The sequence below is a fragment of the Microcebus murinus genome, chromosome 18 (assembly GCF_040939455.1).
Source record: "Microcebus murinus isolate Inina chromosome 18, M.murinus_Inina_mat1.0, whole genome shotgun sequence".
In the NCBI taxonomy this organism is placed as follows: domain Eukaryota; kingdom Metazoa; phylum Chordata; class Mammalia; order Primates; family Cheirogaleidae; genus Microcebus; species Microcebus murinus.
In genome coordinates, this window is record NC_134121.1 from 32,161,682 (window position 1) to 32,233,461 (window position 71,780).

Genomic DNA, 71,780 nt, shown 5'->3' on the forward strand with positions numbered 1-71,780 from the left:
ACAAAGTGAGACTGTCTCAAAAACAAAACAAAACAAAACAAAAACCACAAATGAGACAAAGTCTGTTCTCTCAGGAAGTTATGGCCCAAGAGGAATGATCAGACATCGCACCCAACCTAGAGTGAAGGTGGCAGGTGCCATGAGGGAGGAGGATTGGGCATGTGTAGCCGGAGGAGACAGATGGTCCAGGGGCTGGTCCCAGAGGGGCAAAGCCATGGTGGCCTTGGCTCGATTATGGAGGGAGTGTGCACAGATGGTGAGAACAAAGTGGAAAAGTAGGTTGGGATGAGATCATGGAGTGGTTGGGGGCCAGGAGAATGAATTTAGCTTTTATCTAGTAAAGAAAGGTCAGGAGCCACTGAAGGGCTGATGATGGGAGAGCGATGCAATCAAACATGGACCCCTCAAGGGTTCACCTGGCTTCGGCCTGAGCAAGTGGTGGGGACAGGGAGCCAGGCAGGGGTGACAGTGCAGCAGAGAAGACGGGACTGACCAAACAATGGAGGAGCAAGCTGGCTGGGGACAGGTCATCAGCACCTGCGAGCTCCCCCACACACAGACACTGACATGCAGGTGTCTCCTCCAGGGCCTGGGTGTCAGGAAGGATCCAGAGCATGGGCAGCTTCAGGGGGACCCTCCCAGCTAGGACCAGCATGGGAGATAAAGAGTTGATGGTGCTTAATACAGGTGTGCCTACTCAGAATCAGATACACACACACCCCACCCCAAGTGCATGATGCAGTAACTAGAGCACAGGCTCAGAGTCAGGCAGACCCTGGTTCAAATCCTGGCTCTGCCTCCTGTGAGACCTTATGCAAGTCTCTCAACCTCTCTGAGCCTCAATTTTCTCTTCCGTAAATTTTCAAGGATAAAATCTACCTCCTGGTCTGCTGTGAGGATTCAAAAGAAATAATAATAGCTGTGAGAGACATCACAAAAACGGCCACACACTCTCATCCTCCTGTATCTGTGCCCTGGCAATGGGACCTTATAGCTACTCCCACCAAGAGGTGGAGTCTATTTTTCAACTCCTTGAATCTGGGTTGGTGACTTTCTTTGGCCAAAGGGACAACAGCAAAGTGACACTAGAATAGACTTGAAAAGTGCTCAGCTAGGGGCTTGCTCTGTTGTGCTCTTGGAACCACGTCGACAAAGCCCAGGCTAGCCTGCTGGGTGCAGGGAGACAGGTGGCCCAGCTGCACGTCACTCCAGACAACAGCCAGCAAATGCCCGGGAAGCAGAACCACCCACTGCCCCATGGCTGACCCCAACCATGACCAACAGAATCGCTCTGCCCCACTGCCAGCCTGCTGCACTGTGAGCAAATAGATGGCCGCTGTTCAAAGCCACTGCATGTCAGGTTGTTTGTTATGCTGCAAAATCTAATTGATGGGCTTAGGCGTCTGCCCAAGATGAAGTAATAGGAACCAGATTTTTCTTCCTGTCTGAAACACCAAAATGACCAGGCAAGAATCCAGATACTGGGTGGGTAACAGAGGATGGCGATCCCCGAGACAGCAAAACCGTGTGAACTCTGCGATCACCCCAGCTTCCTGCCTAGGAAAAGCATCCAGCAAGTGTGCAGTTGGGGGAACCCAGATGGAGCCAGGGGAACCCCCGAGATGAGGAGACGTAACAGAGTCCAGGGAGGCCACGGTGGCCAGAGCTTTCAGGACGGAGCACTGGAGAGAGAGCTGCTCAGAGAGAGAACCCGGAGATGTGCAGAGGGTTCCCCGGAGTATTCACAGAACACTAATCAGCACGTGTGTGAGCAAACTACCGAGGCCCGAGAAAGAACCTTCTAAAGGATAAGAGAACAGTGCCCAAAACTCGGGAGTCAGAGCCAGAAATAGTGCCTGCTCCCACCAGCCAGACTGGAAAACTCATAATCCACGGGGCAGAGTAGGATCCTTGAGAAGGTCACGCCTCGGTGCTGGGGAATAATTGGTCCTAGAGAGAACACTCCTCCAGGTCCGCCTCATAAATCAAGACCTGAGGGGATCAGACTGTCTGCAAATAGCTGCATAGCTAGAGAGGAAAATCTAACTAATGCAAAACTAAAATGTATGGAGTGCTCGTTACATCCCCGCAACTTTACATATGTGTAAGCATTTCCTAATACATATAGTACCACGCTTGTGTTACTTTATTTACAATAACCTTCTCAAGGAGCTTCTCTTGTCATCTCCCTTGTACGGATGACAGAGTCTAAGATAACACACGTGGAGTGCCTGGCACACGGCACGTTCAATAAATGGTTCTTCACTCAACGCCCCCCATCCTTGCTCCCTGCCTACAACCACCAGCAGCCAAATGACTTTTCCCAAGTTGCACATCCACGACAAAGAGCACATGGCTTTAAAAAGGCAAAACTTCAGCATTCAGGGTGAAGTGGTGTCTGGGGTCATAGAAGAGTCCTGAATGAAAAGTAAGAAGTGATGGGTCGAGCCTGGTCCTGCCACTACGGTGCCCAGCGACCTTGAGCCAGCCTTCACCGCTCTGAGCCTGGCGCACTTGTCTGCAATGTGGTGGTGGTAGCGGGTGATTCAGATCAGATTTCCCCCAAAGCAGCCCTCTCACGCCAGAAGCCAGGATGCTGTAACCATCCTCAGACAAAAACTGTGCTAGCTGGGATGATGGCAAAAAAATAAATAAATAAATAAAGGAGAAGAAAGAAAAAAAGAATGCATTTACCATAGTTTGAATGCAAATTTTAAACTTTTCAGTCCCAGTGCAGCATTACCCACTTTGGCCAGAAGATGGTGCTGCTTCTCCGTGCGCTTTCAACTACATTCATTCAAAACCGAAGGTAGAGCACCAACTGAGCCCAGGAGTTAGAGGTTGCAGTGAGCTACGATGACATCACTGCACTCTAGCCCCGTGACAGAGCGAGACTCTGTCTCAAAACAGACAACAAAAACAGACAACAAACAAAAAACAAACCAGGGGCTCTTTTCCACGTGGATACATATATAATACCAAAACATAATGTTGCACATCATAAATATGTACCACTTTGTCAATTGAAAAAATATATATTAAAAACAAAAAAATCCAGGGGCTGTAAAATTCTCAGAGATGATAAAAATACAAAAGTTGGTAAATGATTTGATTTCCACTTCTCTGTGGCCTTCACAGCACAGGGCACTTGGTTAATGATCAATAAGGTTGTGTTGACTTATTGATTGATTGAATTGTAACTACAGATAGAGGCTTAAAGGTTAAACCACAGTAGCAGGACTAAAGAAAGACTTCAGTCAAAACACTACAGTGCCTGGAGGAAAAATGAGGACCGGAGAGAGGAAGAAAACCTCTATGTCTGGCACAAGGCAGGTGCTAGAACTCCTGGGCTCAAGTGATTCTTCCACCTCAGACTCCTGAGTAGCTAGGACTACAGATGCACACTACCACGCCTAGCTAATTTTTCTATTTTTTGTAGAGATGGCGTCTCACTATGTTACTCAAGCTGGTCTTGAACTCTCGGCCTCAAGGGATCCTCTGTCTCAGCCTCCCAAAGTGCTGGGATTACAGGCATGAGCCACCAGCGCTGGCAACAGTTTACGTTTCTATTATTGCTGATCATTTGTCGAGCACTTTCATATACACTCTTCCATTTCCCTAATGCTCCTAACTGCTATGGGCCAGAGTGGAGGTGAGGGCCATAGCCTCTGAGTCCACTGCTCTTCCTTTATGCCAGTTAATTTTTAACTTGGGTGTTCTCAGGGGTACAAGAATCACTAAAATAAGGTTTTTGCTTTGTGGTTTCATTTGATAACTTTTTAAAATGGACTTTGGATGGCTACCTGAAAACTAAGAGCTGCCTCCCAATTTCAGTGGCCCTGTTTGTGTTTACCTGCAGCTTTGGCTACTTTAATTATTCAGAGCTAATGGTGGGGGGCGGGCAGAGACAAACCCAACCTGAAACCTAAATGATGCACTCACACCACGTGAAAACCATTGACCCCAGGATGCATTGTTAGAAGGGAAGCTGTGCAGGGGTTCAAACAGTGGAAAGGTGGGGGAGAAGTGAATGATCCACCTGGCACACGCCAGCACAGCATGCCAGGGAAAAGCCCTGCAGTATGGCCGCTGGGATTCATTCCTGGTGGAAGTGTGACTTAGACACAGAAAGAAAAAAATATTACATTAGTGTCATTCATTTGAATTTTACAGGTTTTGCAATTCTGTTTATATTTAATTTATAGATTTGCTTTTAGTTTCATAGTCACATAAGAGCTATATGCATATATTTATACCTGGTTTTATGCTTACACATATTTAGGTAATATTATAACAAAATTAACTTGTCAACACCAGGAGTCCCTGGGAATTTTTTCCATTTAAAAGGATTGCACACACAGTCAGATTGGAGACACACTGATCATATTTCTTTCTCTTGAGAAAGAAGCAGTAGTCACAGATATTTTTTCCTACAGATGGGAAGGAGATGGGAGAAGGGGTCGATCCCAGGCCAGATGCAGGGCAGGAGAAGTAACCCCTTCTCTCTCATGCCCAGACCTTCCCTGCAGGCAGGGCTGAGGTACTGTTTGCACTGAGGCTAAGAGGGAGTTCCCTGAAGAAGATGGAGAACTCTTACCTGGTTTGATTAGGATGGCAAAAGGATGGTAGATCTCAAAATTGAGGGTAGAATGTGTCCACGTTCTGCTTACCTGACTCACGGATAGAACATCCAGGATAGAACATCCATGCAACTCAGGTGTGGCAACAATCAGGCACAAGACATTGGTTTGCTTTAGAATTTTACCAAACTCTTCAAAAATCACAAAAGTAACTTATGCTCATTGCATGCAATGAGACAATCACACAAAGGAGACGTGATCACTCTCCCACCCCTCCGTATCAGCAGCTCGGATGTAGCTCTCTACCCTCTTCTCTGTGCTCACACAGCTGTGCCCGAACACATGGACTATATTTGCAGGCTGCTTCGGTCACTGTTCAACAACACGAGATCATACCAAGCACGTGTCTCTGACACTTGCTTATCTCATCCAACATCATCTAAACCTTTCAGGTGGTTAGAGACCCTCAACTCATTCTTTTTGAGGAGCTGCATAGCGTTCCAGAGTATGGATGTAACAGTTTATTCCCCCGATCCTCTAGTGATGGCAGTCAGTTGTTTCCAAGTTTTCCTCCTTGGCCGTTACAAGTAACGTTGCAATAACCACCCTTGGTCACGTGGCTTTCTCTATCACTCCACCTTTTGGGTAGATGCCCAGAAGTGAGCCAGGGAAACATATGTGGGTCTTTTTAAAAAAAGTTTAATAGCTGTTTCCCATGTTATTATTCATCTGTCCTTCTCACAGATATGCATTGAGCACCTGCTGTGTGCAGGGCACTGTGTGAGATGTGCAGAAGTAAACAAGACAAGGCTTTGCCTCTATACGCCTCCAGACATAGGAGTATTTATGTAACTACTAAGTATTTCTGTAACTATACTTACATAATAAGTACCTATATAGTTATATAAATATAAGTATTAAATATAATAACTATATAGTTATAGAAATATGCTTATATAGCTATATAAATAGTTTTTAGTTACATATTACATAACTAGTATTTATATAACTCTATGCAATGGACAAAGCCATAGTACCCTAAGGGAGGTAGATATAAATTAAGGGATAAGGGACTGTGTGTGTTTTTGTGACCTGTTCCTCCAGGGCAGGCAAAGAGTGACCTAAGGGGGCTCTGTCCAGCTGGGGCAGGTGCTGGGGCCCTGCCTCTCTGCTCCTCTCCTCTTTGTCCCTGGTCTCCCAAAAGAGACGATCTCTGGAACTAGAACACATGTTTCCACCTATACTAGCCATCATTTATTATGGTGTCCTCCTATGTGCTAGCCACTTCATATGCATTCCCTTATTCACACTAATCTTTACAAACCTGCTGCATTAGTTATCTATTGCTACATAACAAATTACTCCAAAATTCAGTAGCTTAAAGCAACAAACCTATATTATCTCACACATTTTAGGTAGCCTTTTATGTCTGACTTATTTCACTTAGCATGTTTTCAAGGTTCATCTGTGTTATGAGCATGAATTAATACTCCATTCTTTTTCATGGCTGAATGATATTCCATTGTATGGAACACTACTTTTGTTATTCACACATCAGTTGATGGACATTCTCTTAATTAATATTTGTATAGCATGTGTTTTTCCATCCTCATAATTATGTTATAGGATTAAAGTTGATCCAAACCTTTCTTTGTGCACATGCTTAAATGCATATGTACCTGTATTAGTTATCTGTTGCTGCATAACAAATTACTCCAAATTACTTAGTGGCTTAAAACGATAATCACTATTTGCTATTTCACATAGTGTTATCTAGGGGTCAGGAATTCTGGAGTAGTTTAGCTGAGTGGTTCTGGCTCAGGCTCTCTCACGAGGTTGCAGACAAGACGTGGGCAGGGGCTGCAGTCATTTGACAACTGGAGTAGGGCTTCCCAAATGTCTCACTCACATGGATGAAGGGCCTGTGCTGGCTGTTGGCAGGACTTAGTTCCTCTCCATCTAAGGCTGCCATATTTAGCAAATAAAAATAGGGACTACCCAGTTAAATTTGCAATTCAGATAGATAACAAATAATTTTTAGTATATCTCAAATATTGTAGGGGACACACTTATACTAAAACATTATTGTTTACCTGAAATGCAAATAAAAGTAGGTGTCTTGTGTTACCTGACAGTTCTCTGCAGGGCTGCTTGAGTGCGCTCACCAAGTGCTAGCTGGCCTCTCCCACAACAAGTGGCTTAAGAAAGCACAGAAAAAAAACCAAAGTTCTGCTTTTGTGCTTCTGTCTTTTGCGTTCACACATGACCTTGCCTTGGAAGTCCCATACCAACAGTTCTTCTGGTTACACAGGTCAGAACTAATCAGTATGAGTGGGAATTATACAAAGGCATGAAGACCAGGAAGCAAGAGTGATCGTAGAGGTTACCTGCCACAGTACCCATAGAAAATACTATTGTTTGTTTTTTGTGTACAGATGTTTGTCATGTACTTTTAAACATAAGAATAATTCTGTATCTGTTCTGCAACTGTTTTCACTTAGCAGTACATCTTGAAGCTCTTTTATATTTTGGTGCGTGTAGTGTTGTCCCATTCTTTTTACTCGCTGCAGATTATAACATGGATCTGTCATATTTAACCATTCCTCTATTTTTGGACATTTAAGCTGTTTCTAAAAGCTCACTACTATATATAATGTCATAACAATCAACCTTCTACATGCCTCCTGGTACGCACAATGCAGGTGTTTCTATAGAGTGGATCTCAAGAGGCGAAATTGCTGGATCACAGGGTATGTACATTTATAATTTTAACACATACTGCCAAATTCCCTCCAAATCTATTATACCAATTTATTTTTTTATTTGTTAATTGTTTATTTACCAAGAGGAACTATTCCTCAGCCCACATATTCATAGCTCAGGAGCACAGGTCAGTGACAAATTTCTATGTAAATTAACCCAAAGAAATTCTTTATATTCCAAAATCACTTTGTACTCTGAAAGATAGCAGCCTTCCTCATCTCCTCAAAATCTCTGATAGAATCATAATTTCTGTAGAAATCTGCATATGCCTTCTTCTTGGTTCAGCCACAGCAAACTTGTACAAAGCTGCAACCCCCAGGGAAACAATGAATGCTTTGACAATATGAAACCGCAGACACCTGGCCAGGAGGCCATGCATCTAAGGTTTTGTCAAAGCTCTGGAAGCTATGGTAGTTACTGTCCTTGATGGGTATGCCAACCTCCACACGTCCTTCCTGGCTGAGGGAGAAATGAACTGTCTGTTGTACCAATTTACATTCTTACTAGTAGTGTATAAAAGAATTCATTTCCCCACAACCTCACTTAAAAAAAAAAAAATTCTGCTTTTATGATTTGTTTTTAAAAACATACCTTACTATTGCTTTATTGCATTTTTCTATTTTCTAGTGGAGATGAACTGAGAGTCTTATGAATTAAATAGTAGCTAAAAGCACAGGCTCTATAGACTGATTGCTTGGGTTCAAATTCTGGCTTTGCCACTTACTAGCTGTGTGACCCTGGGTAAATTACGACGTCTGTGTGTCACAATGACCTCATCTAGAAAATTTAAAATAACAGTATATTTACCTCCTTTGTTTGAGGTGAAGATTCAATAAAATAATACTTGAAAAGTGCTTAGACTTGTGCCTGGCAATGATAAATTCTCGGGATTATCAGTATTACTATTACTGTTGTTGTTGTTATTGTGTTTCCTCTTCTATTCTTTGAATTGCATGCTTATATCCTTTGCTCAGGTTTTCATTGAACCATTTCTTTTTCTGACATGAAAAAGTTATTTATATATTGTCCTTTGTCATATGTATCACACACACACACACACACACATTTATTTCCAAGTATTCTCTTCAACCAGTTCTGCTTGCCTTTTAACTGTTCCTACAAATCTTTTGTCAAACAATTTTAATTTTTTATTATTTTTTAAATTATTATGGGTACATAATAGTTGTCAGTTTTAAATTTTGTTGTCATCAAATGTATCAATATTTTCCTTCATGGTAGCTCTCACTTTCTCTGTCTTATTTAAGAAGGCCTTTGTTATACAAAGGTCATAAAATCACTATATTATATAAAGGCAAAAAAAATACTTACAGGGAAACAAAATATCCAGTATCCAACAAGGTAAAAGTCACAATATCTGTCATTCAATCAAAAATTACCAGACATATAAAGAAGCAGGAAAATGCAACCTATAAATATAAGTAAACTCAATCAACTAAAACCCCCAAAATGAAATGATAGAATGAGTACATAAGAATATTAGAAGAGTTATAACTGTATTCCATACATTCAAGAAGTTGGAAGTAATATTGGGAATGTTAGATGGAGACATGGAAGATATAAAAAAAAAGACCCATATTGAACTTCTATAGGTGAAAACTACAGTATATGAAATGAAAAAATACTTTGGATGTGATTAATAGCAGATTAAATTTTTTCAAAGAAAAGATTAGTGAACTTGAACAACAATAAAAAATATCCAAAACAAAATACAGACAGAAGAAAGACTAAAAAAAGAATGGCCATCTAAAATACATGTAATTGGATTCCCTGAAGGATTAAAAAAGGGAGAGAAAACAATATATTTGAAGAATAATGGCTGAAAAGTTTCTAAAACTGATAAAACTATAAAATCATAGGTTTCCTTTGTTCAAGGAACCTCAAGAAAACTACATCATGATATGTCCAACAGAGATAAGAATCACAGCAGACTTCTTGTCAGAAAAATATAAGCATGCAATGAAAATGTACCTTAAAGCACTGAAAGAAAGGAAAAAAAAATTATCCTAGGATTCTATACCCAGCAAACATACCTTGCAAAATACAAGGTGAAATGAACGTTTTCCAGACATATAAAAGCTGAAATAAATCATCACTAGCTGATGGCCAATGCGAGAAATGTTAAATCATGTCCTTTGCACAAAAGAGCACCAAAAATGGTAACCATGTGGGTATATGCAAAAGACATTTTTCTTATTTAAATCTCTTTAAAAGATAATTTGTTTTGTTTGTTTGTGGTTTTGTTTGTTTGTTTGTTTGTTTGAGACAGAGTCTCACTCCGTTGCCTGGGCTAGAGTGCCATGGCATCAGCCTAGCTCACAGCAACCTCAAACTCCTGGGCTCAAGCAATCCTGCTGCCTCAGCCTCCCGAGTAGCTGGGACTACAGGCATGTGCTACCATGCCCAGCTAATTTTTTCTATATACATGAGTTGGCCAATTAATTTGTTTCTATTTATAGTAGAGTCGGGGTCTCGCTCTTGCTCAGGCTGGTTTCGAACTCCTGACCTCGAGCAATCCACCCACCTCAGCCTCCCAGAGTGCTAGGATTATAGGCATGAGCCACCTCAGCCTGCCAGAGTGCTAGGATTATAGGCATGAGCCACCGCACCCAGCCTAAAAAATTGTTTAAAACAAACAAACAAAAAAAACCCAAGGTATTGAAGAATTCACATGTACAGCAGTCAAGTGTATAACATCAATAGCATAAAGGCTGGGATGATTTTTATACTACAGTCATGTGTTATTTAATGACAGGAATATCTCCTTAAATTTAAACATATCTAGACATAGAAAAAATATAGTAAAAATATGGTATAAAAGATAAGATGTGGTGCATCTGTATTAGGGCACTTACCACGAATGAAGCTTACAGGACTGGAAGTTGCTCAGGAGAAGGTAGTGAGTGAGTGGTAGATGAATGTGAAGGCCTAGAACACTACTGTACACTTTATTAACATATATACACAGGCTACACTGAATTTATAAAAGTATTTTTCTTTCTTCACTAATAAATTGATCTTAGCTTACTGTAACTTTTTGACATTAAAAATTGTAATTCTTTTAGGCCAGGCGCAGTGGCTCACTCCTGTAATCCTGTAATCCTAGCACTCTCGGAGGCCGAGGCAGGTGGATCATTTGAGCTCAGGAGTTTGAGACCAGCCTGATCAAGAGTGAGACATCCCATCTCTACTAAAAAAAAATAGAAAGAAATTGGCTGGCCAACTAAAAATATATAGAAAAAATTAGCCAGGTATGGTGGCGCATGCCTGTAGTCCCAGCTACTCGGGAGGCTGAGGCAGAAGGATCACTTGAGCCCAGAAATTTGAGGTTGCTGTGAGCTAGGTTGGCACCACAGCACTCTAGCCTGGGCAATAGAGTGAGACTCTGTCTCAAAAAAAAAAAAGTTATTTTAATTATTTTAACTTTTAACTCCTTTGCAATAACACTTAGCTTAAAACACAAACACATTGTATAGCTGTACAAAAATATTTTTTCTATATGCTTTTTTTTCTATATTCTTTATTCTATATGCTTTTTTCTACTTTAAATTTTTTTAATTTTATTTTTTACTTTTTAAACTTTTTTGTTAAAAACTAAGACACAGGCACAGACGCCGGAACCGGAAGCAGGGGCGCCGCGCGACCGAGGCCGGGTGGGCGCTCGGGCCGCCGGTGTGGCAGACCCCACGATGGCGGAGAAGGGGCCGGGACGTGTCGCGTCGTCGCCCGGTTCTCCTTCACTTCGGGATGCTCTGCTCCAGAACCTCTACGACTTTGGTGAGTGCGGAGCTTCCGGAGCCCACGTGGAGAGCGGATTTGGGGAGCGAGGGTCTCCTGTGTGGCCCTAACCGGGATGGCCTATGCTTTCTGGCTATAAACTAAAATAAAATTTTAAGGCTCACCCCCCAACACACGCCAGCTGACTGAATGGACCCCCTCGTGGCCAAAAAAAATTCTAAAACTAAATTGTCTGCCTGGGGGAGGGAGGTCACACATGCCTCATCCTGACCCTCTCCCTTCTTGGGGGACGTCCTTTGTAACCCATTAAAAGGCCTAAGGGTATGCAAGACAAACCTGCAGGTCCTCAATTTACACAACAAATCTATGCCTGAAGGCTTATCTCTGTTAATAGCTCCTTAGGTTAAAACATCCCAGGCCTTTAAACAAAGCTTCATGTCTTTAACCAATTACAAGCCAAAGAATGTTTAAACTCACCTATAACCTGTAAGCCCCTGCTTTGAGATGGCCCACCTTTTTTGGGCCAAACCAACGTATGCCTCCCACGTATTGATTTATGACTTTACCTGTAACCCCTGTCTCCCTGAAATGCATAAAACCAAACTGTAACCCAGCCACATTGAGTGACTCCAGGTCATGGTCCTCAAATTTGGCTCAAAATAAATCTCTTTAAAATTAAAAAACTAAGACACAAACACACACATTAGCCTGGCTCTGCACAGGTCAGGATCATCAATATCACTATATTCCACCCCCACATCTTCTCCCACTGGAAGGTCTTTGGGGCAGTAACACACACAGAGCTGTCATCTCCTGTGAAAAAATACCTTTCCCTGTCATATCACCTGAAGGACTTGCCTGAAGCTGTTTTACAGTTAACTTTTTTTAAGTAGAAAGGATATGCTCTAAAATAATAATAAAAAGCATAGTATAGTAAATACACAAACCAGTAACTCTCATTTATTATTATTATAAAGTATTATGTACTGTACATAATTTTATGTGCTATACTTTTATATGACTGGCAGTGCAGTAGGTTTGTTTACACCAGCATCACCACAAATATGACTAATGCATTGTACTTTGTACTAGGGCATTATAATGGCTACAGTTTCACTAGGTGATAGGAATTTTTCAGCTCCATTATAATCTTATGGGATTACCCCTATATATGTGGTCAGTTGTTGACCAAAACATTGTTATGGGCCAGGCGTGGTGGCTTATGCCTGTAATCCTAGCACTCTGTGAGGCCAAGGCAGGAGAATTGCATGAGGTCAGGAGTTTGAGACCAGTCTGAGCAAGAGCAAGATCCTATCTCTACTAAAAATAGAAAAAATTAGCTAAGTGTGGTGGTACATGCCTGTACTACCAGCTACTCTGGAGGCTGAGGCAGGAAGATCCCTTGAGCCCAGGAGTTTGAGGTTGCTCTGAGCTAGACTAATGACATGGCACTCTAGCCCAGGTGACAGAGTAAGACCCTGTCAAGAAAAGGGAGGAAGGAAGGAAGGAAAGGAAGGAAAGAAGGAAAATTTACCATGATAGACCAAATTTGGGGCCAGAAAACAGGTCTAAATTTAAAATATTTTAAAAGGATTCAAATCATACAAAGTATGTTCTCTAACTACAATGAAATTAATAATATCAATAACATAAAAATAACTAGAAATCCCCACATACCTGGAAAATAATTTGTTTTTAAATAATCCATGAGTCAAATAGAGAAATCAAAAAGAAATTAAAGGCTAAGCACAGTGGCTCATGCCTGTAATCCTAGAACCTTGAGAGGCAAAGGCAGGAGAATCCCTTGAGCCCAGGAGTTCAAAGATCAGCCTAGGCAATATAGCAAGACTCCCTCTCGACAAAAAAAAAATTTTTTTAATTTTTATTAAAGAAACTAGAAAGTAATTTGGACTGAACGAAAATGAAAATATATCAAAATTCATGAGATGCAGCTAAAGCTTAGAAAAAACTTTGTATACTTTGTAATGCTCTGCCAAACCATCATCTGGGGACTTCCAGAATGTCTTATCCACCACTATGCTTTTCTACACAGCATTGCTCCTGATGAAAAAACTCATTTCACAGCAAGTGAAGTGCAGCAATGAGTCCATGCTCATGGAATTTACTGGCCTCACCATGTTCCCATCATCCTGAAGCAGCTGGCTTGCTAGAAAAGTGGAAGGCCTTTTGAAGATCCAGTTACAGCACCAGTTTGGTGACAATACCTTGCATGGCTAGGGTAATGTCCTTCAGATCATATGTGCTCTAAATCAGCATCTCACATGTGGTGCTGTTTCTCCCATAGCTAGGATTCATGGTTCCATGGATCAAGGGTGGAAATGAAATGGCAGCATTCACTGTTAGCTCTAGTGATCCACTGGTAAAATGTCTGCTTCCCATCCCTGTGACCTTATACTCTGCTGATCTGGAGGTCTTCATTCCAAAGGGAGGAATGCTTTCAACAGGAGTCACAATGATTATTTCATTGAACTGGAAGTTAAGACTGCCATGGGTCCTTTGGGGCTCCCCACACCTCTGAATCAACAGGCAAAGAAGGGAGTTACTTTGCTGACTGGAGTGACTCATTCCGACTACACAATGGAGGAAGGAAAAGTATGTCTAGAATATGGGAGATCCCTTAGGGCATCTCTTAGTACTACCATGTCCTGTGATTAAAGCCAAGGGAAAACTATAACTACTCAATTCAGGTAAGACTTCTAATGGCCCAAACCCTTCAAGAAAGAGAGTTTGGGGGCATCCCGCCAGGCAAAAAACCACCACCAGCTCTGAGTTTCTTGGGAGAGTAAAGGAAATACGGAATGAGTAGTGGACGAAGGGAGTTATAAATACCAACTACAATCATCTGACCAGTTGCAGAAACGAGGACTATAATTATTATGAGTATTCTTTATTTTGTTATGTTTGTGTGTTTATATGTATAACATTTTTGTTTTCTTCCCACTTTTATCCCCTTGTCCTGTATCATAAAATGTATTAATAACAGCTAACTTTACATCACATTATTGAAGTTACTGGATTATCAAGGATAACAGTGAACATCACCCAAGGACTTTGAATCTCTTCTGGGGAAAGAGCACATTTTCAGTTGCACACTGGGTAAGTGTATCATGACAGACAGAAGTATGACTCTGTTATCGTCTGTATTTGGAGATTAAATATGGCTTAAGGAGATGTGCATGGGTGCCAGGTTGACAAGACAGGGACTGTGAAGATAAGTAATTTATGTGTCAACTCAGTTATTCAAAACTCAGTTATTCAAAAACTAATCTAGGTGTTGCTGGGAAAATATTTTGTAGATTCGATCTACATTGATAATCAGTTAACTTTATGTAAAGATTATCCTGGATAATGTGGGTGGGCCTGATCCACCCAGTTGAAAGGTTTCTCCGAAGAAATTCTACCTGAGGACTGCAGTGTTAGCTTGGCTGAGTGTTACCAGACTTCCCTTCCTTATCACCTGCCCTGTAGATTTCAGACTTGCCTAGCCAGCCTCCACAATTGCATAAGCCAATTATTTGCAATCAATCTAGATAGACAGAGATACAGATAGACAAGGTAGACAGATATACTGCTGGTTGTGTTTCTCTGGTGGAACTCTGACTAATACACAAACAAATCGTCTGAGAAAATTTTGCATCTCTTGATGAGTCAGAGCTTGTTTTTTGGCCCAAAAGGGATCACCAGGCAGGCATACATGAGACATGCCACAAAACCACTGGGCAAATCCTAGGAGTTCAAAAGATTCTGATGGAGGAGTCAAATGGGCAGTCAGAGTAGTGTTCTGTCTTTCACGGCAGGCCTTCAGCTATGTCAGACCTTTCATGTTTATGAAACTATCTGCAACACATTGGAATATTACACAGCTACTTTAAAATATGCTCATTATCAACTATCTCTAAAAGGAGACACAAACTCTCATAGCATTAATTGCATCTTTACAAGTAGGGGAACCCAGTGGCTGGGGGACAGGGGTGGGAGGGAGAATTTTCAGTATTGGTACCTTTGGAATGAGTCGTGTGAATGTATCGTCTAAATTGGGAGTTGGCACATTGTGGTCCACAGGCCAAATCTGGCCACTATTAAAGTTGTATTGCAACACAGCCATGCTCATTTGTTTACATATTGTCTATAGCTGCTTTCAAGATACAATAGCAGAGTTTAGTAGTTGCAATAACTAGATACCTAAGGTCATATGGCCCACAAAGCCCAAAATATTTACTATCTGACCTTTTACAGAAAAAAAAAACTGCCAACCTCAGTTTAGATTAAAAAAAAAAAGTTGAAGCCTGTGCAAGAACAAGACCCCATCTGTACAAAATAGAAAAATTAGCTGGGCACAGTGACTAACAGTCCTAGTTATTTGGGAGGCTGAGGCAGGAGAATCGCTTGACCCCAGGAGTTTGAGGTTGCAGGGAGCTATGAATAGCACCACTGCACTGTAGCCCAGGTGACAGAGTGAGACACTGTCTCAAAAAAAAAAAAAAAAAAGAAAAAAGTAGAAAAGTACACTGACATTAAAAAATAAAATATGCCCCAAGAGAACTGAAAACATGTCCACACAAAAATTTGTAGATCAAAGTTCAAAGCAACGACCAAAGATGTTACAGAATATATGCAAAAAAAGAGGAAAAAATTTTAAAAAAGGGAAAAAAAAGTTCAAAGCAGCACTATTCACAATAGCCAAAAAGTAGAAACAACCCAAATGCCCCTCAACTGATAAACAAAATGTGATATACCCATATAATAGAACATTACTCAGCCAGAAAAAGAAATGAAGTACTGATAAACACTACAACCCACATGAACCTTGAAAACATCATGCTAAGTGAAAGAAGCCAGAAACAAAAGCCGTATGTTGTATGGTTCTATTTCTATGAAATGTCCAGAATAGGCAAATTCACTGAAATAGAAAGTAGATCAGTGGTTTTCAGGGGCTGGGGAAGAAGAATGGGGAGTGACTGCAAATGAGGACAGGGTTTCTTTGGGGGGGGGGTGATGAAATGTTCTGGAATTAGGTAGTGGTGATGGTTGCACAAGTTTGTGTATATCCTAAAAACTACTGAACTGCACACCACCTCCAAGTACAGAACATTCTAGAGTTCAGTAGGGGCTCAGAACCTACTACAAATTAGTCCTCTCTGCCACCTCAAACCAGGACGAAACCTGTCCTGGGAGTCAGGAGATCAAATGCTACATCCCATTTGTCCCAAATGCTCATGTGACCTTAGATCTGTTTCTTTTATTCTTTCCTTCCCTATAACATGGGGGCAGTGGGGCAGGGAGGGAGAAAGCTGATGCAATGGAGTGTGACGAGGGTTTGGGGGACCTGACTTCCCAGAATCCTTTATTCTTTCTCCAAGCTTTATTAGACACCCTAATAATCAGTATCTTCATCTTTATCACTATTATCACCCTTTTCCAATTCCAAAGCACTTTCACATATACAATATCATTTGGTCCTTTCCTTTGTTTAAAAAAATAATTATTTCAGCATATTACAAGGGTACAAATGTTTTAGGTTACATATATTGTCCTTACCTATATTGCTCCACCCGAGTCAGAGCTTCAAGCATGTCCATCCTCCAGATAGTGCACACCACACTTATTAGGTGTGTATATACCCATCTCCTCCTCCCCCTCCCATCTGCCCGACAACTGATGAATGTTATTACTATATATGCACTTAAGTGTTGATCAGTTAAAACCAATTTGATGGTGAGTACATGTGGTGCTTGTTTTTCCATTCTTGGAATACTTCACTTAGTAGAATGGGCTCCAGCTCTATCCAAGATAATACAAGAGGTGCTATATCACTACTGTTTTTTTTGTGGCTGAGTAGAACTCCATGGTACACATATACCACTTTTTATTAATCCACTCATGTATTGATGGGCAATTGGGTTGTTCCCACATCTTTGCAATTGTGAATTGTGCTGCTATAAACATTTGAGTGCAGATGTCTTTTTTATAGAATATCTTTTGTTCTTTTGGGTAGATGCCCCATAATGGGATTGCTAGATCAAATGGTAGTTCTACTTGTATCTCTTTGAGTTACCTCCATATTGCTTTCCACAGAGGTTGTACTGGTTTGCAGTCCCACCAGCAGTGTATGAGTGTTCCTATCTCTCTGCATCCATGGTCCTTCCCTTTAGGAAAGACACGTATTAGCTCCATTTTACAGATGAAGAAATTGAGGCTCAGAGAGGTCAAGGAACTTGTCTAAGTTCACACAGTGGGTAAGTGTTGGAGCTAGGACTCAACACCAGATCTTCTGATTCTAGATCCTTTGTTCTACCCACACCACCACACTTGTTTTTGCATGTTTGGCCTCTCTCTAGAAAGCCTAATACAACAATGCCAGCAGCCTCATCACAAACACTGCCTACCTTTGAGAGAAGTAAGGGAAGAGAGGCAGCAGGAACCTGGGGTTCTACTGGTTCTCTTTGGTCTTTTCTTACAAACCTCTGTATATTGTCACAGTAGCAGTCTGTGGGTAGGAGTATTCACATGCACTGGTGTGGACACCAAGCCCATATACATCACAAAGATATACAGAAACACCTGACCTCTTCAACGGGTGACAGGTCACTCCTTGTTACCAGGGTGGTGAGGGGGCTATGCCTTTAGTTCAGGGGAGGCCTAAGAGATCAGAACTCTGGGAATCTGCTCTCTCTTTGGAGAACAGAAGACTCAGTAACCCCATCATGAGGCCTTGAGGAGGAAGGGGCAGCTCCTCAATCCTTGGTAGAAGGGAGGAGGAGGAGGGAGAGATAGGAAATTGTCCTTCCTGCCCTTGCCAAACCAGAGCTCCAGGAGAGGGAACATCAGGGCCTCACTGCTGAACTCAGTGGCTGGGCCTAATCTTAAGGATTGTCAGGGAGACCCCAGCTGTCAAACCCAGTTAAGCCCCTGTGAGTCACAGTGCTGAGCTCTAGTAATGCTACCAGCTACGTGGGTTTTGCAAAGTCACGCACCCTCTCTGATTCAGTTTGCTTATCCAAAAATGTGGCTAATGACTACTGGCTCTAACTCAGAGGGGTGCTCTGAGGTTTCAGTGACACAAATAAACTGAAATGCTTTAAAAATAAATTTCATTTTATGAACACACTACTTCATTCTTCCATAGCTGGCAAGCAAGGACTGAGGCTTGAACACACTAGGAGGGCAGAGACCTCCTCTCTCCTTTCCAGGTGGCAGGGCTCAGGCAGGAGGGAGCCAGATCTCTGTAGGAAAGGCCGGGCTGCCCATGCTTGCTCGCACCCTTCTTTTGTCATGTGACCAATCGGTATTTCTCAGGCAGGCACTTGCTACAGGACAGGCACTGTTCTGTGTGCTTGGTGATAAAGTAGTTAAGAGAAAATGCTCTTACAGAGGTCATATTCTAGTTGTGGGAGACCAACAAGTAAACAAACAACAAATAGGTCAAGCATTGGCAGGTGCTGTGTGGAATTAAACTGGGCCAGGTTAATAGTGATGAGAGAGGCACTCTTTCATATGAGATGTCAGAAAGCCCCTCTGATAAGAGGATGTTTTGAGTAAAGACAAGAAGGCAGTGAGGCAATAATTTGGGGATGGCCACACCCTAGGTCTGGGCTAGAGGACATGAAAGTTCAGGGGATGGTGACAACAGCACCATGGCAGCAGAGACAATTCCCTACCGTTTGCCTAACTTAGATTCATTCACCACCCTGCTCTTCCCTGGGGGAGGCTGACCCCTCCAGACCACAGCCCTGAGTCAGCCTCCTCACGTGCAGTTCAGTGAGGTTCAGTCAAAGGGAGCCCCAGGATAAGAGAGGGAGAGAAATTGATGTTCTCACTCCCTCACTGCCCAGCCACAATTCTGATCATGAGCTGCATTCTTCTAAGAGAATTCCACAATTCCCATTTGCCTTCCATGGCCCCTTTAGTGACCCATCCTCACATCCTTCCCTCTCCTGAACCCCACTGGGTAGGAGATTGTCTCCTCCAGGAAGCCCTGCAGGATTAGCCATCTAGATGAGCACTGTGTACCTACCTGTGAAAGAATGCATTGTCCACAGATGCCACCTGGATTGCCTCTTCCCTCAGGGCAGGAGGTAGATGAGGTTTAGCCTTAGAGACACTCATCTCAGATGAAATGTGAACCATGGCCGCCTCTCCCCACCAAGGCTCCAGCTCTATCAAATTACTCATACCCGCAAAGGTGGTCACAGAATTTAGGGTTGTAGAGCCCCTCATCTTAATTTCTCATGACTGCACTGCCCCAGAGGTAGAGCCTTCTCCCCAAGATCCAGCCAACCAACTTCCTAACTGAAGGAACCCTGTCTACCTACCTCTAACATTCAATAGTTCATTGCCCAGTTTATTTCCCTGATGACACATTTACCAGTATTGGAAAAAGCTTACCAGTGTGCATGTTGTCTGCTCTACCCATTAGAATGCACGTGCCATAGAAGCCTAGAACTTGTCTTCTTCTGTGTGAAGAGCATCGTAGGCCCAAGCACACAAGAACTCAGCAAGTATTTCTGAGTGAATAAATGACAACAGAAAGAGGGCCAAACACCTTCGGTTCCCCCACTTCTCCACAGGAATTATAGCCATACAATGGCTTAGGGTCAGAGGACAGACACTCTCAGAAGTCTTGGCCCTGCTGACTTCTCCAGTTATGCATGGGGGCAGGAACCTCCAAGTAGGACAACCTAGAGGAATCAGAGAATCACTCAGCTTCCACCAACAGAGGTGGTATCTTTCTGAAGATCCCCGGCTTTTCCATTTCTGAGTGGCCTGAGAAGGACTTTGAAAACAGAAACAGCGTCCAAGCTCAGGGAAGCTGAGAATGGGGAATAGGGGATATGAACTTTCACGAGAGGTTCTTAGAAGCCAAGCTCAGGCAGGTACAGGACAGCAGCTGTGAAGGCAGCATCTGCTACACCAAAGACCCCAAATGTGGCTTCCCTGGCCATCCTCACTAGGGTGGGAGGAGCCAGGAGACCCTGTAGTGAGTGCCACTGGTTAGTTCTCCCCTACTTAAGGGGCATAAGCCTAAGCCCTACAAATAAGTCCTGCTTCAGGCCAATGGGTATCTCTTGCCTGGTCTTCTCTCTTCAGTCCCCATGCTACTCCACCCTAGACCCTTCCCACCCCCACCCACCGTGTGACACCACTGCCACCAGTCCAACCCCTCACCCCCAAAGAAACCCGAACAGTGCAGAGGTGCATCAATCGACCTTTAATGTCCAAAAGAGGCGTGGATGCAGAGCATAGGAGATGTGGCAGGGTCTCAGCCCCTGCTCCAGAAATGAGGGAGAGATGAACACAAACCAGACACTTCTAACTGGCCACACAAGTCTGGGAGGGCAGGGGAAACACAGATTTGGACATTCATAAAAAAATAAAACCTAAAATCAAGCAATCTTGTACCCATTGAAGGGTTTGATATAGGGAACTCATTACCACCCCAGTTCCCACCCTCCCCTGCCAGCATCAAAAAGCAAGCTCGGCACACACTAAGGGCTTGGGGAAGAGGCTTTCTCCTGCCTCCCCACCAGCCCCAAGAATGGACTTGAAAATAAAAGAATGAGCTGGATCCCCCACCCCCCACATTGTTAACCCTACACATGAGAGTTTAGAAGGTGATTCGTGAGAATCAGCAGCTCAATCAGCAGTGACCACCTCAAGCCCCACCTCATTCCATCAACACACAAGGTTTCCCCTGCACCCTCCTTGGAATCTCCTCCCACTCACGGCCCTGCTCCATCTGATATCTGGCTTCATCACTTCAAGACTGACCTCCAAAGCTCCCCTGGAGCCTCTCTCAGTCCTTTACCACTTCCATCCTCACCTCCCACCAGAGGCTGCTACCATCCAGTCACTGTCTCTTTCTGCTGAGACCCAGATCCAGAGCAAATGGCCATCTTGTCCTGGGTGGTCCTCCTAAAGCCCTCCCAAGGAGCAGATGACCACAGAGCAAGCAGAGTGTCTGGGCTAGATGACTGGGGGTGGGTTGGAGTGACACCTGTCTTCACCCCCAAAAGAGACCCCCAGAGGCTTCTAACATAAAGGCCCACTTAGAACTAACTGTCCCCCCTACCTACCGTACACCCTAGAGATTCCACACTGTCCTGCCCCCTCCCTCCCCTCTACCCCAAACACACACATACACATATATACACACACACACAGGAGAACTGAGGGAGACATTGATTTGGTTTGATTGCTAAGACCTAACTAAGGAACTACAGTCACCAGAAATTCCCTTGCCAGCCAACTCACAACAGGGGCTGCTCTAAGAGAACTCCAGAGGAATGAGAAAACCAAGGGCTAAGCAGGGAGCAGACAGAGGGAGAAGAAAGAATGTAAAGGAAAAAAAAACCCAAGCTAATCCTACCCCCAACATCCTTCTAGCATGATCTCTGGCAGGAAGAATAAAAGAAGGTAATCCACAAAGACAAAGCCCTTACTTAGAAATTCTGACAAAGACAGCAAGACAAGTCTGCTCCCCACTCCCACACACCACAGACAAACACATCTCAGGGCCCCTTAATGAATGCACCCCCACCCCACCATCTGCCCCAAGTTGTAGAATCACAGTTCAGTGGAATATTCTCCCTGGTACTAGAACAATCCCTCCACCCTCCTTCCTATCCCTCTCTCTCCTTGCCAATCCTAACACTGTCCCCCTGCAGACTCCCTGGCCCTCCCAAAGCAGCATCCACCACCAGGAAGAGGCAGCTGCAGTTTTAGTTCCACCTCCAGAGACCTATTTCTTTTCCTCAGCCCTTCTAGTCTTTCGGGCTTTGTTGAGGGCTTTTTATTTTGTATAGGGAGAGAAAGAGAAAAGAGAGAGGTGGGAGAGATTTCCTAGTGCAATACAACCAAATTTTGTTTAAAGTCTTGAAAAATAAACATAAAGCAGCCTTCTTCCCCAGGCAACTAAACAGAAAGAAGTTTGGTTTTGTTTACTGCGACATACACATGAAATCGAGTATACAGTCCATGCAGTAGCACAGCCATTGGAGAGGACATCCTGATGCTAGCCCCAGTGCAAAACAGTCCCAGCAACGCTGCCTGCTTGCCATTGCTGCCGCCGCCACTGACACCTTCACCACAGCCACCTAGCCTGACTTGAAGAGGAGGATTGCAACTTGACCCAAGTAAAAATAGATGAAGTGCTTTGTCTCATGTGTGACGTAGCTGCCAAAATTCCGGCCCACGATACAATGCCAGGTAGGGTTATATTTCTTGTCAAATTCCTAAAAAAAGAATAACAGGGGGAGAAGAAAGGTGGTTAGGATAGCTGGGAGATGAAAAACCAGAATGGGAGTCTCTCCCTGTAACTCTAGCACCAACACGTGTTCAGTTGTTATCACCCCCACTCCACCCCCAGCCCACAGCCTCAGCTCCCAGAACCTCAGGAGCTCAGGTTCTAAGACTGGCAACAACTCTCTTCCCTCATTAATAATGGAATGCCACAAAGGCTCCATTATTCCTTTCCCCTGAGCCTCCACTCTACACCCTGATCATCTCTCCTCCCTCTAACTACCCCACCCCGACACCACCACTAGCCCACCCTGTGCTTCTTCAGAAAAGGAATCGGAGCAGCCAATGGAACAAAGGACCATTCCCCATCTATCCCCTGCCTCACACGTTACTAAACCAGCATTTCCAATGCTAAAAACCAAGACATTAGAGCAAAATGGGAACCAAACACCAGGAGGACCAGGAAGCAGTTCTATATAAGATAAGATTAAAGGCACTCCCATGTGCCAGGCACTGTGTGGGCTGTATGTCCCAGAACAAGGACCTCAGCCATGAGATCAAGGAAATTTCCTCACTTCCCTCAGGGGCAGATTCAGTATCAAACCCACACAGGAAATCCTCGTAAGCTAATCAGGCAGCTCCTTGCCGCCCATGGCTCAGCCCAAAGGCTCAATTCTAGATGTATCCTACCATGGCCATGAAAGGACATGGGCCACCATGAGCCCACCAATGCTGCCAAGCTTGGGGTAGCTGTCCCCCCAGGAGCTTACCATACAACTCGTTTGGCCTTCTCACAGCCCCCATACCACACAAGTCCAAGAGGTACTAGGAAACAGTGAAAACCAAACTCATTTGGTTCCATTCTGGCTTAAGAGTCAGAAGGAGACTCTTGTGTATGAAGGACAGCCACTGTTACTTCTCTGGATCCTCGTTTCCCCATCAGCAAAACATGAATCTGGATTCCCTCCCTGGATGGGACAACAAGGAGCCGGCACCCCCAGGGGGCTCTGCACCCTTGGCTCCACATACAAAAAAAGTTTCTCAGGACTCCAGAGCTTCCTCTTTTCATCCCAACCATCTGGGTGGGAAAACAGAGTTCTGTAACACTCAAGGAGATCCTACCACTCCTGTGAAGCAGACTGCTGCCTGCCAGTCTCATGCATCCTTCCTGGGATGCCAGAGATGAGACTACAAAGACTATGCCTCCAAAGGACATGGGTCCCGACTGGGAATCAGGGGCCCCAGTACCCCTTCTCACATCTGGCTCAGCTGTTTCCTCACCATGTTAACCATGTCCAGTCACCTATTCACTCGGGAAGTTTTCAGGGACCAAACCAATGGCCCCAATATTACTCATCCAATTTAAACAACAGTATCTAGTCAAGCCTACCCTTTTCTTAAGAATTAGGGAGAAGGGGATAATGTAATACCTGAGTCCTTTTTAAGGGAAAGAAAAGCAAACCCCCTATACGATAAGGATTATATAGGTATACCCCACTTTAAATGATGCAATTCTCTGAAAATTTGTATATTTTATATTATCTATTCAAATATCCTTTATCTTATTTTTGAATAATTCTAAAATGGGCTAGAAATATTTAATTCTGAAGCTTCTCTGCACAGTCTTATCCTTCCCCAATGCCTTGCAGTTACATAATTACCTGTAAATGTAAACACACACGCACACCCAGCAGAGCTATTAAGAACTCCTAAGGTGAATGCTTTGGCAGTTTAGAATCACTCCCTAATTTGCCTGTTTTGCAGTTTGTTTGCATGGGATATACATGCTTTCTTTTTTTTTTTTTTTTTTTTTTTTTTTTTGAGACAGAGTCTCACTTTGTTGTCCAGGCTAGAGTGAGTGCCGTGGCGTCAGCCTAGCTCACAGCAACCTCAAACTCCTGGGCGCGAGTGATCCTTCTGCCTCAGCCTCCCGAGTAGCTGGGACTACAGGCATGCGCCACTATGCCCGGCTAATTTTTTATATATATATATCAGTTGGCCAATTAATTTCTTTCTGTTTATAGTAGAGACGGGGTCTCGCTCTTGCGCAGGCTGGTTTTGAACTCCTGACCTTGAGCAATCCACCCGCCTCGGCCTCCCAAGAGCTAGGATTACATGCTTTCTTATGTCCCCCCTTCCAGCAGGGCAACTCAGGGGCCAATGCCCACCCTTGGCCATCAGCCACAGCTCTCCCAGCGCACCTTCTTGATATAGGCAGCAATGTCCTTCTCTATGTTGTACTTCTCCATGGCCTGCGTGGCGCAGTCAACGGCATCCTGTTGCATGTCCTCAGACATGTCTGCGTTCTTGATCACTGCCTTCCGGTCAGACATCGTGAAACTGCAGAAGAAGCAGAGAGGTGAGGCTGACAAATCTATGCTCTGGGCAATAAACATGAACTGCTGGGTGTGGGGCTTCAGTGGGAGAGGGAAATTTAGAGGAAAGGGCAACAGAAAACTCAGAAATGAGGCATTAGGGGAGATGCTCTTAAGCTTTTAGCAGAGACAGTTCCCACCCCTGGGAAATACAGGGCAAATAGGAAAAAGGACATAATAACCATCAGTTTTTATCATATATAAAATGAGTTTTTTTCCAACTCTAAAATTTATCTATTTCTGATATTCTGAACAGCACTGATAGCCAAGGTGATATTATATATCTATTAGCTGTGTCTTTAGGCAAATTACTTAACCTTTATGCTTTCATGTCCTCTATAAAATGTGGACTGCAGGGTTGTCCTGAGGATAAACCAGGTGGCATAACACCTGAACAGAATAAGCCTTGATTTAGTGACCATTATTACATCATTGGTATTACAGTAGAAAGAAGATGGACTAAGAATCAGTAGGCCTAACTCTTGGTCTGGACTTTGAACTCTTGTAGTCTTGGACAAGTCACTTGGCCTTCCTGCGTTTGATTATTTCCATTTTAGCAATAAGCTCTCTATTGTAGACTGTTGTAAAGATTAACTAAGGTTGTATGAGAGCAACTACAAACAAGGAAAGTCTATACGAGGGGCTGTCCACTGGCCAAAGTCAGCCTACCACCTGTTTTTATAAAATAAGAGTCTCATAGGAACATGCTACAATGCCAGAGTTGAGTAGCTGTGAGAGACTATATGGCCTGTAAAGCCTAAAACATTTACTATCTGGCCCTTCACAGAAAAAGATTGCCAACCCCTGTTCTATACAAACAAAAAAGGGGTAGGGTACATTGTGGGCACCCAATGCCCGGTGGGGCAGATGTAAAAATAATTACACCTTCTCTTAAGTACTCAGGGATGAGATGGCCCTTAGAAGTAGAGAGGCTGGGGAGGCAGCCTCAGATTTGGCCAGTCACACAGGCCATCACATCTCTGTCCCATCCTTCCCTCTGCTTTCCCACTCTCCTCAGTATAACATTCATGAAATCTTTAAAGCTCAATATAATTTTTTTGCAAGCCCTGGATTTTGGACCCTGCTCCAACACTGATCTGTCATTTCTCTGGATCTTTGCTTCCTCATGTCAAATTTATTCATTCACTGAAAAACTACCAACGTTTATTAGGTGAAGCAAAAGGTATTATGTGAGGGGAGAATATCTTATTTTCCTCACAGGAAAGCTAAAGCTGCCTTTCCCCTACATGAAAATATAGGATTGGGAAAAACCTGGAGATGCAGGGTTAAAAAACAATGCCTAAGAAAGGTGAAGAACTGTTATTATTTTAACAGCCCTGTTTCATGTCACTGCTATGTGAGCCATGGCAACCAGAGTTCCAGGGCAGACCCTGCATGGACCCTTCCTGGGATGAGAGGAATCTCAGGATCTGCCTGGCAGTCTACAGCATGTGAAGTGCCCTGCTGGAACAGACAGCATGAGCTGCAAAATCCTGCCCTATGTCCTTGACCACAGTCCCATCTCACAGCAGTAACAATCCCCCAATGCTGCCCCCAAAAGCACCACTCTGTGGCCCAGCTCAATGGATAAAAGATGCTGTCATTTCAGCCGTTTGATACAAGGCTACACAGGGGCCTGCATGCTCAAGGACAGGTCCCTGCTATCATTCCAGACCACCATGATCTCTGAGTCCATACTAGCCTATGGACTAGATGGGCTGAAAAGGAAGGCAGAACCCATGACCACTATTTCAGCCTGCACCAGCTGCAGGGAATGCAAACATGCCAGCTGCCAGCCAAGCAGTCCTTGAGCCCTTGATCACATCCCAAAGCACTTTTCATCTGGCACTGTCAAACCAAGCAGGGCTGGTTCCAGTTCAGCAAAGACTGAGAGCAAAGGGGTAGCAGACCAGCACTCTCTACCCCCATATCCAGGAGAGCAAAAGTCAGAGCCTCAAGTGGAGCCTGGGCACTGCATGGTGCTAAAGAAAGGTCAGGAGAGCCCTGTTCAAGTCCTGACTTGTTTTGTGACCTTGGGCAAATCAACATCTTCATTTTAAAAACCAATGGTTGAAATCAGATAAATGGAGCAAACCTCAGTGGGTTTGAGCAAAGGTACCACAGCAGTGCAGGGAGAATGTTCTGATATTATAAGGCTCTTTATAGGTGAAGAAAACTAATGTCACCTGGTGGTGTATTCCAGGTTACCACTCAGAAGGGGGCACTGTTTACAAACCCAGAGTTGGGGGTGGGGCCTGGTTACAGACAACGAAGTGAAAGTATGAAATTGGCACCATTTTGCTAGCAAGCTCACCTGCTCCACTGCCTCATCCCCAAAGTCCAAAGGAACAACTTTGCCACAGTAATTAAAAGCCACCTTACTCTCCAGGAGAGAGCCTGCGGTTACATAATATTCGTCTTGTGACTACAATGCCACGATTCTTCACCCCGGCCCCTCAGGCGTCTGAGAGAGGTGAGGCCCAGCCCCAACCACCCCTGTCCAAGGTGCCAGTGAGAAAAGGATAGGAAGGCCCAGCTCAGTCCAGCCCCTCCTTCCTGGAGAAAAAGCAAGGGACCTGGGCCTCCAGATAGAAGGATGGCCAGAGGGCCCCAGGCCAGCAGGCTCAGTCACGAGCCAGGGGCTCCTCTGAAAAAAGGACACGCCAGGATAGCTCCAATCCTCTATGGTTTTGCGACCAAAAAAATAGCCTAAAACCTCCGAATGACATGGACCACCCGCCAACACACACAAATGCTTCCATTTCCTCCTTCCAGCTCTGCAAGGGGCCGTAACCTTCCACAATCCCATCCTCCAGAGACATGCAGTCCCTATGGGCAGCACCTAGGGGACGAGAAAGCATCCCTCTTCCGACCTCCCACCCGCGCCGCCCGGCCAGGTCCCCAGGCTCCTGCCGGTCAGCCGCCCTCCCCCGCCCGGCCTGGAGCAGCGCCGGAGTGACTGGGCGTCCTCGCTGCAGGAAGGACGCCCCAGAGGGTGGCGGCGGCGGCAGGAGAAGCCGCGTCACGCCCGAGCCCTCTCCACCCCTTCTCCTCTGGCCCCTGACACCAGAGGCCTCCACGCAGCGCAGGGAGACTCCCGGGGGATGAGGCGAGCGGCACCTCCGCAGCCTGGGGCCTCCAGCCGCGCCACGCGGGTCGCCAGGGCAGACAGTGGCGCAGCCCGGGCTGCGCTGTGAGGGAGGGGCGGCGGGGGCGCGCGGCACTGCCCTGGCCATCAACGCCGAGGGCGGCGGGGCCAGCCCGGCTCCAGGCCTCGGAGCCGCGCAGGGAGGCCGCAGGGGCACCGTGGCGAAGCCCGGGGCGCGTGGGGCCGCACGCGACGGGCGCGAGCCGGCTGCCCGGGGGACGCCCCCACCCACCGCTCACCTTCACGGAGGCGAGTCCGCACGGGCCCCTGGGGAGCAGCGAAGGCCTGAGGCAGAGCGCGGGCAGGGGCGGTGTCCCCTGGGCTCCTCCTGCAGCAGCCGCCGCCGCCGCCGCCGCCGCGGTCTCCGGCTCCCGCAGCCCAGGCCGATCGCTTGCCGCCGAGGTCCGCCCTTCGAGCTTCCCCGGCCGCCCGCGCTCCGCCTCGCGGCACCTGCCCGCCCGCCGCTCCGCGCTGGCGCCTCGCAGCTCTGCTCCGCTCTGCCGCTGAGCGCGGCCAACGCGCAGCCCCCCCTGAAATAGCGCCCCGCCCCGCCCCCCGCCGCGCGCGCCGCCGTCCGCGCTCCCCATTGGCTGCGCCCGCACGGCCCCGCACTGCGGGCTTCTCCCCGCGCCGCTCTCGCCCCACATCTTGTTTCCTCCCACAATGCCTCGGGCGGAGGGAGGGGGTAGGGAGGGGGAGATGGAAAGGGTGGGGGGAGGGAGCTGTGGCTGAGGGAAATAGGAACTGTAGAAAAAGTAAGGCTAACAGCTTCTTCTAGCTTCTGTTCCCTAAGCTTGCTTACAATATATATAGCTTAAGTGAAGCCATATAGGCTTTAGCAGGTGCTGGGCCCCAAAAGGGTGGTGACCACAGGTCATTTCCTGATAAGAGGATGGAAAGTCTCAGGGATAGCCAAATAACACAACAAAAGTCTGAAATAAAATGCAGAGAAAAGCCCTGGTTCTAGAACCACTCTACTGACAGCCCAGAACCAACCAGAAAAAGAGATGCAATAAAATGCTAGGGAAAATTGCAGGAGGAGGGGAAAAAAATGAAGGTATTTAAGAGATACCTGTAGCCCAAGGAGGAGTCCTTGTCAGAATAGAGGCTACTGTGTTGGTGCTCTGAGACTCGGACCCTAGGTCGAGGTAGTCAATAAAACTCCTTTTGGTAATCACAGCCTCAGTGACTCTGTCTCTCTGTTCTGTGGTACTGCGGATTCTGGCTCTAACAGTGGCCTTAAGAGGAGAAAAGAGGAATGCAGACCCCTCTGCCCACGGCTGGACAGGCCTGGCCTGAAAAGCAATAAAGAGGCTAGGGGAGGGAGGGGTTTGGAGACCCCAATCCCAAAAAGAAAAAGGAAGAAAGGGGTGTGGAGATTTCTGGGAGCAGATGGGGAAGGGGCAGAGATCCTAACCTTAGAGAGAGGACAGGGAGGAGAAGAAGTCACCAGCCTCAGAGGGAAAGACAGGACCCCCTCCCCCAAATCTGTGGGAGGGAGAGGGACAGCCAACCCTAAGGAGAGCTGAGGGCATAAATGCCCCCAGGGTTCTCCCCTCCTCACATCCAGGGACGTCCCTTCCCCCTCCTGCCCAGCCTTTGTTCCTGAGTCTGAAGGACCTAAACTCCCAGCCCGGGCCCCAGCCAGCATTCTCTTCAAGAGCAGTGGAGACAGACCCTAAGCAGAATCGTGAGGCAGGAGCTGTGTCTCTGGTACACAGGCCTCTGCTGTCCGCAAGTTTATGGCCTTGGGGTCCTTCTGGGATAGAGGTTAAAGTAAGCCCTTTCTTGTCAGTCTGCCCCTAACTGCCCAGGTAGACGGGACTGGAGGAGAGTGAATAGAAGTCCCTAAAGGGGCGAACCTGAGCTTGTCAGAGCTGGAAACTTAAAGATCACCTCATCCACACCCTGTACTTTATGAAGGAGAGAACCACCTACAGAGAGGGGAGAGCCCTTGGGAGATTCCCAGGGGTCAGACTTGACTCAGCTTCTAGGCTGAAAAGTGTGCACCAGCCTCTTTGGAGGCTGAAGAGACTGTTGAGCTTGGGGGGTGAATGTGTACAGTGGGAGTGTGCCACCCACCCCCAGAAAAGTCCCCCAGCAATGTCTGCTTTTTTCTTCCTAGTCTGTTTTATACAGGAGGTGTTTACTTAAAGGGATCATGAGCGTCTGTATCGAGAGCCAAGCATTTTGGCCACACAGTAAGGACTAGGAAACTGTCAGGAATAGCTCCTACCCCTTTCCCTTCACTGTCCCAAACTGTGGTCAAGAGGTCAGACTTGCTCTGGCCCTGGCCTGCTCTGGTTTGGAGCATGATTAATTTAGTGTTCATTGTGTGTCAAGGGAAACCTGTAAAAATCATCCCCTCTGGCTTGTTTTCACAACTCTGTCTTCTTCCAACCTAATGGGGATTTCAGAGAAACAGGCAAGGCCTGAGGCATCCTCTCACACTAAGGGTATTCTGATGTCAGCTGTGTGTTAATGAATGGGGGGCGGGGCACATGTGGGGAGGGAGGGGGAGGGGAGAAGGATGGTTTATCCACTTAGAGCTTGTACAAAGCTAATCTCATGGACTGGTTGGAGAAAAAAGAGCTAGTACCCTCTTTCCCCAACAGTCGTCAGCTCCAACCCCTTCCAGGGCCTGATGTTCAGAACTGCCATGCATTGTGGTGCAGGTTGTTCACTGCACAAGAGCATTGAACTGAGGGAGCAAGTAGGAACTAAAGTATAGCCTGCACTCTGCTTGCTTGACTGTGTGCCTTGGTATATAGGCTAGTGTCCAACCAGAAGATGACCTTTTTCAAGTGTGTATAAGGGTGACTATGAGTGAGCAGTGGCCCTTCAAAGGCCATACTTGCCAGGACATGAATCCTCCCTCTTCCTGTCCACTTCCCCAGAGTAGAGCAGGGAAAGAGCTCGTTCATTCCCAGGCTGGACTGTCATGGGGTGGACATAGGGGCACAAGAAACTTCAACCAACAGGAGTCAGAGCCAAGACTTTTGTTTTGTAAGAAATATGGATATCAGGCCAGGTGCTGTGGCTAATGCCTGTAATCCCAGCACTTGGGTGGGAGGATTGCTTGAGGCCAGGAGTTTCAGACCAGCCTGGGCAACATAGAGAGACCACCCCGCCCCATCTCTAGAAAAAATAAAACAATTAGCTGTGCATGGTGGCACATGCCTATAGTCCCAGCTACTAAGGAGGCTAAGGCAGGAGGATCTCTTGAGCCCAGGAGTTCAAGGTTACAGTGAGCTATGATCACACCACTGCACTCTCGCCTGGGCAAAGAGGGAGAACTCGTCTCTGAAAAAAAAAACACGAAAAGAAATGTGGGTATCATATCAGTGTGTGTGTGTGAAGTGGGTACGACAAGGACTAAACCCTAGGATATCAGAGAGATTTGTTAATAATTCTATGATTTATATATAATAATAACTAGTCTTTACGGAGCCCTCGCTCTGTACCAGGATCTATTCTAAAGCGTTTTAAATGTAATGCATTTAACCCCAGGAACTATCTTTTGAAGTGAATATATTACTATCCCCCTATACGGATTAGCAAACCACGGTTTAGAGAATTTTAGTAACTTGTCCAAGATTATCCAGCTTGTCAGTAGCAGGATTCAACCCCAGGCTGTTTCTAGTGCCTACAATCTTAGCCAGTACACTATACTACTACCTCCTCACAGAGAAAAGAGAAAAAGTGTAAACCAGGGGTTTGACTCATTATCTAAATTATATCAGCATTTCCTAAATTTATCTGACTCCAAAGTCCTTTTTTATCCAAACATTTATTAACATCTCCAGGAACTACTATTCTACAGGACACAGTTTGGGAAACTTGTGCTATACTAATTACTGTTATTTATGTGAAACGCTTACTGTTTAGGATAATTATTATGCAACATAGTAACTGTTATAATTAATATGTCGGCTTAACTTGGTGGACATCTTTATTTTATACCTCTACTGTTTGTGACTGCCCAGCCTTCTCTTGCCCAGATAGCAGAGTCATGTCTTCTGATTTAAAACTCAAAGGGGACTGTCGTTTCTGTCTCATTTGTGGGTTCCTTACTTTCTGGCTACCTCTTTAAGTTCAGGGTTCCCCAGGGCATTGTGCTTCAGTCACTGGTCACTCACATTCATGCTTTTTAACCAGAACTGAACCCCGGTGACCCCGTAATGTCCAGACCTCCCTACTGTGGATGCCTTATAGGCTCTTCAGACTCTTTGCATGCACACAAGCCTAGCCTGGATGTTAAGGGGATTGGCCCTGGAGCCAGAATGCCTGGATTCTGACCTCTTTCCACCACTCTACAAGCTGTGCAGGTCTGGCCAAGCTATACAACACCTCAACATTTTATTTTCCTCATCCATGAATTGAAAATAATATATACTTATAGAGTTAAAAGAAAAGTGCATGAAATCCTCATGACACAGTACCTCGTCCACATAAGTGATTAATAAATGTTACTCATCATCAACATCTCTCTCCCTGACTTGTTTCCCTTCCCTGTATTTCTTTTTTTCTTTCTTTCTTTTCTTCTTGTTTCAGAGACAAGGTCTCTCTGTATTGCCCAGGCTGGAATGCAGTGATGCAATTATAGTACACTACAGCCTTGAACTCCTGGGCTCAAACGATCCTCAGCCTCCTAGTAGCTGAAACTACAGGCACGTGACATGATGCCCTGCTGTCTTCCCCGAATTTCTTATCCCGGTCTAAACCCCATTATCCACCCAGGCACAAGCCAGAAACCTGGGAGTTTCCCTGGATTTGTGTTTTTCCCTTACCCATCACATCTCCATCATCGCTCACCTCCTGGATATGTTTCCAATCCGTGCCTTCGTTCTCATTATCAATACCCTGCATTGGGCATTCATTATCTCTTCTACTTGCTTTCCTGCCTCCATTCTTGGCTCCCCTGCCCCAAATCCACATGCAGTGATCTATCTAAAATGCAGAACTTCTCAGGCACTCCTCTCTTCCCTGCTCCGAATACAGACGCTTCCCTTCCCCATAACTTAGCCCCCCCAAGCACACACCTGCCTCTCCACCTCATCTCCCCACAATTCCCATCAACACATCAACTACCTGTTATTTCCCCACACCCAGATTTCACACCTTCGTTCAGGCAGTTCCCTTGCCTGCGAGGCTTGTAGCTTGCTTTGCCGCCTAACTTCTTTATTCCAGTGCCATCTAGGAAGCCTTCGCCGAACCCCACTGGGGATGCACATTCCTCTTCTGTGCTCTGTAACATCCAGGGCTTATCGCCGGCCACTTTCTGTTAAATTCATCAGTCTTGTGTTTGTCTGTAGTTCCTTATAGATAGAGACCACGTGTTATTTATGCATGGCTGCAGGACTTAGCACGGTTCCTAAAACATGGGAAGTTCTCTTGGTTAAATTGGTAGTGCTCATTGGTGAGGGAAAAGCACATCTTGGAAGGACACTCCTCTTCCTACACCCAAAGAACAGCGTCTAGGCTCTTCTGTCTCTCTCCCTAGAACCAGCAATGCATGCTGTTCACACTAGGTCATTCCTGCCCAGAACACGTTACCAGCTAAAATAAATCATTGCCAGCTCTGGGGAAAGTTCGGCCCTGATTTCTGAACTGATTTCCTCCTCGCACTCTCTGCTGGGTATATTTTACTGATATCCTTACAGGTAAAGACAATCCAACTCCAGCTGCCTGGGTCACCCAGGGGAAAGAGACCATGGAAGTAACAGAGGTTGTTGTGCCTAGCCCTTTATCGGAGAAGGGTGGGAAATACACACCCTGACACTCCCATTGCAGTGCAACCCTGGTACCAGTCCCCTCTGCCAAGTCCCCAGTGGGAAAAGCTAAGGAAGGAAGCAACATGATTAGGACTGCTGGAATCTGCCCCCAGCTCTGCTGATTTCTTGGGTGGCCTTGCAAGACACACTTCCCTAGACAGCTATTTACCAAGCCTCAAATATTGTCCTCCACCACTCCCTGGAATCTGGAGAAGCCAGCTGAAGTCAACTATGTGAACTAGTGAGATAAGCACTAGATTGTGAGTCAGGAAAGAAGGCCCAGGCCACATTTAGCTGCTAGTCCGGTCATTCCACCTCTCAGAGTCTGGGTTGCTTCATCAAGAAAATGTAAGACTGGCTTGTTTACGTCCTTGTCGACCCCAAAGTCTATGATTCTCTGATTTCAACACCCCAGCACAAAGGGTACCTTCCCTGTGAGTTAGAGAAATTTCTCAGGCTGTGAGCCTCTACCTCTAGCCAAGTTTAAATGCTCTCTTTTAGGCCGGGCGCGGTGGCTCACGCCTGTAATCCTAGCTCTCTGGGAGGCCAAGGCGGGCGGATTGCTCAAGGTCAGGAGTTCAAAACCAGCCTGAGCAAGAGCTAGACCCTGTCTCTACTATAAATAGAAAGAAATTAATTGGCCAACTAATATATATACAAAAAATTAGCCGGGCATGGTGGCGCATGCCTGTAGTCCCAGCTACTTGGGAGGCTGAGGCAGGAGGATTGCTTGAGCCAGGAGTTTGAGGTTGCTGTGAGCTAGGCTGATGCCATGGCACTCACTCTAGCCTGGGCAACAAAGTGAGACTCTGTCTCAAAAAAAAAAAAAAAAAAAATGCTCTTTTTTCCTGATCCTCATCTCTTACCCACTCAGGTAGAATTCACACCAAATGAGTTTCTCGAGAGTTGGGATATGGTGTCGCTCATCTTTGCCTTCCCCTAAGAAACAATGTGCCTCGACCTAGTTGAGATTCAACAAATCATTTAGAGCTCCCATTAAAATATTAAAGCAAAGCAAATAGTGACCAAGTAGGAACCAAAGAGAAGATACTCCAGTGGGAGCCGTGGTGGTGCTCGAGTCATGACTCCTCGTCACTTAGGAGTCTTCCTCCCGTTGTCTAGACAACCCTGAGAAACCCCGTCCCCACCATGGGAGAATCAAGACAGTGATATGCAATTTGTCAGCCTTTGAACATCTGAAAAGACCAAGTTAGTGTTCTTAGGGGCAAGAAACACCTTAAGGAAAACACAAACAGGACCAGAATAGCTCCCCTGACTCCACGTGGGTGGCAGAGCCCATTCCTCAAGGCATCCCTGTAAGGCAAATCAGCTTTGTTTTCTTTGAGTGTCCCATCTAAATGCAAATTCCCAATGAAGGACACCGGGTTGGACAAACTGATTGAGGCAGCCTGATTTATAGACTTTCTGAGGTTGAAGGAGGAACAGCCAACAGAGGGAAAATCCACTGTGGTTCCAAAGAGTAAGAGAATGGTGCTGTACTGCAGAAACCAGATGTCTACTCTCCTGAGAGCCGCAGGGAGAGGCAAACTCACCTCTTGGGGAGAGCCTTGTCCCCACTGTCACAGTGTCCTGTGCTTTCTCACCCTCGTCCCTTAGAGTGAGGTGGGAAATGGTAAGGGAGCCCTACAAAATGAGAACTGTGCAACTTTGCCTTCCTTTTTGAGGATGATTTTGAAGGAAAACTTTGCCTTGCCCGTCATATTGTGGTTTATTCAAGCTGGCAAAAACTTTTTTTTATCTTCTCACTAGGAAAAATGGAAGCCCACCTCACATTTCAATGCAATACAGTCATACCCTACAGTCATACACACACATTTAAAATATATATGAGCGGGCCGGGCGCTGTGGCTCACGCCTGTAATCCTAGCTCTTGGGAGGCCGAGGTGGGCGGATTGCTCAAGGTCAGGAGTTCAAAACCAGCCTGAGCAAGAGCGAGACCCCGTCTCTACTATAAATAGAAAGAAATTAATTGGCCAACTGATATATATATAAAAAATTAGCCGGGCATGGTGGCGCATGCCTGTAGTCCCAGGTACTCGGGAGGCAGAGGCAGTAGGATCACCTGAGCCCAGGAGTTTGAGGTTGCTGTGAGCTAGGCTGACGCCACGGCACTCACTCTAGCCTGGACAACAAAGCGAGACTCTGTCTCAAAAAAAAAAATAAATAAAATAAAATAAAATATATATGAGCTTTATTGTGACATAATTCACATATCATAAAATTTGCCTTTTTTTTTTTTTTTGAGACAGAGTCGCACTCTGTTGCCCAGGATAAAGTGCCATGGCATCGGCCTCGCTCACAGCAACCTCAAACTCCTGGGCTTAAGCGATCCTTCTGCTTCAGCCTCCCAAGTAGCTGGGACTACAGGCACGCGCCACCATGCCCAGCTATTTTTTTTTTCTATATATTTTAGTTGGCCAATTAATTTCTTTCTATTTTTTAGTAGAGATGGGGTCTCACTCCTGCCCAGGCTGGTCTTGAACTCCTGAGCTCAAACAATCCGCCCACCTCGGCCTCCCAGAGTGCTAGGAAAAATTTACCTTTTTAAAGCGCACAATTCAGTGGTTTTTATTATATTCACAGAGCTGTGCATCCATCACCACTAATTCTAGAACATTTCATCACTCCAAAAAGAACCCTATATCCATTGGCAAGGAAACGCCATATCTATTGGTAGTTACACCCCCATTTGCCCCCAATCTCCACTAATCCACTTTCTGTCTCTATGGATTTTTTGCCTATTCTGGACATTGCTTTTGTGACTGTTGTATTTCACCTTAGTATAATATTTTCAAGGTTCATCCATTGTATAGCATGAATCAGTACTTCGTTCTTTTTTTTTTTTTTAATTATTTTTTTTATTTTGGCATATTATGGGGGTACAGATTTTAAGGTTTCAATAAATGCCCATTTCCCCCCCTCCCCCCAAAAGTCTGAGTCTCCATCATGACCATCCCCCACATGGTGCACATCTCACTCACTATGTATGTATATACCCGCCCCCCTCCCCCCTCCCAGTACTTCGTTCTTTTTATGGCTGATTAATATTCCATTGCTTGAGTGTAACCCCATTTTGTTTATCCATCAGTGGATGGATATTTGGGTTACTGCCACTTTTTAGCTATTACAGATAATGCTGCCAGGAACATTCAAATACAAGATTTTGTGTGGATGCTTTCATTTCTCTTGGGTATAACCGTAGGCGTGGAATTGCTGGGTTTTATGGTAACTCTATGCTAACCTTTTGTAGAATGGCCAGACTGTTTTCCAAAGTGGCTATGCCATTTTACATTCTTACAGCGGGTGTATGTATGAGGGTTCCAATTTTTCTACATCCTCACCAACACTTACTGTTGTCTGTCTTTTTGACTATAGCCATCCTCGTGGCTGTGAAGTGGTATCCCATTGTGGTTTTCATCTGCATTTCCTTGATAGGTAATGATGTTGGACATCTTTTCTCCTGTGCTTATTGACCATTTGCATCCTTTGGAGAAATGTCTATTTAGATTCTTTGCCTGTTCTTTAATTTGGTTATTTGTCCTGTTATTATTGAGTTTTAAGTGTTCTGTATATATTCTGGATACTAGACCCTTGTCAGAGATACGGTTAACAAATATTTTCTCCCATTCTATGGGGTTGTATTTTCACTTTCTTGATAGTGTCCTATAAAACACAAAAGTTTTTTTTGTGTTTTTTTTTGAGACAGAGTCTCACTTTGTTGTCCAGGCTAGAGTGAGTGCCGTGGCGTCAGCCTAGCTCACAGCAACCTCAAACTCCTGGGCTCGAGTGATCCTCCTGCCTCAGCCTCCCGAGTAGCTGGGACTACAGGCATGTGCCACTATGCCCGGCTAATTTTTTTTATATATATATCAGTTGGCCAATTAATTTCTTTCTGTTTATAGTAGAGATGGGGTCTCGCTCTTGCTCAGGCTGGTTTTGAACTCCTGACCTTGAGCAATCCGCCCGCCTCGGCCTCCCAAGAGCTAGGATTACAGGCGTGAGCCACAGCGCCTGGCCTAAAACACAAAAGTTTTTATCTTGATGAATTCCAATTTGTTTTTGTTTTTTTGTCACTTGTGCTTTTCCATGTCATATCCAAGAAACCATTGCCTAATGCAAGATCACAAAGGTTTACTCCTATGTTTTCTTCTAAGAGTTTTAACTCTCACATTTAGATCAACGATTTATTTTGAGTTAATTTTTGTGTATAGTGTGAAGTAGGGTTGAACATTATTGTTTTGGGTGTGGATAACCAGTTGTTCCACATCGTTGGTTGAAAAGATTATTCGTTCATCACTGAATTGTCTTGACACCGTTATCAAAAATCAGTTGACTATAAATATAAGAGTTTATTTCTGGACTAACAATTCTATTTCATTGATCTATATCTTCATGCTAGTACCACACCATCTTCATTACTGTAGCTAATGAGTAAACTGTGAAATCTGGCAGTGTAAGCCTTCCAAATTTGTTCTTCTTTTTCAAGATTTTTTAATCTATTCTGGGTCCCTTGAATTTACATATGACCTGTAGATACAGCTTACCAATTTCTATAAAAACAATCCAGCTGGAATATTTATAGGGATTGTGTGGAATCTATAGATCAATTTGGGGAGTATCACCATCTAAACAATATTAAGTCTTACGATACATGAACATGAATATCTTTCATTTAGGTCTTCTTTAACTTCTTTCAATAATATGTTGTAATTTTCAGTGTACATGTCTTACACATCTTTTGGTAACTATATTCCAAAGTATTTATTTTTATGCTATTGTAAATTGTGTTCATAATTTCATATTTGATTATTCATTCCTAGTATATAAAATAGAATTTTTATATATTGTATTATATTTTGTATTCTGTAGCCTTGCTAAACGTAGTCACTAATTCCTAAAAGTGTGTATATATGTTTGTTTATATTCTTTAGAATTTTCTGGATATAAGATCATGTCATCTATGAATGGGATAGTTTTACTTCTTTCTTTCAAATCTGGGTGCCATTTATTCATTTCTAGCCTAATTGTCCTGGCTGGAACCTTCATGTTGAATAGTGTTGGTGAGAGCAGTCATCCTTGTCTTGTTCCTCATGTTAGGGAAAAAGCTTTCAGTCTTTCACCATTAAGTATAATGTTAGCTGTGGGAGTTTTGTAGGTGCTTTTATCAAGTTGAGGAAGTTCACTTCTATTCCTAGTTTGTTGAGTGTTTTTATCATGAAAGGGTGTTGGATTTTGTCCTATTCTGCATCTATTGAGATAATCATATGGTTTTTGTCCTTTATTCTATTAATATGGTACATTACATTGATTGATTTTCAAATGTTAAACCAATCTTGCATTCCTAGGATAAATCCTACTTGGTCATGATGTATAATTCTTTTTATATATTGCTGTGGTCATTTTGCTAGTGTTTTGTTGAGGATTTTGGCATCTATATTCCTAGAAAATATTGGCATATAGTTTTGTTATAATGTCTTCCTCTGGTTTTGGTATCTGGGAAATACTGGACTCATGAAATGAGTTGGGAAATGTTCCTTCCTATTCTATTTTTTGAAAGAATGTGGTTTTGATTCTTTAAACCTATAGTGGAATTCACCAGTGAAGTCATCAGGGTGTAATTTTCTTTGTGGGAAGTTTTCAAAATACTAAGGCAATCTCTTTACTTTCTATAGATCTATTCAGATTATCTATTTCTTGAGATAGTTTTGTAATGTGTCTTTCTAAGAATTTTTTCATTTTATCTAGGTTATCTAACTTTTTTGGCACATAATTGTTCATAGCATCCCCTTATAATTCTTCTTATTTTTTAAAGGTTGGTAGTAATGCCTCTTCCCCTTTTCATCCCTGATTTAGTAAGTTAAGTCTTCCCTCTTTTTTTTTTCTTGGTCAATCTAGCTAAAGATTTGTCAATTTTGTTCATCTCTTCAAAGAACCAACTTTTAGTTTCATTAGTTTTTTTTTTCTATTGTTTTTTTTATTAATAAGGTGGTTTTTGAGTGCTCAGATAATACAAGCTGCTTTGGTCAGGGGAAGCACAGACTGGGACTATTTCTTTGAGAGCTGGATTCAAACTCAACACCTTGTCTATTTTCCTGTAAACCAGGGATCTCTATTTTAGTACCTCCACCGTCACCTCTACCCCGCAGCAATATGACAAAGAAAACAAGAAATCACACTATTATTTGGAGGTCTTGGGGGGACAAGAATTCCATTAAATCCATAAACATTTCTTAAACATCTCTAACAAGCTCTGTGGAAGGCACCACGAAAGACAGAGATGATTAACCAGAAGCAGTCTTGGACTTCTCCAAGTTCACGGTGCAGTTGGGGAGACATACGTGTACACAGTCAACTTTGATACAGGTCAGACTGCAATGAGAGTTGTGATTGGGTGTGAGCAAAATGCCCTGGAAGCATGGGGTGGGGGCAATTAATCTATCTGGAAGAATCAGGGAACAGAAGAGTTGGCATTTTGGGTAAGCCTTTAAGAATGGGTGGAATTTTGGGGGCACAAAAAAGGAAACAGGAGGGAAGTTTCTTCTATTAGAGAGAAGCACATGAGCCAAGGCAGGGAGTGGTAAGAAACCAGGTCTGGCAGTGACACAGTGTGCTGGGAAAAGGAATAGGCTGGACAGAAAAGCTAGGATCAAACTTCCGAGGAACGCAAAGCATGTGCTAATGAGCTAGAACTTTATCCTGAAGAAACTAAGAATCCACTGAAGTCATGTTATCCACAGGAGGATGACATGCGTAGTCTTTGTTTGGATTTGAGAAAGCAACAGAACCTAAGTTGGTTTTTCAGGCTCTTTGGTGCCATCCACACCTGGAAAAGCAACAAAGATGGCTGCTTTCACCACCATTGATCCTTGTGACTCTCTCCTCCCTTGGCTCCCATAGAACAGCGCTTCCCCAGTCTCCTCCCTACCTCTCTGGCTTCTCAGTCTCCTTAGCAAGCTTCTCTTCTTCTGCCCATCCTTTAAATGTTGATGTTCCTCAGAGTTCTGTTCTAGATCCTTTTCTCTTCTTGCTAGACCATTCTGCCTTGGAGATCTCTTATGTTGCCATGGCTTCAGTGACCACCTAGGGACTGGTAACTCCCAAATCAATATAACCTGTCCTGTCCTCTCCTTAGCTCTAGATCCATAAGATCTAACTGCCCATTGAACATCTCTGTTTAGGTACCATATTTATTAGAATTTGGTGCGGCTGTGAGTAAAAGGAAAACACAAGTAAAATGGCTCCAACAAGATAGAAGTGTATTTCCCTTTTAGATCAAAGGAGTCCAGGTGTATCAAGTCCAGACCTGGTATGAAGACACCACCATGTCAGGGTCTCAGGATCCTTCAGTTATTCTGTCACCCCCCAACCCCCAACTTTTAACTCATGATTCAGGATGACGCTTAGGATCCAGCAGGAAGGAGGAAGCAGTCCTCTCTCTTACATGCCGTCTCTCTTTCAAGACATTTCCCAGCAGTCACACTAAATATGCCTATATTCTCTACTGGCCAGAATTGGCCAGAAAATTGGAGGGGAGAACCACTATTGAACAGCAGTTCTTCCACAGATGCCACAAGCATCCTAAATGCAACATGTCCAAAACAGAACTCCTCATTTCCAACCCCTTCCACACCCACTCACTCCCAAACCTGTTCTCTTCCTGACTTCTCCATCTCATCATGGCCCCACATCCAGTTGGTTGCCCAAAGCAGAAACCTGGGAGTCATAGCTCTGAAATCTGTCCCTTTGTCTCTATCCTCAAGCCACCATCATCTTCTATGTCAACCACAACAGTTCCACCTCTGGTCCTCTAATCCCCATCCTTTCTTCCCTCAAATGCATTCTCTGCATCTGCATTGTCCACTATGGCAGCCACTAACTGCATGTGGCTATGGAGCACTGCAAAGGTGGGGCTAGTACAATTTAAAAGGTGCTGTGGGCCAGGTGCAGTGGCTCATACCTTTAATCCTAGCACTCTGGGAGGCTGAGGCGGGAGGATTGCTTTAGGTCAAGAACTCAAGACCAGCCTGAGCAAGAACGAGACCTTGTCACTACTAAAAATAGAAAAAATTAGCCAGGCGTGGTGCTACGCACCTGTAGTCCCAGCTACTCAAGGGAGCTGAAATAGGAGAATCGTTTGAGCCCAGGAGTTTGAGGTTGCTGTGAGCTAGGCTGATGCCATGGCACTTTAGCCCAGGTGACAGAGTAAGACTCTGTCTCAAAAAAAAAACAAAGACAAAAACAAAACCTTTCAGTGTCTTATCATTGTAGGATAAAATGTATTCTACTCAACGTGGATTTCAAGCCCTCCATGACCCAGTCCCAGCCTCATCTCTCACCCTGTCCTCTCCTCCTACCCCTTGCATGCTATACTCCAGCCCTGTGTGTTTCTTTCAGCTTCTTCAATGCACCATGTGTCTAGCCTCTGGGCTCTCACACATGCTGTTCCCTGTGCCTGGAACTCTCTTCCATCTCTTGGCCTGCTTACTGCTCTGCTCCTCTTTCCAGCCTCAGCTTAGATGTATCTCCTTCCCAGGAGGCCTTCCCAGCTACCCTGCTTCCCTGAGCTCGTATGACTCCGCTATCCTGCTCCCATCCCACCTCACCCGCAAAGAATAGTGTGTCGAATAACTGTCCTTTTCCCAGACAGATTGGAATCTTGCCTGTCGTGTTCACTGTGGGGTCCCTAGCACCTCCAGCAAAGGCAGGAGGATAGTCCAGCCTATAACAAGTGTTTGCTGAATACATGAATGAATCAGTGAATGATACCCCAAAGCCAGATAGACAAAGTTTCAGATGGACAGGAGGACGGACCACATGACTTTTTAGTCTCAAAGAGATGGCCACCCTATGACCACAGGTTCCCAGTCTGGGAGGTGAAGCAAAGGGAAACTTTCAACACATCGCCCGTCTTCAGCCCTGCTCCAGGCCCACACAGGCCATTTGTGAGGACCAGGCCCCCACTGTCACTTCTCCCTCCCAGGAGGAGCAAACAACACTGGCTCTGCTCCCAGGAAAGCTCCCTGGCATCCATCCCAACATGCTCAGCAGGAGCTATATTGAGGGCTCTTGCTGGAGATGAGCTTCCTCCTAGGTGGGGGTGGGTAGGAATGGGGTAAGGAGGTGAGGAGGAGACAGTGAGGAGGGTACCGGTTTTGAGTTGCTGTTTACCCGGCCCAGGAGAAATGATGTGCATGTTACTAACGAAGGGTGAGCCTCTCTGTGAAGATTCTTTTCAGGAGACAGGGGTTAGGGACCCAGAACTGAAGAGAAGAAAGAACTTGGAGTCAGAAAGCCAGACTGAGGGTTCTCTGTGGCTCCATAGCTAACTTGCTGTGTGACCCGAAACAAGTCACACAGCCTCTCTGGGCTTTCAACTGTAATAAAAAGAATCTTTGCTGTCTGTACACCTGAAGGGGCTGTTGTAAGAATGGAAGCAGCTGATGGCTGTAAATGGGCTGTGAAAGTAAAGTATCAGGGAAAAGTAACCGGTAAGAGCGAGCATTTTGAGGCAGTTGTTTTTTGGGTGGCAGGAGGTGAGTGTGCAGGTGTGGGAAGGAGGCCGGGGTGGTGGGTGGGAGTGCACCTTCTCTCAACAAAGGTGGGCTTTCATCAGGGTAGAGCCAGAAGCCACCCTCTCCTACCCTCCCAGCCATGGCTCAGGAGCCAGATCTGCGCATTCTAAACTTGGACCTGAAAAGCAAGTCTTGAACAGAACCCTGGAGAAAGTGGGCCCACCAGGGAACCTCCGGGCCCTGAAAGGAGCCATCACTGCTTCTGTCACACTCAGGTGAGCATGAATACACACACACACACACACACACACACACACACACACACACACCCTTTGCAGCTGAGGCCCACACTCCAGGTCCTCTGCCCAGTACCTTGCACCTTAGAGCCTCCTGCCACCCTTGTCAACTCGGAAGGGCTTCCGGTGGCTTGACACTCCCCTTAACTCAGCCAGAGACCACCCTGCCACGGGCTGCTCCACGTGGGGTCCCTGATCCCCGAAGAGTCCAGAGCAGTCACGGTAGCTAGACTCCGCGGCGCTCTACCAAAAGCAGGCCTTGGAGTGGGGATGCACACTGGAGGCCCTTGCTCTCAGGGCAGGCCCTGCCCCTGGCACAGCCACTGCTCAGGGTTTCATTCTCCGCTTCTCTCTCTTCCTTTCACAGCCGTGTCAGATCACACAAAGCAATCAGTGGCACCTGCAGTTCCCAACCTGCAGAACTGAAAACACATTGCCCAGCATGCTGCCAACAGCGGCCGGCATGAAGAGCCTCTGTAATTACAGACATGCAAGGGTTTGCGTTCCTGTTCTCACTTGTCTATGAAACACTTCCCTTCCCTTCCTTTCCCATGGTGCCTTTAAAAAGGAAATGTGAGGCTGAGACCTTCAGAAAAGCAAGTTCCAACTCCCTACTCCGCCATGGGCGGACTTCTCCCTCGCTGCCATTCAAATCCTTCCAGTTGTGCGTCCGTTCCTTCATTCAAAAGACATCCACTGTCTTGCTGCATCTCTCTAAAACCTTGTATAAATAAAAATAAAAAATAAATAAATATGAAAAATTAATATATTAAAAAAATAAAAATAAAGGAAAAAAAAGACATCCCCTGGACCCCTGCCTGTGCTAGCACTGGGCCTGTGCTGAGGACACACCAAATGTGACCCAGCCCCCACTTTTGAAGGGCTCACAGCCTAGCGAGGAAATTAAGGGATGTGATTTAAGCAGGTGCAGTAAAAAATAAAAAAGTGATGAGTGATAAGGAAAGTGCAGATCAAATCCTGGGTTAGAGACAGGCAGTGTTGGAAAGGGCAGCTGTTTCTTGAGGGTAATACAGTGTAGTTCTGGGAGTACAGACCCTGGAGACCACAGGCCTGGGTTTAAATCCTGACTTTGCCACTTACTAACTGTGTCACCTTAGGAGAAATGGGGAGAACTTTGAGGTTATTGTGAGGATAAAGTGCAGTGTCCAGCGTATAGTAGATGCTCAACAAACATCAGATGCTATGAAAAAAGAAGGTAGCATATAACATGAGTTTTCTACTTGCGTGGAGTAGGAAGGTAGGACATTGTAGAACCATAGGGGCAAAGGGAGAAAATGAACTGCTCGTGTGGAATTCCTTTGGGAGATAGCATAGCTCGTGAGAAAGGAAGAAAGAGGCAATAAGGCCAGTAAATCAAATTGGGGTTAAACTTTGGAGCATCAACTGCCAAAATGATCTTAAGGAGAGGGGTGGTGACATAGACAGTCTTTTCCTTTTCTTTCTTTCGTTCTCACTGTGTTGCCCAGGCTGGCCTTGAACTCCTAGGCTCAAATGATCTTTATGACCTTCCTTTCTCAGCCTCCCGAGTAGCTGGGAATATAGGCGGGCACCACTGTGCTCAATGTACCCAGTCTCGATAGGGCAGAGTGCCAGCCTGGCCTGAAGCAATCATCCTCATCTTTAGAGCCGCATTCAGTTAGGCCAAATTTCAGGCTCTCCAAAGCTGGGGAGCCAGCCCGTGGGGCTTGGTGCAGTGTTGGCGTGTGTGCCCTAGACTCTGCCCGTCTGGAAAGCTCTACTCTTGCCTCTTCCAGCCAACGGAGCCCTGGAATCAGGGCCAAGGGAGAAGAGTCATTTCCCTTCCCAAGGACTGGTGGACATCTCTGTCCACCAGAAGGCTGGTGTTGGGGCACAAAGGCTGGGAGGGGCCTCAGGAAAGGCGTCTGATGGGGAGAGAGATGGGAACGGAGGGCAAGGCTGACCAGGTTCATGGTCATTATCACTACCCTCTGTTTCCCCTGGGGTTTGACAGACCCTCCTCCATCCTATTTGGGAGTAGGACAGACTGAGAGCAAAGACTTCATCAAGTGCAAAACCAACCAAGGAGAGGCCATGACAGGAGAATGCCAAAGGCAGCAAGGCTCCCAGAGAGAGAGAGCGTCCTCACTTGGGCACATCCCTCACTCTGGGTTGAGGAGGAGGAGTGGGCATTAAGGGTCTGTCTGGGGGCTTATTTCAAGTAAGCGGGGCCAGATGGGGAGGCGACATGGCACAGTGGCAAGGGTCGTTGCCAAGGGGACCGGGAGGCATCAGTCCTTATCCTGGTTGTGCCTCTCACTTTGTGTGACTTCGGAGAAATCACTTTCCCTCGGCCGCTGCTCCTCCTCAGTAACACAAAAGGGTTTTGCCTTTCCAGCTCAGAAATCTTGTGTCTGTGCTCCAGTGATTGTGCTGTCAGGATTTGGGGTATTGGAACGTGCCCTAAATGCCAGAAGGAACCCAGAACAGACAGATCTGAGAAACTAGAGGAGCTGTCAGGAGCCCCCTCAGCCCCCAGGTGTGCAGAGGTGAGGTCCGCAGGGAGGCGGGGAGAGCAGAGAGAAACACCAGGGAGGGAGGGAGGCAGCCTACCTGAGCGCCTCACATCTCCAGGGCAAAGGAAGTTAACAGGTAGGAGGTTTCTTCTCTCAACTCGAGCTACCTCAGGAGCCTGTGGAAAAGCTGCATTATAATCGATAGCCTCATAAATAAATAAAGACTCAGCGCCTCCTGTCTCCAGCTCAGGGCTTCTTTAGGAAAATCGAACCGCGACCCACTTCTACTCACCCATTCTGGCTTCCTGCAGAGGCCTCCAGAGAAAAGGAACTCTCGCACAGGTCATCTGGGGCAGCCCCCTGCCTCTCTGCCAGCCTGCCATATTCCCCATCCAAGGAGGTCAAACCCTGGGGGGTGTACCCTCTCCCTGCCTCCCAGCTCCCTGGGGCTCTCTCGCAGGCAGGCAGATGCCCGCACCCTCCAGCCTGTGCCCTGACCGCCATTCTCTTCCCCGGTAAACTCTGCCCTCTGCTCTCAGCTCCAGCTCTTTGTTTCACCTCACCTGATGGCGTGTCTTTCTTCTGATTACTGCCTGGCACCAGGCTGCATCAGCAGCAAGAAGAAGGCAGCTGCTCCCCACCCCTCTGGGGCGTCTCCCCACGACACGCACCCTATTGTAAAGGAGCCCCTCAAGGTCTGATAGAGAAATGCATTTCTGGGCACAGCAGGTGAAGACCCTCGCAACTGACTTCACAGAACACATTGTGCCTTCCTCTCTCTCACTTCTACTGCAACACTGGAAAAAGCAAGCCTCCAAGAAACCAAGCTGAATATTTTGCACCCCAAAGACCAGGATGGTCAGGCCATGTAGTGATGGACAACTGCCTTCTCAGTGTGCCTTGAAACACCTCAGACCTCTCCTTTGTTTGGTGCCTCAGTTTCCCCACTACCTCCCTGATCCAGGAAGAGTACTCCCATGCCTAAGGTGTCTAAAGTGCTGCTTGGGTCGCTAGTGCGGAGAACGGAGTTGTGGGGTCATAACAGCCCTCTTTGTCCATAATGATTGACCACCATGTTCCCACTGATCGGTGAGGACCGAACATTAATTAAAGTAATTCCTGAGTAGAAGGTACTCTGTCCCTGCTTTGTTCTCTAAGTATAATATTTAGAATGTTCCATTTCCTTCTGGATCATCCATGGCAGTTTCAGGCCCAGCTTCCCAACCCTACCTGACAGTCCCTCTTCAGCCCTATTACCTGAGAGAAGCAATGAGGAGGGTGAAACCGTAGCCAACGCTCCCACAGTGCCTCCTGACACACACACACAAAACGTTGTTTTGAGGTACCTACACTGCAGGTCCTTTCCCCCAGTGCTAAAGATTGACGTTTCATTGTCCCGGGGAAGAACTCAGGCCTAGAAACCAGCCACTAATCCAAGCCCTTGGCTCTGCTTCGGCCACCTCCCAGCTGACAGGAGGTAACTCTGGCCACCCAAAAAGTGATACCTTTGCCTGGTACCTCACAAGAGGCCAGGATGGCCAGTAACACCATTTAGTGAACTTATAAAATTGGTTACTAATTTGCAAGCCTGCATTAATGAACCCCCCACACCCCCAAATATGGGAACATGCCAATAGAATGGATTTCCTACCCTAAAAAGAGTGGCACACCAACGTTCAGTCATAGCTCTTACAGCCAAAGGGTCTTCTGGAAATTATTTGGGCCAGGCCTCTCCCTTTGAGTGGCCTCCAAGGCCCATCCTAGAAGGGACCAGCCCAGGCTCCCGTGCAGGGCACCGGGGTCCAGGCCCAGGCTCCTGGCTCTACTCACAGCAAGGCTGGGGCTGGCACTGAGCAAATGGGTTGTGGCTGTCACCAGAGAGGAACTGGCAGCAGACATAGCAGACTCTGTTTTCTTTACAGGCTAAGGGCAAGCAGAGGAAGCTGAGAATTCCTCTGCTCTGCCTCAAGGAAGAGGGGACAAGAGAAGCAGGGAAGGCCAGTGGCTCTCCCTGCAAAGGAGAAATTCCCTCCAGCTCTTAGTAGGAGCGAAGTAGTGCAGTCCATAGTTGCGAGGGAGGACAACCTAGGCCCCATGCAGTCCCTGGGGTGGGTGTCAGGAGGCTGGGTCTCCTGTCTGGAACTGCTCAGGGGCAGTCGTAGTGTCAGCTAACTGCTCTGCGCCAGGCACTGTGGTCAGAGCTCAGTGGCACTATGAAGGCAGATTGTGCAGGGGCTGGGAACATTGGTCTAAGTGGCACATGGCTAGGTTCAAGTCCCCCACTTTGCTACTCACTAGCTCTATGACCTTGAGAAAGGTACTTAACCTCTCTGTCCCTCAGTCACTTCATTAGTAACATGTGAATCCTAATAGTATCCACATGATGAAGTTTGAAGATTAAGTGCATTCATATATAGCGTCTGCCATGGAGTAGGCAGTGGGCAAGTTTTGCTGTTACTACTTTGTTACATCCTTACACAAAGCTCTGAAGTAGACATTGTTAATCTTTGAGGCTCAAGGAAGTCAAAAGACTTGCCCAAGGTCCCAGGTCTGTTTGATTGGCGGAGCCTGGGTGCCCTCCTAAATGCCCCTGAGGTTCCTGTCTTTAGGAGGAAGCAGTATCGGAACTCCATGGCCCCTCACCCCAGGTCTGTTCCAGTTTGGAAATGCCACGGCCGCTTCAGCAACAGCAGGAACAAAGGTGGATCATCGCTATCCTGCCTCTGAGGCCTGGCGTGCCTCTAGGGCCAGGCTGGCTGGTGGCATCGGGCCCAGCCAGAAGATCCCTCCCACCGGCTCTAGCAACACCCAGCACTAGGAGCCTTCCGGGTGCCTCACCCCACATCTCCAGCCCCAGCCTCCCCTGGGGCCACCACCATCCACCTCAGTATCCCTCCCTCCTGCAAGATGCTGGCAGGGAATGGAGGGACCCTTTCAATGTCAGGATAAACAAACTGTTGTTCTGGCCCAGCCCTCTGTCGGTGTGCTGCTTCCCGCCCCCTCGAGCCGCAGTGCACAGTCGCTGTGTTCTCCTGCCAACTTGGCGGCTCGTGGCTGCTGTTACTATCAACACCTCTGAGGGAAGAGGGAGAGGAGTCAGCTCCGATCGCCTGGCGCGCTGAGCCGCAAATTCGTGTCGTGTTGGAGCCAGCCCTGGAATGTCTCCCAAGCTCCCAAGGCTCCTGCTGGGGAGGGGAAGGTGGGCTCCATGTTGCTGAGGACAGATGGGGCTGGGGAGTGGCCCTGGGCCTGATCAGAGCAACCCTGGCTGCAAACAGCCTCCCAGCAGAGCCACTGGGCCTAGCCGAAGCTGCCCGGCCCCAGGAGCAGGCGGCTCTGATGGAAAGCGCCACAGGAGGATGCTTTGGGGCCTCACAGGCACACAGGACAAGACTGAGAGGGTCCAGTCTCACCCCAGCTCTTGCCACAGTCCAGGGTACGGTTGGTGGCTTCAGCTCCCAAGATGGTTTGGTCAGGGGTCTGTGGCCAGGATTGAAAACACAGGTCTTTCCCTGTCCAGACTGTGAGCTCCTGGAATGTACAGACTGCACTGTCTTTTCTCCATCTTCCTGGGATTCCTCATGTGCAGAGCTCTCGTCTCCCCTGTAGGATTAGACCAGGACCTGCTAAGGGACTGCACTTTCCCCACTGAATGGAAACTTCCCACGGGCAGAAACGACCTTTTCCTTTTCCCCTCCCTTCCCTGCCTTTTGGTCCCCATCCATTGGCTCTGTGAAGTGGCTGACACCCTTCCCTGGTTCCTTCTAGGATTCCTGGGGCCCCAGGTGGGAAGAACAGAGAACCCATTTCTCCAAGGACCCAGTGGCCCCTCAAACAAAGCCTGCCCACAGCACAAGGTCCATGGGCAGTCGTTACCAGGGCAGGACCCAGGGTGGTCACTGCGCAGCCTCTCTTAGGGGGACCTGCCTCCCTGGCTCTCTTGCCACATGTCAAGGGAAGGCCTTTGTTCCCTGCTCCCAGGCTTTCGGCTTCAGCAAAAGTGGTGGGTTCAGGGGAAGCTTCCCAAACCCCTCACCACCCAGCCACCTAGTCTAGCCGAGGATGTGGTTGCAAGCGCCCACTCTGGGTGCTGCCAGCCCGTTTCCTTCTCTGTAACACGGAGATACCCTTGGGCAGCTCGCTAGGCTATAGCCTACAGGGATGAAGGCATGAGGATGATGCCTGGACGCTCCTCCCGTTGGGGCTGGCATTTAGAAGCAGTGTGCTTTCTTTCCTTCTCTCCTTCCTTTCTTCCTTCTTTACCTCCTTCCTCCCTCCACTCCCTCTAGGAGCCTTTCTCCCAGATGTGAAACTGATCCTAAGCCCCCCTCCCTTGCCTGCTCCAGAAGTCTGAAACCCCCACATGAGACACAGACATAGACACAGTTCTTCCTGGTGAGAAGCCCCCAGGTCCCCAGAAGGCAGCTGACTAGTCGGAGAGCTCATCCAGCGGCCGGGATGTAAATAAGCCACGAGAGGCTGCGCCATTCTGGGTTGCACCTGTGAGCATCCCCCAGCTGAAGCCCCGTCAGCGTTTCCATGACAAACTCGTATTTCCGGATGCCTTTCTTCCAGCTTGAAGAGCATGCCTCGTGGTGAGACTTGACACTAAAAATGCTTTCATATTTTTTTCCCCTAGAAAAGGTTGCATGCTCTAAAAATCCACATGCTCATTATATGTGTTTGCTCTTCATTCTGAGAGTTTGCGGATGTTGTATTTGTACAGTACACGTGCAAGCAGGTGATAAATGCGTAGGAAGTTCTGTAGTGGAGCCCTATTGTGGCAAATACACAACCACTGCACACCGTTATGTCTCCCCTTCCCAAAACATCTGCATCCATCTGCCTGTCTCAAAGCCTGAAATTCAACCATTAGAGACTTACGGCTTTTGAAGGTGAAAGATTACCCATCTTTAAAAGTCCACTGTGAACAATGCACCAACCCCTAAAAGGTGGTGATGCTGTGACTCAAATTCCAAAAAGCGAAATGGTCTTTGGATTCACCTGGGGTGCTTCCAAAAATGCAGACACCCAGGCCCTGCCCCAGACACACCGAATCAGAATTTCCAGGACTGGAGACAAGCCTGGGACTCTGCATTTTAAAGAATGATCCATGTTATGCTAATCACCCAGGTTTAGAAACCACTGATACAGGGCATAGAGCACCAGGGGAGGAAACAGCATCACCATTTATGGAGAAACCCTGGGCACCTCACTCTCTGAAGCTGGGGGAAACATGTGAGCCCCAGCTCCCGTGGCCTGTGTGAGGACCAAATGAGGCAATGTTCTGGAAATGCCTGTTGAAAACCATCAGACAATGCAAATGTTAATTGTTATTCCATATCCATACGTGGCATGCAGCATACATAGGTACATGTTCATGTACATTTATGTACCTGTATTTCCTACAGAGAGGGCAGGGCAGGTCTGACCGTTTTTGTTTTTTGGTTTTTTTTAGAGATAGTGTCTCACTCTGTCACCCAGGCTGTAGTGCAGTGATGCAATCACAGTTCACTGTAACCTTGAACTCCTAGGCTCAAACAATCCTCCTGCCTCAGCCTCCCCAGTAACTAAGACTCCAGGTGCATGCCACCATCTGCTTAATTGTTTTAATTTTTTGTAGAGACAGCATCTCGCTATATTGCCCAGGCTGGCCTCAAGCAATCCTCCTGCCTTGGCCTCCCAAAGTGCTGGGATTATAGGCATGAGTCACCACACCTGGACTTTGACTTTTGCCATTCTTTTTCATCTATGCTCCTGGCTGTCTTCACTCTCAGACGGACTCTCCCACTTCAGGATGAAGTCCCCTCCCAATAGCTTGGCACAGTCCCTGATAATGTAAACAAAAGGTGTTTCAGTCTAATGGGTTCATCTGCCATCCATGATCTTTTACATGTTCATCTCTTCTGGGGAGTAATAAGAAAGAAGAGAGCCACTCCTGTTTTGTGACAAGGGGAATCGAAGGCATGTGGGCTCAGAGGGCTTTCTACCACTTAAACACAAGGCCGTGATTCTTTCATTTTGAGAAAACTGGTGAGCATGAACACACACAAAATTCTTCATACAGTTTCAGGGTTTCATGGACTTCCTGGTGCCCTCCCATGGACTCCCTCGGAGTGCAGGAATGCCAGGCAAAGAACACGTGCCTCACATGGATCTGGCAGCCCAAGCCCTGTGAGCCCCCAGGATCATGTTCAAGCACATGGGGGGCACTTTCAGCCATGCCTTTGCCAGGAGACCTGACTCATCGCCCCCAGCCCCAGACTGTGAATTGAACTTGCCTGACCTTCTTCCCCTCTCCCAGAAAGAGTGACACATTACCTGCATCAGGACAGAGTCTTCTCAGATTAGACTATGCCTCTCTGTTCCTGAGCCAGCAACATGGGGAATCTGAGCTGCCATAATGTACCAGGAGGACGGGTGGTTTGTATTCCAACAACAGGAAGCACGACTTGTCTACGGCCACACCACCCTGAATGTGTACAGTCTCGCCTGACACTGGAAGCCAAGCAGGGTTGGGCCTGGTTAGCACTAGGATGGGAGAAAGCACAACCCAAACTGGCTTAATCAATAAAAGGAATCTATTGGTCCAGAACAATAAAACAGTTTGAGGTGGGGTTGGGCTTTATGTAAGATCTGATCCCTCTGCTCTATGTTGTTTCTTTTTGTCTTGCCACTCTGTCTTCCCTGGTGTCAACTTCATCCTAAAACTCTCAGTCCTCAAGGTTGCAACATGGTTGCCAGCAGCAACCAAAGCTGTCTGCACCTTTGTTCACTCTCAGGAGAGAGAGAAGGCTGCTTTTTAAATAGTTCTCTGGGAGGAAAGTAGAAGCTTCTTTCCAGAACCCCTCAGACAATCTCTCTCCACATCTCCTCAGCCAAGATCGGGAAACATCCTGTCCAGATCACAGCGCCCCTGAGACCCAGAGTGCCGCATGGCTGGAAAGCGAGGTACAGGGTCTGGTCGTGCTGCCATGCTCAGAATCCCCAAGCTCTAGCGCTCTGGCTCAGCCTCCTGCCCCTGAGCAGTGTAAACTGCTTTCAGGAAAGGAATGATTTCGTGAATGCTCGGGATCTGATCTCATCCACACAGGCCCTTGGTGAAAACCTGAGCCAAGCAGGCCTGCGCCTTCTCAGGAAGGAAAGAGGAGCATTTCCACTTCCTAGAAAGGGAAGGAAACAGAATCCACGGCCAGCCAGCTGAGCAGGATGCAGGCCACACAGGGAGTCCAGAGACCTGGGTTATGTCTTCCTTTTCCCTTAGATGGCCTGTCGACTGACTATGGACAACCTATTTCTCCCCTCTGGCCTCTGTACCAAAAGAGTAAAATGAACAACCCTTCCATTCCCCAGCGATTCTTGGGTCACCACCCACTGGAAGGAAGCAAATTCCTCAGAATGTTCCAGGCTTCTGTGCTACTGGGTAGAGAATAGAGCGTGAGGTGTGTGGAGTGGTTTCTGGCCAGTCCTTGATTTCCGGAACCATCCAGAAAGTCTTTAAGCACAACTCCAAGAAAAGTGGAGGGCCCCATATGGCCTAAACTCTGCTTGGAGGCTCATATAAAGAAACATGGTTCAGTAACTGAGAGTAAATTTTAAAATAAATTCCAGTTATTTATTTATATCTTTTGTAGAGATAGAAACATTTGGCAATATTTTCCTCAAGCTCTTTTTTCTCTTTCCTAATTCTCTCATCCAGAACTACTCCAGGGCCTTTTCCGTGCCAAAAGCTCCTGCATTCTGTCCAGCACCCGAACGTCTGTCCTCTTTCTGAGCTTTTTATGACGTAGGGTGATTTGGCCTCTTGTGTCATGTCCTTCCCTTTTCCTCCCACCTCTCTTCCCACTCATTTCCCCCGATTCTGCAGCTCCGAAGATCTAGATATTGGATTATCAAGTTAGAACTTTCCTTAGAACACTCAGACTTCAAAGAAATCCTGTCCCTGTCACATAAGCATCATCGGGGAGCAGCCTTCAGCCTAGAGGGGCTGGCGAGTCCCTGTTGCTGCTGGTCCCCAGGTGCTCCCCCCACCCCATTGTCACTTCCCTCCATCCTGCAGTCGGCCCCTTTCTCCAACTCTCCTCACTTCCTGGGTGACAAGGCCTGGCCTGACTCAGTGTCCCGGGACTTCCACAGCTTTGTCATTGGAGAAGGCTACTCTCTTATTTATGGAATTCTGGCATGTGAAACTTTTAAAAATGATTCAGTCACAGCCGGGTGCGGTGGCTCATGCCTGTAATCCTAGCACTCTGGGAGGCCGAGGCGGGTGGATTGCTTGAGGTCAAGAGTTCGAAACCAGCCTGAGCAAGAGCGAGATCCCGTCTCTACTATAAATAGAAAGAAATTAATTGGCCAACTAATATATATAGAAAAAATTAGCCAGGCATGGTGGCGCATGCCTGTACTCCCAGCTACTCAGGAGGCTGAGGCAGGAAGATCGCTTGAGCCCAGGAGTTTGAGGTTGCTGTGAGCTAGGCTGACGCCACGGCACTCACTCTAGCCTGGGCAACAAAGTGAGACTCTATCTCAAAAAAAAAAAAAAAAAAAAGATTCAGTCAAATGTCAAGGTCTAACTTGGATCTTTAGACTGGAATATCCACCATTTACGGCCAAGTTAAGGGTTCCATCAGCGGCCGAAGAACAGGGTCTCTCTGTGAAAAGCGAAGTAAAAAATAGATCCACAGCGCACCACTACCATGATCTAACCACTGCGCTACCATGATCAGGCAGGGACTACTAAAATTCAGGGCAGAGCTTTTTCGCTGAGCTACCCAGCCATTCTGCAATACTTCATCCTGACCACAGTAGGAGCAGAAAGAGGAAACAACAGGCACATCCCACAGAAAGGCTGAGTCAGTGATCAGCATGATTTGAGCAATTCTGGAAAAGCCTCTCAGTCCTCAAAAATCCACCCACCCCCTTTTCCATCCCAGGCCTGATTAGGATTAAACTGTATCTTCCCATATCTGAGATTTTACCAGCAGAGAGGCATGACCTTGTCTTTAGGACAGATGTAAATATTGTTCCCTGAAAGGAGTAATTTAGTTACATTTGATTAACATTTCCAAGATGTGCAAGGCACAGTGCTAAGCACTAGGCAATGTCTTAATCCTACCAGTTACCTATGAGTGTGAATAAAATGGATATCAGGAGAAGAAAGCAAAACCACTGAGAGGTGAGGAGAGATATGGCAAAAAGAGAGGGAAATGAAGACAAATTTCATTTTTATTTATCCTGGGCTCAGGGGACAGGCTCTGGATTGGAGATATAAATAGGGGACCTGCAGCATATGGATGGTGTTTAAAGCCATGAGACCAGATAAGGTCACCCAGCAGGAAGGGGAGGGGAGAGAGGGGAGGGGAGGGTGCAGGGGGGTGAGGAGGGAAAGAGAGGAGAGCTGAGATTATTCAAGAACTAAGCCCTAGGGCATTCCAATTTTAGAGGTTGTGAAAAGGTGGAAAGCCAATCTAGAAAAAAGATAAATGAAAAAGGAAGAGCTAGTGAGGTAGGAAGAAGATCAGAAGAGCCTGGTGCCTGGAAGCAACTGAAGAGCAGAGTTTCAAGAAGAAAGAGTGATCCAGTCACTCAAAAACACTGCTGATGGGTCAAACAAGAACGGAGAATGGACCATGGACTCTGTCAACATAGAAGTCACTGGTGACCTTGATAAAGGTGGTTTCGCTGCCATGGTAAGGACAAAAGCCTGATTGGAGTATGTGTGACAGAGAATAGGAGGTGAGGAAATACAAACAGTAGAGATCATTCTTTTGAGTTTTGCTATGAATGGTTAGCGACAAATGGTGAAATAACTGGAGGGGAATGTAAGGGCAAGGATTTTTTTTCCAAGATGAGAGTTATTATATCCCATTATTGCGCAGATGGGAATGGTCCATTTGAAAGGGAAAATTTGATGCTGCTGATGAGAAAGCAGATCATTGCTGGAGTGATGCTTTTGAATAAGCAAGAAGGGAAGGGATTTGGCGTGCAAGGGGAGGGGCTGGCCTCAGACAGACACATGGACGTTCCATTCATCGCAAGTGGAGTGAAGGCAGCACACATGGGCCTGACTGCTGCAGGCTGGTATTTTTGGTGGTGGGAGGATGTGATTTTATTTTATTTTTTTCTGATTTCTTCTTTTTCTCAGTGGGGGAAAAAATGATGTCATCGGCTGAAAGTGAGAAGCAGGGAGAGCTGCATGGAGGCCTGAGCAGAGAGGAGGCACGATGCAGGCATCTGTCACAGGAAGCAGGAGAGCAACTTGCCTGGGGGTGGGAGGAGACTGTAGGACTGCTGGGCAGCAGCGTGGTCCTCCTGAGGTCAGTGGCTGTGAATCTGGAGGGAAACCTTTTGGCACTGTCCTGTGTTTTTCTCCAGCCACATTCAGCAGCCAAAATGCAGGCGTGAAACAGCTATAAATTAGATTTGGCCAGTGTTGGGGTTTTGCTAAGTCTAAAAGTTGGGAGGGAAGAAGGTCAAGATGATTTTTTTTTTTTGAGACAGAGTCTTGCTTTGTTGCCCAGGCTAGAGTGAGTGCCATGGCGTCAGCCTAGCTCACAGCAACCTCAAACCTGGGCTCAAGCAATCCTGCTGCCTCAGCCTCCCAAGTAGCTGGGACTACAGACATGCACCACCATGCCCGGCTAATTTTTTCTATATATATTAGTTGTCCAATTAATTTTTTTCTATTTTTATAGTAGAGACGGGGTCTCGCTCTTGCTCAGGCTGGTTTCGAACTCCTGACCTCAAGCAATCCTCCCGCCTTGGCCTCCCAGACTGCTAGGATTACAGACGTGAGCCACCACGGCCAGCCAAGATGGTTTTAATAGTTATCTATTGCTAGGAAACAAATTGCCCCAAACACAGTTACCCACCAAACAATAAACATTTATTGCCTCATAGTTTTTGTGAGTCAGAATTTGGAATTTGGAAGCAGACTGGCTCAGCAGTTCTGCCTTGGGGGCTTTCATGAGGCTGCAGTCAAGATGTTAGCTGGGCCCGGGGTCATCCGAAAGCCTGAATGGGGCTGCAGGGGCTGCTTCCAAGATGGCGCACTCATGCAGCTGGAGTGTCCTTACAACACGACAACTGGTTTCTCCCAGAGCTAGCAACCCAAGAGGGGGACCTAAGGAGAAGCTGTCCTTTGTTGTCCCAGACTCAGAAGTCACATTGTATTACTTTTGTCACATGCTATTCATTAGAAACAAGTCACTAAGTCCAGTCCATATTTAAGGGGAGGGGAATTTGAAGGGAGGAATGTTGTTATGGACTGAATGTGTATGTCCTCCCCAAATGCATTTGTTGAAGCCCTAACTCCCAGTGTGGCTGTATTTGGAGATGGGACCTCTAAGGAAGTAACTAGGTTAAATGAGGTCATGAGAGTGGGGCTCTGACCCCCAGGATTAGTGTTCTTATAAGAGACACCAGAGAGCTCGCTAGCTCCCTCTCTACGCACACACACCAAGGAAAGGCCATGTGAAGACACGGTAGGGAGGCAGCTGTCTACAATTCAGGAAAAGAGTCCTTACCAGAAACCAAATTGGCCAGGACCTTGATCTTGTACTACTAGCCTCTAGAACTGTGAGAAAATAAATTGTTTAACTCACCCAGTCTATGGCATTTTATTGTGGTAGCTAAGCAGACTAGCACAGGTGTCAACAAACTTGCAGACATATTCTAATATCACTACAAGGGCCAAGGGCATAAGTAAGTGTATTTATTATGATGGACCATGGGCTCTAAAATGAGGGAGGTGCTAGCATGGAGGAATGAATGAATGAATGAATGAATGAATGAATGAATGGACTGGAGGATCAGTGAGTGGAAGTGGAGTGTAGGAGTGGCGGTATGAGGGAAGACGAGTTGAACAGATGAGGTCGTGGTTAGAGAAAGCTGCTCGAAATGGAGATTTGGGATGTGGCTCAGTTGATGCTAGGGATGACATCTAGGATTCGATGATGGGAGTAGGTGATGAGGCAGGAGGGGAGGGAAAGATCACTGGTGGTGAGAAGGTTAATGAACCAAGAGGCAGCATGTAGGAGAGGTCACCTAATGGACACTGAAGGGACCAGGAATGATGCTGAGTGTACTGATGGACAGAAAGACAGAGGGCCAGGAGCTAAGGCCTTTCATAAACGGGGGAGTGGTGGGGAGAAAGTAGATGATTGCAGGGAGGAGTAGCAAGGCAGAGCCTGACAGCCAGGGGGACACAAAGGGACAGCTCAGGTTCTAACCTGTGGGTCTGGGGGGCAGGGGTTACTGCTGGAGTGGCCATTAAGGAGCCACATGCACCACCGAGCTAGAAGGAAACAAAGGCTCTGAGAAAGCCTGTTAGAAGATGACAGAGATGAGCAGAAGCAGAGGATCTGAGCACCCCGCCCCCAGCAGATGATAATAACACGCGTCTCATAGGAATAAAAGAACTAACTGGGCTATGCCTTAGTGCTGACACAGTGCCTGTGTAGAGTGTTTTCCAACACTAACCAATTCTCCAACACCGACTGGGTGTCCAAAAATTCGATTCAATTCAATTCAATTCTGATACTATCTACTGGGAGTTAGCATCAGATCCCACACGTTAAAGCGCTCAGCCCCATAAGACTGTCTCCACTTCTGATGCCAGCTGCAAATGGGGTGCCCAGGCTACTTCTACCCAGATGACTACAAATTTAGGGGTTCCTGTGACCCCCTCCTCAGGTTCAGTAATTTGCTAGAACAACTTCAGTTTATTGGTTTATTATAAAGGGTAGAAATGGACAGTCAGATGAAGAGCTACCTAGGGCAAGATCCAAATGGGTCCCCATGGTAGAAGCCTCTGCCCTTGTGGAGTTGGGTGTACTACCCTCCCAGGAAGTGGTCGCACTCCTCAGTCCTGGAGCTTTTCAAACCTCTTGTTCAAAAGATTTTATGACCCAATCTCCTCCCTCCCCAGAAGTGGTGGGGGGTGTTGAGAGGGAGGTTGAAAGTTCCCACCCTCTTTGTCTAATTGTGGTCTTTCTGGCGGCCAGCTCCCACCCTGAGTCATCTCATTATCGTAAGCTCAGGTGTGGTTAAAAGGGGTTCCTGATCAATAACAAAAGGTCGCTCTAGAAATTCCCTGAGTTCTATCTAGGAGGCCTGTGTCAGGAACTAGGGACAAAAACCAAATACCATATACTTTTTTAGCATGTCTCAGCCCGCCACATAGCGAGTGCTCTATGATTGATAAAAGCTATTAATATCCTCTTGTTACAGACGAAGCCACTGAGGTACAGAGAGGTTAAGTAACTTGCTTAACCTCTAGTCAGGGCCAGAGTTAGGGACTCCAACTCCAGATTGGGTTATATGAGAGAGAAGTCAGCCTGTTGAGGAACAGCCAGTCCAGAGGTATGCTAGGTGATCTCACTCCGAAGCTTAACTGGGCTCCCCCACATCCATCAATATCTGCTGTCCTTCTTTTTTCCTTCTTCTTGAGGTAGCCTGAGTTGGCGGTTCTGTTATTTATAACCAAAATGCTCTGACCAGAGTAACTACACCAAGGGGCATGCACCGTGTGAGTTGTACAAGCTAAGAATGACTGGAAAAATATTTCAAGAGCCAGGGGCAAAATTCCTCTGCCTGGGAGAATTATGAGAGGCTAAAATATAGGCTGTAGGGCATAAACTGGAAGTTGAGGGCAAATCAAAAAGAGAGTTGAATTGCCTTGCTTATAAATGGAGGGAAATTAGTTTTGTTCACTTCGCCTCCTAAGAGGAACCTTTGGATTGCCTCCAAGGTGACTGCATTAGGAAGCTGTCTTAAACAAATAAAGCCGGGCGCGGTGGCTCACGCCTGTAATCCTAGCTCTCTGGGAGGCCGAGCCGGGCGGATCGTTTGAGTTCAGGAGTTCGAAACTAACCTGAGCAAGAGCGAGACCCCGTCTCTACTATAAAATAGAAAAATTAATTGGCCAACTAATATATATAGAAAAAAAAAAAAATTAGCCGGGCATGGTGGCGCATGCCTGTAGTCCCAGCTACTCGGGAGGCTGAGGCAGGAGGATTGCTTGAGCCCAGGAGTTTGAAGTTGCTGTGAGCTAGGCTGATGCCATGGCACTCATTCTAGCCTGGGCAACAAAGCGAGACTCTGTCTCAAAAAAAAAAAAAAAAAAAAAAAAGATTAAAAAAAAAAAAAAACAAATAAGCATCCTTGTACCCCAAACTTTGATCATATCTCTGATTATTTCCTTAAGGCCAAATTCTAAGAAGTGGAATTATTTAGTTACAGGGCGTAGATATCTTAAAGATTTTATTTTTAACCTAGAACCAAAATTCCCCCCAGAAAGATTGAAACAGTTTTGCCAGGCGTGGTGGCCAACACCTACAGTCCCAGTTACTTGGGAGGCTGAGGCAGGAGGATCGCTTGAGCCCAGGAGTTTGAGACCAGCCTGGGTAACATAGTGAGACCCTGTCTCGAGAAGAAAAAAACAAAAGGAAAATCCCACATCCTAGAAACACCCTCAGTCTCTGGCAAATTGGTACAGTTGGTCCCCCTACCAATGGACCTTAGATGTTGGGGTTTTTTCCTCCAGGAAAATGAGGGCCAGATGTTCTACTGTGTTGCTCCTAGCTCTTTATCCACGCACTCTGCAAATATGTATCATGCTGTACTGCTCTGGGCAGGCATTTTGCTAGGGTGGTATCAAGAATGCCTCGGTGAACAGGGCCCAACTATCCCTAATATCCTTGGTGGTTCCCTGGAGGAATAATATCTTGACGAATTTTCAAATAAAACCTTAATATAAGCTGGGCTCAGTGGCTCACACCTATAATCCCAGCACTTTGGGAGGCTGAGGAAGGAGGATTGCTTGAGTCCAGGAGTTTGAGACCAGCCTGGGCAACATAGCAAGACCCCATCTCTACAAAAAGAAAAAAGAAAAAAAAATTACCCAGTGTGATGGCACACACCTGTAGTTCTAGCAACTCAGGAGGCTGAGGTGGGAGGATCTCTTGAGCCCAGGAGTTTGAGGTTGCAGTGAGCTATGATCGTGCCATTGCACTCCAGCCTGGGTGACAGAGTGAGACCCCTGTCTCTAAACAGAAATTAAAAATTTAAAAAATTTTAAAAACCTTAATGGTTGACAGCAGATAAGAAGCCCTAATAAGGATCAGGAAGGATGGTTCCCTGGCACACTAGAAGGTATTTAGATGCCAGGAAGTGTGAGAGAGGAATGAAGGGGCCAAAAGATAAACCTGATTACTTTGAAGATTGGCCAAGGACCAGCCTGTCGGGGATCAGCTGGGAATGGCTATCTGTGGACGTTTCCCCAGAACCACAAGCAGATGCCCCTTGTCTGTCTGGTCTGAGGGTGTCTTTCCCCTCCCACCCTCCCGGGTTCCTGAGCCCTCAAAACAGGCATTTGAGAAACTCCTTCTCTGGGTTCCAAGGTCTGCAATGACTTCATGCAGTTCTTTGATTGGCCCAGTTTTACATCCCCCAAGATTTTGAGAGAGCTCCTCTCCTTGAGACGTCTGGTACAAGTGAGCATCATGACCTCTCAGAAGTGAGAGGTCATTTATAGAGAACAAGCACTCTTGTGCCCCACATTATCGAATGGCAGAAAATAAATTCCACAATGCCCAAGAAAGGGCCTCAGAGGGAAGCAGCCAAGGACACGAAGAAGCAGCTGTGCAAAACCTCTCTCCTCACTGCCAGGCTCAGCTGGGCCTGGCTTTTTTGATTCTAATGAAGAGACTGCTTGGAACAACCTGAACTCACTGAAGGCAAGAGGGAAGGTCTGGCTCCAATTTCCCCTGCAGCACTGAAGCCAGAGCATGCTCACCCTAGGAGCTAAGTAAGTAAGCACTGACTGAATTGGGTGGACCCCGCTAGGAGGAGAGGAGGGGAGGGAGTGGGAAGTGGGGAGGGAGGTGGAGCCCGGAGCGCCTGCCACCGCCACCGCCTTCAAGCTGCGGGAAGTTCTAATGAGAAGCCTGCCAGACCTCTAACTAGAGCTGCACCGCCAGCGAGCTGTGATTGCTCATCATGTTTGGTTATAATTAGCAGCATATTCTGCGATGGCAAAGCAGGCAGCGAGCAGAAGCAGGGCTGGGAAAGGGCTGCCACCCTCGCAGCCACCAGTCTCTGGCCCCTGGGCTGCAGAACCTGGGCTCCTCAGCTTCCTGGGCCTGCCTGTCCTGTGACCACAGGCAGGGCCTGTGGCTTGCAGATCTCCATCATTGATGCTAGACCAACATCAAACCCCATTTCTAGGTCAAAGAGGAACTGTTTACTGTGACTGCATAAAAGCACAGGCTGAAAAATGGGGCACACCTGCATTGAAGACCAAGTTTTGTCTGCAATGTGACAAGTGAGCCTCAGTTTCCTCATCTATAAAATGGGACAATAATAGCAGTACTCCTCTTCTGTATGGGTTGTGGTGAGGCTTGACAGGATAGCTGAGTTAAGGCCCTTGGCAGAGTGCCTGGTGTGGTCTTGGCACTCGGTGCCTTGTGGCTGCTATGGTGAAGGTGATAGGAAGTGGGCTCCTACTCGAAGCTTTCTGCACTGTTTGTCTCACCCCGGTGGTCAGTTTCCTGCCCCCTAGATGCTGCAGCCCACTACTCCTTTGTCCTTCCCGGAGGAACCAGCTCTCAAGGTAGGGTCTGCCTTAGCAGTTTCAATCTCAGCGTGACCACAGGGGTCACTCCTAGGGGAGTGGTCTCAGATTTTTTTTTAACTGTGATGCAGAGGACAAAATACATTTTACATAGTGACCGAGGACATGTATACATATCAGTAGATAAAACACAAACGTAAGTTTCATGAAACAATACTTATCCAATGCAAGTATGATGCTTTCTGATATGTTCTATTTCCTTCTACCATATTCTTTTTATATACTTTGAATTTATTTAAAATATAATAGTTTATATAATATATATTCTGCTAGTTACATTATATTTAATAGTTTTAATGTTTTGCCAAAGGTCCAGATACACTAAGTTGATTTTCTGACTCAACAGTGGGTTAAGACCTGCAGTATGAAAAATAGTGCAGGAAGAGGCCAGTGATCTCTCATCATCGTCATGGTCTAAAAGGCTCTGTTCCCTGTTACAGGGATTTTTTTTTTTTTTTTTTAGAGATGGGGTCTTGCTCTATTGCCCAGGCTGGAGTGCAGTAGCATGATGATAGCTCACTCCAGCCCCAAATTCCTAGGCTCAAGGGATCCTCCTGCTTCAGCCTCTTGAGTAGCTGGGACTATAGGCATGTGCCACTAGACCCAGGCAATATTTTTGTTTGTTTTTTTAGAGATGGGATCTTGCTATATTGCCCAGGCTGGTCTCAAATTCTTGGCCTCAAGGGATCCTCCCACCTCAACCCTCCTCCCCAGTAGCTGCAATTGCAGGTACCAGCCACTGGTTTTTTTATAAATCAGGGAGATAGTGGGAGGGAGAATTCTGAAAAGCTGGAAGATTTAGCCCCAAAACCACCTCTGAGATTTAAAGGTGGAAACAATCTGAGTGTCCATGATGAGAATGGGTTTTTGCATAAGTTTTATGGGAAGGCATGCAAAATTAAGCTATTCCCCTCCCCCCAAACTGGGAAGTCACCCATCCTTTGCTCCCAACCTACACCAACTTGCAAGCTGACTTTTCCTTAGCTGGGATTCCAGCAAATCTTCCAAATGCCACTATGCTTACGTGCCAAGGAAGGACAAGATTTATGTAGACTCAGCTGGACGGGAAATGCTTTGAGCTAGGATTGTATTTATGGTTTTTTTCCATAACAAAAGCAGGGCATGTGGCTTCACAAGTACTTATGAGGACAATAGGATAAAATATTTTAAAACTGGAACTGTCTTGCAAATTCCCCAACTTAAGATCGCGTGGTTACCATGAGAAGTGGAGAACTCAATGCCAAGAGAGGGCAGGGAGAAGTCTTCTCTCCCATGCACCTAGGTCTTGCCTTCTGCTTTGGGGGAAGGAGTCTTGGGTTTCCAGAACCTCTGGAATGCCAGAACTTTCTCCTAATACCCTTGAGCATGTTCAGTTATTAAATACTATAGTGGATTTGTAGGATTGGATCCTGATTGGTAGGAGAAGAAGAGAGAGTAAAGGGAAATGTGAGGCCTCTAAAGTTTTTACCAGTTTTGCTTACAACTGTTTGGACTCTCAGTTTCTTGCTCCTTCTCCCCTGCTCCAAACTCTCCCCCCTCTCTACCACATCCCCACAATGCTCTCAGCTGACTGTGCCATTAACAACTTGACAAAGGCCATGGCCTGGTGCAGTGGCTCACACCTGTAATCCCAGGACTTTGGGAGACTGGGGGCAGGGGGGAGGATTGTTTGGGGCCAGGAGTTTGAGACCAGCCTGGGCAACACAGTGAGAAGCCATCTGTATACAAAAAATTAGCCAGGTATGGTGGCATGCATCTATAGTCCCAGCTACTTGAGAAGCTGTGGCAGAAGGATCACTTAAGCCCAGGAGTTTGAGGTTGCAGTGAGGAGTGATCATGCCACTGCATTCCAGCCTGGGCAACACAGTGAGACTGTGTCTCTAAAAAAACAAAACAAAACAACCTAACAGAGGCCAAAAGTGGGTGTTGTCACTGAAGAATGAAGAGGGACTGGGCTAGGCTGAACTTGCCCAATTGGCTGTTTTCTTCAAGGATCAATTTTACGTAGGAGAGTGATGCAATAGTTTCCTTGTCATTTGAGGTTCAAATGCCAGGGTTCCTGACTTCTACATCGGGACCCAGGTTTCCAAAGCTTGAATGGGAAAATAGTCCTGTGGAAGCGTCTGAGGTCAGCCTCCTCCAAACTTCCCTACCTCACGATTGCTGCATCCAGCCCCAGGTATACACACCGCTCATCTACACTCACCAGTGGGCTGCAGGGCCAATGGGCTTGATCATCTTGAGGTCTGAGTCTTCTGTGGACCCTCACAGTGGTCACAGCAGGGACACAGGAAGGATGTTGATTCCAACGTTTACTCAAGAGCCTGCTTTGTTCTCTAAGGGAGTAAACCAGATGAGACAAAGAAGAACCTCCTCCAAGAACCCTATCTGAGACCTTCCTCTCCAAGATTCCAAGGAGAAGAAGTGAAGGAGAAAGGGAGTAATGTCCCAAGACCTACTTCAATCCCTGTTGCTATAAAAAAAAAAAAAAACCCTGCCCCGCCCATGAGACCAATGCGCGGTAGACCCCAGCCTCAATGTCAAAAGATAAAACTCTGGCATCTAGATAAAATCCTTGAATCATTTCCCCAATTACCTTGTTCCAAGCTCTGGCCTCATTCTTGCTTGGCCCTGCACCTTCCGAAACAGGGCCTTGAATTAAAACCCCCCAACTGCGGTTGCTTTCTGCCATCTGCCTCCTTTGCTCACTTGTTTCCTGTGTCTCTGTTTCTGGGAGTCTAATTGTGATTAAATTACAGGGTAATACTAATAGTGGGGTGAGAACCCAGCTAATGGCTCCCTGTTCCGCTAGGCAACAATTGTAGTAATCACCAAGCTAAGGGCTCCCGTGCATTAGCTGGGGGTTGCTGGGGTTTCCTGGCCTACGCTTCCTCCACACCCCTGTCTGAGCAACTGGAAGCAGTTCACGGGGCAAACCGAAAACCCAGAGGCAAGGGAAGATGAAAATGACATAATTGAAAAGATAACAGGGAAAGCAAGAAGATTCTTTTAGGAATAAGAATTAGAGTCACAGCAAAAGTAGAAGCAAGGGGCCGGGCGCGATGGCTCACGCCTGTAATCCTAGCTCTTGGGAGGCCGAGGCGGGCGGATTGCTCAAGGTCAGGAGTTCAAAACCAGCCTGAGCAAGAGCGAGACCCCGTCTCTACTATAAATAGAAAGAAATTAATTGGCCAACTGATATATATATAAAAAAATATTAGCCGGGCATGGTGGCTCATGCCTGTAGTCCCAGCTACTCGGGAGGCTGAGGCAGAAGGATCGCTCGAGCCCAGGAGTTTGAGGTTGCTGTGAGCTAGGCTGACGCCACGGCACTCACTCTAGCCTGGACAAAAAAGTGAGACTGTCTCAAAAAAAAAAAAAAAAAGTAGAAGCAAGGTAAAGTGGGTTTAGTTTTTCAAAAATATCTGGGAAAATGGAAATTAAGTAATCACATAAATAATTGAAGGAGCTTTGGCTTGGATTTGGGGGGAGGCAGTGAGGCTGGGGTCATACTGGTCCTTCACTTACCTTTTCCAGATTTGGCCTGATGGCAGGGGGCGGGGAGGGCTTGTGTGAGACAAACATGCAGCTCTGCAAAGCAAGTCCGCATCCACGAACATCCCAAACAAACACATGCTGGCAGCACCGTAAGCCCGTCTGATAAAGTGCATCCCCATTGGAATAGAAGGAAAGCAACATAGTGCGGTCCCTGACTTCAAGGTCCTCACAGTCTGAGACCAAATGGAATCTATCTATAAGCACCTATTTCTGACACTCGGGACCCCCTTCTCAATTTGGGCAGCACTTCCCGGGATCGCAGGTGTGAAGAACATAGGGACTATTATTCCTATTCCACAAATGTGGAAACTGAGGCTTAGAGGGTTTAAGTGACTTGTTCAAGGTCATCTATGGCCCCAAGTTTCTGAATTCCTTTGGCTCTTGCCTCCTCCTGCAGGGCGTCCTCGAGCTTGAAGTCTGACTGGCCACTACTCCACTGTCCAACACCCACCCCCGAGATGCTACGAAGCAGGAAGGAACAGTTCTCCCCGCTCCGGGATCAGAGTGCCATACGGGATGTCACCAGACCTTACAGTATTTAGGTGAAACAATGGCACTCTCTCACTCTCTCTCTTTTTATAATAATTAAGCCCCCCTCCCCCAACTAGAACCCAGATTTTGATTCATAAGGGCCTAGCCAAGGAAATAAGTCCAAACAGTAGCAAATATCTTATGCTCAAAAAATAGCAGTAAATGTCATATTAATGCTCAGGATTCAGAAAATAGGAGCATTTTAGTTGAGGATGTGTCATAAATCAAATAGAATCATATGTTAAAATAGAAATTTTAGCTGAATCACAAATAGATACCAAATTCCAGAGTGAAGTGCTAGACCAAGATTTACAAAGTCAGTCGCCAAGAATATGTACAGTACAGAAGAGGGGAAGATTTTAGATGAGAATTTCTGTGGAGAGAGCTGTGCTGTGAATCCCACCCTACTCCTACTTCAATCAGAGGTGTCGACCCAAATGGCAAGAGGGATAGTACAGCAGAGCAGAGGCCTACACATGGGAGTAGCTGTACTTGCAGAGTTGCTGGGGGAAGGTGTGAGCCGTAAGCGAGAGAGATTGGCCTGGTGTGGTCACAGATCACATCCAAGAATACAGACTACAGGGACAAAGAGATTTCAGCCAAGAAGAGGCATGGCCAGATTCCTAGGGGTGAGGAAGGAAGAAGCAAAGAGCCTGAGGAAAGGGTATTGCCTGAACTGAGAGGTCCCCAGCAATGAGGGGACATAAAGCACCCACAAATGTGCCAGCATTAAACCCTTGCCCAGGCCAGGCGTGGTGGCTCACGCCTGTAATCCTAGCACTCTGGGAGGCCGAGGCGGGAGGATCGCTCAAGGTCAGGAGTTTGAAACCAGCCGGAGCAAGAGCGAGACCCCGACTCTACTATAAATAGAAAGAAATTAATTGGCCAACTAATATATATAGAAAAAATTAGCTGGACGTGGTGGCGCATGCCTGTAGTCCCAGTTACTCCGGAGGCTGAGGCAGGAGGATTGCTTGAGCCCAGGAGTTTGAGGTTGCTGTGAGCTAGGCTGACGCCACAGCACTCTAGCCCAGGCAACAAAGTAAGACTGTCTCAAAAAAATTAATTAATTAAAAAAAAAAACCCAAAAAACCCTTGCCCAGTCCATGGAACATAAAGCAGATCCCCACACCAGGACCAATCAAGTGGAAACCTTCCTGCCCCTTCCCACTGCAAGGATTAGAAATCGTGGTTTAAAAAAAGGGACAGAAGGGACAAAAGCATCCCCTCCTCTAAGTGTCCAGCTTGAGCTGCAGGAGAGAGGAGAAGCCTCAATTTCATGTCATGTTTGGAGTTGAGACTATATTTTAATCATGGAGTTGAGACTGTATTCAGACTTAAGGTGACTAAGAAAGACCTAGAAAGTCTGAGGTCTGCATGAATATTTGTCCAGGTGCAGGTGACATGCAGCCCCACCAAATTTAAAGGATTAACGGAATAGAAAACTTAATTTTCTTTATAAGTACATCCCATGGGTTGTGCTTGTTTAATGTAACAGTTGTTCAAAGAATGTACTAATTTGTTAAGTTGCTTTACTAAGAAAGCTAGGAACAGTTATGCTGTTCGTAAAGGGACATCCTTGCGTGGCGCAAGGCCACTGCGTGGAGATAAGTAACAAGAGACAGGCCTCCGCTCTCTACTCACTGAAGCATCCAGTCGGGAGCACACCTGATTCTATAGGCCTGGGGGGCCACTACCCAAAGGCCAGGCCTTTGTCACAGTCTGCAGCTGGTGGAACACCACCCCCCTATTCTGAGGATACCTCGAGACTCTAGACTCTGCCAGCTCCCCCTAGACAGGAGAAAGGGGGAAGTGTGCAGCTGAGTAGCTGTGAGCACAGAATCCGCTCCACTTGTCCAGATGGGAGGGGTTCTGCCCTGGGCCGGCTGGGAGGTGTTGAGCAGCTGGTGCCACTTGCTTCTTTGTTCACGACGTGCCATCAATAGGCCTCTTTGTACATATGACTGCCGGGGGTGAGCGGACTCGCTTCAGCTGAAGCACGCAGGTGGGCAAGAGAGTATGGAAATAGACCATGTGGAAATTACTCAAGGTGGTTCAGAGGTCATGCATCTGGACGGCAGCCCGAAGCATTCATCAAACACGTTCCAGCAAGTTTGAATTCAAGCTGAACATCAGGATAGAACCTACCCCCCACCCCACTCTCTCTTTCTCTTTCACATACACACACACACACACACACACACACACACACTCATCCATGCAGCATTAGGAAGTAAATTATTAAAAAGCCAAAAGCCAAGAGTAGAACCCAGGACTTCTGGCACATTCCCTCCCAGTGCACATTTTCCTTGCCACTCTTCCCCCCCAAAATTCCATACCCATTGGCACTTACCCCCTACTTTTCTCCCAACTCACAAAATGGGCAACCACTAATATAGTTTGTCCCTGTGGATGTGTCTATTCAGGACATTTCATGTAAACAGAATCACGCAATATGTGGTCTTTTGTAACTGACTCATTCACTTAGCCATGGAAACAAAAACTTAACCTCCACTTTTCAAGGTTCATCCATGTGATAGCACGTACCAGTACTTCATTTCTTTTTTTATCGCTAGGTAATACTCCATTGCATGATTATATACATTTTTGTTTATCTATTTATCAGTTGATGAACATTTGTGTTACTTTCACTGTTTGGCTATTATAAATAATGCTACTATAAACATTCATGTTCAGGTTTTTGTGTGGACATATGATTTCATTTCTGTTTTGGGTATACTCCTGGGAGTGGGATTGCTGCATTAGATGGTGACTCTATGTTTAGCCAGATGATGAACTGCCAGACTGTTTTCCAAAGTAGCTGCACCTTTTACATTCTATCAGCAATGTATGAGAGTTCCAATTTCTCCACATCCTTACCAACACCTGCTATTGTCTAACGTTTATATCATAGCTATCCTAGTGGTTGTGAAGCAGTATCTCATTGTGGTTTTCATTTTCATTTCCCTGATGGTTACTAATGTTGAGCATCTTTTCAGGTGCTTACTGCCCATCTGTATATCCTCTTGGGAGAAATGTCTATTCAGATCCTTTGCCCATTTTTTAATTGGGTTGTCTTTTTATTATTGAGTTGTAAGTAGATCCTAGGCCCTTACCAGAGATATGGTTTGCAAAAATTTTCTCCCATTCTTTGAGTTGTATTTTCACTTTCTTGATGGTGTCCTTTGAAGCATGTGATATTTTTACTTTTAGTCCAATGTGTCTATTTTTTTCTTTTGTCATTTCTGCTTTTGGTATCATATCTAAAAAAACCATTGCCTAGGCCGGGCGCGGTGGCTCACGCCTGTAATCCTAGCACTCTGGGAGGCTGAGGCGGGCGGATTGCTCAAGGTCAGGAGTTCAAAACCAGCCTGAGCGAGACCCCGTCTCTACCATAAAAATAGAAAGAAATTAATTGGCCAACTAATATATATATATATATATATAAATCAGCCGGGCATAGTGGCGAATGCCTGTAGTCCCAGCTACTCAGGAGGCTGAGGCAGGAGGATCGCTTGAGCCCAGGAGTTTGAGGTTGCTGTGAGCTAGGCTGACGCCACGGCACTCACTCTAGCCTAGGCAACAAAGCGAGACTCTGTCTCAAAAAAAAAAAAAACCATTGCCTAATCAGAGGTCTCCTATGAAAATAATTATTTGCTTCTCTGGACATTCTGTTGATCTGCAGCAATTTTGGATGAATTGTAAAATAACGATGTTTAATTAATAAATCTTATCTTTAATCCATAAAATTTATTTGCCTTACCTTTATTTCAGCAAAATCACTAATTTTGTTGTTACAATTTATATTTTTCACATAATTTTCATTGTATTGATCTAAAGCAAGAGTCAGCAAACTATGGCCCACGAGATAAATTCAGTCCACCATGTGTTTTTGTAAATAAAGATTTATTGGCACATAGTTACATTCATTCATTTACTTATTATTTATGGCAGCTATCACACTACTATAGCAGAGCTGAATAGCTGTGACAGAGATCACATGTCTACTAAACCTAAGGTATTTACTACCTGCTTACAGAAAAGGTTTGCCAACCCCTGATGTAAAGAACTAAAAAATAAATTCATGAGTGGATAATCAAATTTTGGTATATGCTCACAATGAAATATTACTCAATTCTAAGAAACAACAGCGAGCTAGCACCGTTGATATTATCCTGGATTAAGCTTAAGCCCATTATCCAAAGTGAGGCGACAGAAGATCAGGAAAATGGGCTCCACATGTACTCGCCATCAAATTGGTACTGACTGATTAAAACTATGGTGCTCAAATGGTGGGAGTGCTCACCAGGGATTCCAGGGAGGTTGGGGGGAGACCCACATCTTAGGGATGTGGTGAGCATTGTGGAGGGGAAGGGCAAACCTCTAACCCTTCCTAGGGAGAGGCAAAGATATAAAATGTAACCAAAATGTCAAAAAAACCCCAAAAAACTTTTATCGGGTGGTGGGCAGGTTGGAGGGGGGAGGAGGAGGGGATGGGTGACCTGGACGATGGACATGCTTGAAGCTCTGACATGGGGGGGGCAAGGGCAATATATGTAACCTTAACAATATTTGTACCCCCATAATATAATGAAATAAAAAAAAGAATTAAAAAATAAAATGTAATTTTATTCAAAATATATATAATTTAGGTACATTTCATCAAAGATATAAATTAAATGTCAAATATTGAACATTTAAAATCATATTCATATTTTCAAATGTTTCTACTCAAAATTAAAAATTATTACAATTAAGATAAAATTCAAGTTATAATTAACAAACAAATATCAACATTTAAATGAAATAATTTAAGTAAAATAAAAAAGTGTATTTATTGGAGATTTTAATTAAATCTAGCATTTTTATAAAAATAAAACTATTCTGTATGACACTCAAGGGAATAAGAAAAGCAAAAAAAAAATTTTTTTAAATATAAAATAAAACTATTCCCAATTCGTCTGAATCTGAGGGCTGCTAGCAACAAAATACTTTGAACTGGGTAACTTGTAAATTATAGAAAATTTTCATCTACAGTTCTGGAGGCTGGTAAGTTCAAGATGAAGGCACCAGAAGATT

General features: G+C 46.1%; 1 protein-coding gene across 3 annotated transcripts; it reads right to left on the reverse strand.

Moving 5' to 3' along the window:
* Window positions 1-20,313: 20,313 nt before the first annotated feature.
* On the reverse strand, window positions 20,314-40,679 carry DYNLL2 (dynein light chain LC8-type 2). Of its 3 annotated transcripts, XM_012762873.3 has the most exons (4): window positions 40,602-40,679; window positions 33,003-33,199; window positions 24,560-24,698; window positions 20,314-22,351 (listed from the first exon to the last, which is right to left on the reverse strand). In XM_012762873.3, the coding sequence occupies exons 2-4, from the start codon at window positions 33,113-33,115 to the stop codon at window positions 22,214-22,216; spliced, it is 390 nt and encodes a 129-aa protein (XP_012618327.1). In that variant the 5' UTR covers window positions 33,116-33,199; window positions 40,602-40,679; the 3' UTR covers window positions 20,314-22,213. The 3 variants fall into 3 exon arrangements, with proteins under 3 accessions (XP_012618327.1, XP_012618371.1, XP_012618439.1); XM_012762917.2 differs by lacking the exons at window positions 33,003-33,199; window positions 40,602-40,679 and adding an exon at window positions 28,121-28,416; XM_012762985.3 differs by lacking the exons at window positions 33,003-33,199; window positions 40,602-40,679 and adding an exon at window positions 25,051-25,118.
* Between the last annotated feature and the right edge of the window lie 31,101 nt (window positions 40,680-71,780).

What these genes read in the sequence shown, in the direction of transcription:
- DYNLL2 (XM_012762873.3), bottom strand. Translation starts at nt 33,115, where the DNA reads ATGTGCATCCCCAGTGGGGTTCGGCGAAGGCTTCCTAGATGGCACTGG. An exon ending in AGGGAACTGCCTGAACGAAG is followed by an intron (nt 24,699 to 33,002) that starts GTGTGAAATCTG and finishes CTTCTTCTGCAG; the next exon opens with TTTCACGATGTCTGACCGGA. An exon ending in TTGCTGCCTATATCAAGAAG is followed by an intron (nt 22,352 to 24,559) that starts GTGCGCTGGGAG and finishes TTCTTTTTTTAG; the next exon opens with GAATTTGACAAGAAATATAA.